Source organism: Schistocerca gregaria, chromosome 10 (assembly GCF_023897955.1).
Source record: "Schistocerca gregaria isolate iqSchGreg1 chromosome 10, iqSchGreg1.2, whole genome shotgun sequence".
Taxonomy (NCBI): Eukaryota; Metazoa; Arthropoda; class Insecta; order Orthoptera; family Acrididae; genus Schistocerca; species Schistocerca gregaria.
The window spans coordinates 102832945-102905033 of NC_064929.1; positions in this window are offsets into that span (position 1 = coordinate 102832945).

The window sequence follows — 72089 nt, forward strand, 5'->3', positions numbered from 1 at the left end:
TATTCAATGCCGATGCAAATTTGTGTTTCATCAACACTCTGTAGGTCCACAGATTACAGAATGCCTCCAGATGTGCTTCGGAAACTACTACTGGTCTTCCTTTAATCGATCAATGCGTACACAGTTTGAGACATTACTCCCATGGAGAAAAGTCCGCAAGGTACTTATTGGTTTCAATGGCGATGCAATTTTTGTGCTTCATCAACTCTCTGTAGGTCCACAGATTACAGCATGCCTCCAGATGTGCCTCGGAAACTGCTACTGGTCTTCCAGGGAAAGATCAAAGCGTTGATAGTATGATGCAATAAACCCATGGAGAAAAGTCCGCATTGTACTTATTGTATACAATGCCGATGCTATATTTGTGTTTCATCACCACTCTGAAGCTCCATATATTACAGAATGCCTCCAGATGTGCTTCGGAATCTACTAATGGTCTACCAGGGAACGATCAAAGCGTAGACATTTTAAGATATTACTCCCATGGAGAGAAGTCCCATGGTACTTATTGTATTCAATTCTGATGCAATTTTTGTGTTTCATCAACTCTCTGTAAGTCCACAGATCACAGAATGCCTCCAGATGTGCTGCGGAAACAACTACTTGTCTTCCATTGAGCAATGAAATCGTAGGAGTTTGATACATTACTCCCATGGAGAAAAGTTTGCATGGTACTTATTGTATTCAATGCCGATGCAATTTTGTGTTTCATCAACACTCTGTAGGTCCATATATTATAGAATGCCCTCAGATGTGCTTCGGAAACTACTACTGGTCTTCCAGGGAACGATCAAAGCGTAGACAGTTTGAGTCATTACTCCCATGGAGAAAAGTCACCATGGTACTTATTGTATTCAATGCCGATCCAATTTTTGTGTTTCATCAACACTCTGTAGGTCCACAGATTACAGCATTCCTCCAGATGTGCTTCGGAAACTACTACTGGTCTTCCTGGAATCGATCAAAGCGTAGACAGTTTGAGACAATTCTCCCATGGAGAAAAGTCCGCATGGTACTTATTGTACTCAATGCCGATGAAATTTTTGTGTTTCATCAACACTCTGTAGGTCCACAGATTACAGAATGCCTCCAGATGTGCTTCGGGAACTACTACTTGTCTTCCTGGAATCGATCAAAGCGTAGACACGTTGAGACATTACTCTCATGGAGAGAAGTCCGCATGGTACTTATTGTATTCAATGCCGATGCAATTTTAGTGCTTCATCAACACTCTGTAGGTCCACAGATTACAGAATGCCTCCAGATGTGCTTTGCAAACTACTACTGGTCTTCCACGGAACGATCAAAGCGTAGACAGTTTCAGGCATTACTTCCATGGAGAAAAGTCAGCATGGTACTTATTGTATACAATGCCGATGCTATATTTGTGTTTCATCACCACTCTGAAGCTCCATATCTTACAGAATGGCTCCAGATGTGCTTCGGAAACTACTACTGGTCTTCCAGGGAACGACCAAAGCGTAGACAGTTTAAGATATTACTCCCATGGAGAAAAGTCCGCATGGTGCTTATTGTATTCAATGCCGATGCAATTTTTGTGTTTCATCAACACTCTGTAGTTCCACAGATTATAGCATGCCTCCAGATGTGCTTCGGAAACTACTACTGGTCTTCCAGGGAACGACCAAAGCGTAGACAGTTTGAGGCATTACTCCCATGGAGAAAAGTCCTCATGGTACTTATTGTATACAATGCCGATGCTATATTTGTGTTTTATCACCACTCTGAAGCTCCATATATTACAGAATGCCTCCAGATGTGCTTCGGAAACAACCACAGGGTTTCAGGTAGCAATCAAATCGTAGACAGTTTGAGACATTACTCCCGTTTAGAAAAGTCGGCATGGAACTTATTGTATTCAATGTCGATGCAATTTTTGTGTTTCATCAACATCCTGTAGGTCCACAGGTTCCTGAATGCCCCCAGATGTGCTTTGGAAACTACTACTGGTCTTCCATGGAACGATTAAAACGTAGACAGTTTGAGACATTACTCCCATGGAGAAAAGACCGCATGGTACTAATTGTATTCAATGCCGATGCAATTTTTGTGTTTCATCAACACTCTGTAGGTCCACAGATTACAGCATGCCTCCAGATGTGCTTCGGAAACTACTACTGGTCTTCCTGGAATCGATCAAAGCGTAGACAGTTTGAGACAATTCTCCCATGGAGAAATGTCCGCATGGTACTTATTCTAGTCAATGCCAATGCAATTTTTGTGTTTCATCAACACTCTGTAGGTCCACAGTTTACAGAATGCCTCCAGGTGTGCTTCGGAAACTACTACTGGTCTTCCTGGAATCGATCAATTCGTACACAGTTTGAGACATTACTCCCATGGAGAAAAGTCCGCAAGGTACTTATTGTTTTCAATGCCGATGCAATTTTTGTGCTTCATCAACACTCTGTAGGTCCACAGATTACAGCATGCCTCCAGACGTGCTTCGGAAACTACTACTGGTCTTCCAGGGAACGATCAAAGCGTAGACAGTTTGAGGCACTACTCCCATGGAGAAAAGTCCGCATGGTACTTATTGTATACAATGCCGATGATATATTTGTGTTTCATCACCACTCCGAAGCTCCATATATTACAGAATGCCTCCAGATGTGCTTCGGAATCTACTACTGGTCTTCCAGGGAACGATCAAAGCGTAGACAGGTTAAGATGTTACTCCCATGGAGAAAAGTCCGCATGGTATTTATTGTATTCAATGCCGATGCAATTTTTGTGTTTCATCAACTCTCTGTTGGTCCACAGATCACAGAATGCCTCCAGATGTGCTTCGGAAACAACCACAGGACTTCCAGGGAGCAATCAAATCGTAGACAGTTTGAGACATTACTCCCGTTTAGAAAAGTCGGCATGGAACTTATTGTATTCAATGTCGATGCAATTTTTGTGTTTCATCAACATCCTGTAGGTCCACAGGTTCCTGAATGCCCCCAGATGTGCTTTGGAAACTACTACTGGTCTTCCATGGAACGATCAAAACGTAGACAGTTTGAGACATTACTCCCATGGAGAAAAGACCGCATGGTACTAATTGTATTCAATGCCGATGCAATTTTTGTGTTTCATCAACACTCTGTAGGTCCACAGATTACAGAATGCCTCCAGATGTGCTTCGGAAACTACTACTAATCTTCCAGGGAACGATCAAATCGTAGACAGTTTGAGACATTACTCCAATGAAGAAAAGTCCGCATGGTACTTATTGTATACAATGCCTTTGCAATTTTTGTGTTTCATCAACACTCTGTAGGTCCACAGATTACAGAGTGCCTCCAGACGTGCTTCGGAAACTACTACTAATCTTCCAGGGAACGATCAAATCGTAGACAGTTTGAGACATTACTTCCATTAAGAAAAGTCCGCTTGGTACTTATTGTATTCAATGCCGATGCAATTTTTGTGTTTCATCAACACTCTGTAGGTCCACAGATTACAGAATGCCTCCAGGTGTGCTTCGGAAACTACTATTGGTCTTCCTGGAATCGATCAATTCGTACACAGTTTGAGACATTACTCCCATGGAGAAAAGTCCGCAAGGTACTTATTGGTTTCAATGGCGATGCAATTTTTGTGCTTCATCAACTCTCTGTAGGTCCACAGATTACAGCATGCCTCCAGATGTGCCTCGGAAACTGCTACTGGTCTTCCAGGGAAAGATCAAAGCGTTGATAGTATGATGCAATAAACCCATGGAGAAAAGTCCGCATTGTACTTATTGTATACAATGCCGATGCTATATTTGTGTTTCATCACCACTCTGAAGCTCCATATATTACAGAATGCCTCCAGATGTGCTTCGGAATCTACTAATGGTCTACCAGGGAACGATCAAAGCGTAGACATTTTAAGATATTACTCCCATGGAGAGAAGTCCCATGGTACTTATTGTATTCAATTCTGATGCAATTTTTGTGTTTCATCAACTCTCTGTAAGTCCACCGATCACAGAATGCCTCCAGATGTGCTGCGGAAACAACTACTTGTCTTCCATTGAGCAATGAAATCGTAGGAGTTTGATACATTACTCCCATGGAGAAAAGTTTGCATGGTACTTATTGTATTCAATGCCGATGCAATTTTGTGTTTCATCAACACTCTGTAGGTCCATATATTATAGAATGCCCTCAGATGTGCTTCGGAAACTACTACTGGTCTTCCAGGGAACGATCAAAGCGTAGACAGTTTGAGTCATTACTCCCATGGAGAAAAGTCACCATGGTACTTATTGTATTCAATGCCGATCCAATTTTTGTGTTTCATCAACACTCTGTAGGTCCACAGATTACAGCATTCCTCCAGATGTGCTTCGGAAACTACTACTGGTCTTCCTGGAATCGATCAAAGCGTAGACAGTTTGAGACAATTCTCCCATGGAGAAAAGTCCGCATGGTACTTATTGTACTCAATGCCGATGAAATTTTTGTGTTTCATCAACACTCTGTAGGTCCACAGATTACAGAATGCCTCCAGATGTGCTTCGGGAACTACTACTTGTCTTCCTGGAATCGATCAAAGCGTAGACACGTTGAGACATTACTCTCATGGAGAGAAGTCCGCATGGTACTTATTGTATTCAATGCCGATGCAATTTTAGTGCTTCATCAACACTCTGTAGGTCCACAGATTACAGAATGCCTCCAGATGTGCTTTGCAAACTACTACTGGTCTTCCACGGAACGATCAAAGCGTAGACAGTTTCAGGCATTACTTCCATGGAGAAAAGTCAGCATGGTACTTATTGTATACAATGCCGATGCTATATTTGTGTTTCATCACCACTCTGAAGCTCCATATATTACAGAATGGCTCCAGATGTGCTTCGGAAACTACTACTGGTCTTCCAGGGAACGACCAAAGCGTAGACAGTTTAAGATATTACTCCCATGGAGAAAAGTCCGCCTGGTATTTATTGTATTCAATGCCGATGCAATTTTTGTGTTTCATCAACAACCTGTAGGTCCACAGATCCCTTAATGCCCCCAGATGTGCTTTGGCAACTACTACTGGTCTTCCAGGGAACGATCAAAACGTAGACAGTTTGAGACATTACTCCCATGGAGAAAGGTCCGCATGGTACTTATTGCATTCAATGCCGATGCAATTTTTGTGTTTCATCAACACTCTGTAAGTCCACAGATTACAGAATGCCTCCAGATGTGCTTCGGAAACTACTACTGGTGTTCCAGGAAACGATCAAATCGTAGACAGTTTGAGACATTACTCCCATGGAGAAAAGTCCGCATGGTGCTTATTGTATTCAATGCCGATGCAATTTTTGTGTTTCATCAACACTCTGTAGTTCCACAGATTATAGCATGCCTCCAGATGTGCTTCGGAAACTACTACTGGTCTTCCAGGGAACGACCAAAGCGTAGACAGTTTGAGGCATTACTCCCATGGAGAAAAGTCCTCATGGTACTTATTGTATACAATGCCGATGCTATATTTGTGTTTTATCACCACTCTGAAGCTCCATATATTACAGAATGCCTCCAGATGTGCTTCGGAAACAACCACAGGGTTTCAGGTAGCAATCAAATCGTAGACAGTTTGAGACATTACTCCCGTTTAGAAAAGTCGGCATGGAACTTATTGTATTCAATGTCGATGCAATTTTTGTGTTTCATCAACATCCTGTAGGTCCACAGGTTCCTGAATGCCCCCAGATGTGCTTTGGAAACTACTACTGGTCTTCCATGGAACGATTAAAACGTAGACAGTTTGAGACATTACTCCCATGGAGAAAAGACCGCATGGTACTAATTGTATTCAATGCCGATGCAATTTTTGTGTTTCATCAACACTCTGTAGGTCCACAGATTACAGCATGCTTCCAGATGTGCTTCGGAAACTACTACTGGTCTTCCTGGAATCGATCAAAGCGTAGACAGTTTGAGACAATTCTCCCATGGAGAAATGTCCGCATGGTACTTATTCTAGTCAATGCCAATGCAATTTTTGTGTTTCATCAACACTCTGTAGGTCCACAGTTTACAGAATGCCTCCAGGTGTGCTTCGGAAACTACTACTGGTCTTCCTGGAATCGATCAATTCGTACACAGTTTGAGACATTACTCCCATGGAGAAAAGTCCGCAAGGTACTTATTGTTTTCAATGCCGATGCAATTTTTGTGCTTCATCAACACTCTGTAGGTCCACAGATTACAGCATGCCTCCAGATGTGCTTCGGAAACTACTACTGGTCTTCCAGGGAACGATCAAAGCGTAGACAGTTTGAGGCACTACTCCCATGGAGAAAAGTCCGCATGGTACTTATTGTATACAATGCCGATGATATATTTGTGTTTCATCACCACTCCGAAGCTCCATATATTACAGAATGCCTCCAGATGTGCTTCGGAATCTACTACTGGTCTTCCAGGGAACGATCAAAGCGTAGACAGGTTAAGATGTTACTCCCATGGAGAAAAGTCCGCATGGTATTTATTGTATTCAATGCCGATGCAATTTTTGTGTTTCATCAACTCTCTGTTGGTCCACAGATCACAGAATGCCTCCAGATGTGCTTCGGAAACAACCACAGGTCTTCCAGGGAGCAATCAAATCGTAGACAGTTTGAGACATTACTCCCGTTTAGAAAAGTCGGCATGGAACTTATTGTATTCAATGTCGATGCAATTTTTGTGTTTCATCAACATCTTGTAGGTCCACAGGTTCCTGAATGCCCCCAGATGTGCTTTGGAAACTACTACTGGTCTTCCATGGAACGATCAAAACGTAGACAGTTTGAGACATTACTCCCATGGAGAAAAGACCGCATGGTACTAATTGTATTCAATGCCGATGCAATTTTTGTGTTTCATCAACACTCTGTAGGTCCACAGATTACAGAATGCCTCCAGATGTGCTTCGGAAACTACTACTAATCTTCCAGGGAACGATCAAATCGTAGACAGTTTGAGACATTACTCCAATGAAGAAAAGTCCGCATGGTACTTATTGTATACAATGCCTATGCAATTTTTGTGTTTCATCAACACTCTGTAGGTCCACAGATTACAGAATGCCTCCAGACGTGCTTCGGAAACTACTACTAATCTTCCAGGGAACGATCAAATCGTAGACAGTTTGAGACATTACTTCCATTAAGAAAAGTCCGCTTGGTACTTATTGTATTCAATGCCGATGCAATTTTTGTGTTTCATCAACACTCTGTAGGTCCACAGATTACAGAATGCCTCCAGGTGTGCTTCGGAAACTACTATTGGTCTTCCTGGAATCGATCAATTCGTACACAGTTTGAGACATTACTCCCATGGAGAAAAGTCCGCAAGGTACTTATTGTTTTCAATGCCGATGCAATTTTTGTGCTTCATCAACACTCTGTAGGTCCACAGATTACAGCATGCCTCCAGATGTGCTTCGGAAACTACTACTGGTCTTCCTGGAATCGATCAATGCGTAGACAGTTTGAGACATTACTCCCATGGAGAAAAGTCCGCATGGTATTTTTTGTATTCAATTTTTTTGTTTCATCAACTCTCTGTAGGTCGACAGATCACAGAATGCCTCCAGATGTTCTTCGGAAACAACTACTGGTCTTCCAGGGGGCGATCAAATCGTACACAGTTTGAGACATTACTCCCGTGGAGAAAAGTCCCCATGGAACTTATTGTATTCAATGCCGATGCTATATTTGTGTTTCATCGCCACTCTGAAGCTCCATATATTACGGAATACCTCCAGATGTGCTTCGTAAACTACTACTGGTCTTCCAGGGAACGATCAAAGCGTAGACAGTTGAAGATATTACTCCCATGGAGAAAAGTCCGCATGGTATTTATTGTATTCAATGTCGATGCAATTTTTGTGTTTCATCAACATCCTGTAGGTCCACAGGTTCCTGTTTGCCCCCAGATGTGCTTTGGAAACTACTACTGGTCTTCCATGGAACGATCGAAACGTAGACAGTTTGAGACATTACTCCCATGGAGAAAAGTTTGCATGGTACTTATTGTATTCAATCCCGATGCAATTATTGTGTTTCATCAACACTCTGTAGGTCCACAGTTTACAGAATGCCTCCAGGTGTGCTTCGGAAATTACTACTGGTCTTCCTGGAATCGATCAATTCGTACACAGTTTGAGACATTACTCCCATGGAGAAAAGTCCGCAAGGTACTTATTGTTTTCAATGCCGATGCAATTTTTGTGCTTCATCAACACTCTGTAGGTCCACAGATTACAGCATGCCTCCAGATGTGCTTCGGAAACTACTACTGGTCTTCCAGGGAACGATCAAAGCGTAGACAGTTTGAGGCACTACTCCCATGGAGAAAAGTCCGCATGGTACTTATTGTATACAATGCCGATGATATATTTGTGTTTCATCACCACTCCGAAGCTCCATATATTACAGAATGCCTCCAGATGTGCTTCGGAATCTACTACTGGTCTTCCAGGGAACGATCAAAGCGTAGACAGGTTAAGATGTTACTCCCATGGAGAAAAGTCCGCATGGTATTTATTGTATTCAATGCCGATGCAATTTTTGTGTTTCATCAACTCTCTGTTGGTCCACAGATCACAGAATGCCTCCAGATGTGCTTCGGAAACAACCACAGGTCTTCCAGGGAGCAATCAAATCGTAGACAGTTTGAGACATTACTCCCGTTTAGAAAAGTCGGCATGGAACTTATTGTATTCAATGTCGATGCAATTTTTGTGTTTCATCAACATCCTGTAGGTCCACAGGTTCCTGAATGCCCCCAGATGTGCTTTGGAAACTACTACTGGTCTTCCATGGAACGATCAAAACGTAGACAGTTTGAGACATTACTCCCATGGAGAAAAGACCGCATGGTACTAATTGTATTCAATGCCGATGCAATTTTTGTGTTTCATCAACACTCTGTAGGTCCACAGATTACAGAATGCCTCCAGATGTGCTTCGGAAACTACTACTAATCTTCCAGGGAACGATCAAATCGTAGACAGTTTGAGACATTACTCCAATGAAGAAAAGTCCGCATGGTACTTATTGTATACAATGCCTATGCAATTTTTGTGTTTCATCAACACTCTGTAGGTCCACAGATTACAGAATGCCTCCAGACGTGCTTCGGAAACTACTACTAATCTTCCAGGGAACGATCAAATCGTAGACAGTTTGAGACATTACTTCCATTAAGAAAAGTCCGCTTGGTACTTATTGTATTCAATGCCGATGCAATTTTTGTGTTTCATCAACACTCTGTAGGTCCACAGATTACAGAATGCCTCCAGGTGTGCTTCGGAAACTACTATTGGTCTTCCTGGAATCGATCAATTCGTACACAGTTTGAGACATTACTCCCATGGAGAAAAGTCCGCAAGGTACTTATTGTTTTCAATGCCGATGCAATTTTTGTGCTTCATCAACACTCTGTAGGTCCACAGATTACAGCATGCCTCCAGATGTGCTTCGGAAACTACTACTGGTCTTCCTGGAATCGATCAATGCGTAGACAGTTTGAGACATTACTCCCATGGAGAAAAGTCCGCATGGTATTTTTTGTATTCAATTTTTTTGTTTCATCAACTCTCTGTAGGTCGACAGATCACAGAATGCCTCCAGATGTTCTTCGGAAACAACTACTGGTCTTCCAGGGGGCGATCAAATCGTACACAGTTTGAGACATTACTCCCGTGGAGAAAAGTCCCCATGGAACTTATTGTATTCAATGTAGATGCAATTTTTGTGTTTCCTCAACATCCTGTAGGCCCACAGATTCCTGAAAGCCCCCAGATGTGCTTTGGAATCTACTACTGGTCCTCCAGGGAACGAACGAAACGTAGACAGTTTGAGACATTACTCCCATGGAGAAAAGTCCCCATGGTACTTATTGTATTCAATGCCGATGCTATATTTGTGTTTCATCGCCACTCTGAAGCTCCATATATTACGGAATACCTCCAGATGTGCTTCGGAAACTACTACTGGTCTTCCAGGGAACGATCAAAGCGTAGACAGTTGAAGATATTACTCCCATGGAGAAAAGTCCGCATGGTATTTATTGTATTCAATGTCGATGCAATTTTTGTGTTTCATCAACACTCTGTAGGTCCACAGATTAAAGCATGACTCCTGATGTGCTTCGGAAACTACTAATGGTCTTCCTGGAATCGATCAAAGCGTAGACAGTTTGAGACAATTCTCCCATGGAGAAAAGTCCGCATGGTACTTATTGTATACAATGCCGATGCTATATTTGTGTTTCATCACCACTCTGAAGCTCCATATATTACAGAATGCCTAAAGATGTGCTTCGGAAACTACTACTGGTCTTCCAGGGAAAGATCAAAGCGTAGAGAGTTTGAGTCGTTACTCCCGTGGAGAAAAGCCGGCATGGTACTTATTGTATACAATGCCGATGCTATATTTGTGTTTCATCACCACTCTGAAGCTCCATATATTACAGAATGCCTAAAGATGTGCTTCGGAAACTACTACTGGTCTTCCAGGGAACGATGAAAGCGTAGACAGTTTGAGGCATTACTCCCATGGAGAAAAGTCCGCAAGGTACTTATTGTATACAATGCCGATGCTGTATTTGTGTTTCATCACGACTCTGAAGCTCCATATATTACGGAATACCTCCAGATGTGCTTCGGAAACTACTACTGGTCTTCCAGGGAACGATCAAAGCGTAGACAGTTGAAGATATTACTCCCATGGAGAAAAGTCCGCATGGTATTTATTGTATTCAATGTCGATGCAATTTTTGTGTTTCATCAACATCCTGTAGGTCCACAGGTTCCTGAATGCCCCCAGATGTGCTTTGGAAACTACTACTGGTCTTCCATGGAACGATCGAAACGTAGACAGTTTGAGACATTACTCCCATGGAGAAAAGTTTGCATGGTACTTATTGTATTCAATCAAGATGCAATTATTGTGTTTCATCAACACTCTGTAGGTCCACAGATTACAGAATGCCTCCAGATGTGCTTCGGAAGCTACTACTGGTCTTCCTGAGAACGATCAAAGCGTTGACAGTTTGAGACAATTCTCCCATGGAGAAAAGTCCGAATGGTACTTATTGTAGTCAATGCCGATGCAATTTTTGTGTTTCATCAACAATCTGTAGGTCCAGAGATTACAGAATGCCTCCAGATGTGCTTCGGAAACTACTACTGGTCTTCCAGGGAACGATCAAAGCGTAGACAGTTTAAAATATTACTCCAATGGAGAAAAGTCCTCATGGCATTTATTGTATACAATGCCGATGCAATTTTTGTGTTTCATCAACTCTCTGTAGTTCCACAGATCACAGAATGCCTCCAGATGTGCTTCGGAAACAACTACTGGTCTTCCAGGGAGCAATCAAATCGTAGACAGTTTGAGACATTACTCCCGTCTAGAAAATTCCGCATGGAACTTATTGTATTCAATGTCGATGCAATTTTTGTGTTTCATCAACATCCTGTAGGTCTACAGATTCCTGAATGCCCCCAGATGTGCCTTGGAAACTACTACTGGTCTTCCAGGGAACGATTGAAACGTAGACAGTTTGAGACATTACTCCCATGGAGAAAAGTCCCCATGGTTCCTATTGTATTCAATGCCGATGCAATTTTTGTGTTTCATCAAAACTCTGTAGGTCCACAGATTACAGCATGACTCCAGATGTGCTTCGGAAACTACTAATGGTCTTCCTGGAATCGATCAAAGCGTAGACAGTTTGAGACAATTCTCCCATGGAGAAATGTCCGCATCGTACTTATTGTCTACAATGCCGATGCTATATTTGTGTTTCATTACCACTCTGAAGCTCCATATATTACAGAATGCCTAAAGATGTGCTTCGGAAACTACTACTGGTCTTCCAGGGAACGATCAAAGCGTAGACAGTTTGAGGCATTACTCCCATGGAGAAAAGTCCGCATGGTACTTATTGTATACAATGCCGATGCTATATTTGTGTTTCATCACCACTCTGAAGCTCCATATAATACAGAATACCTCCAGATGTGCTTCGGAAACTACTAGTGGTCTTCCAGGGAACGATCAAAGCGTAGACAGTTTAAGATATTACTCCCATGGCGAAAAGTCCGCATGGTATTTATTGTATTCAATGCCGATGCAATTTTTGTGTTTCATCAACTCTCTTTAGGTCCACAGAATGCCTCCATATGTGCTTCGGAAACAACTACTGGTCTTCCAGGGAGCAATCAAATCGTAAACAGTTTGAGACATTACTCCCGTCTATAAAAGTCCGCATGGAACTTATTGTATTCAATGTCGATGCAATTTTTGTGTTTCATCAACATCCTGTAGGTCCACAGGTTCCTGAATGCCCCCAGATGTTCTTTGGAAACTACTACTGGTCTTCCATGGAACGATCGAAACGTAGACAGTTTGAGACATTACTCCCATGGAGAAAAGTTTGCATGGTACTTATTGTATTCAATGCCGATGCAATTTTTGTGTGTCATCAACACTCTGTAGGTCCACAGATTACAGAATGCCTCCAGATGTGCTTCGGAAACTACTACTGGTCTTCCATGGAACGATCAAAACGTAGACAGTTTGAGACATTACTCCCATGGAGAAAAGTCCGCATGGTACTTATTGTATTCAATGCCGATGCAATTTTTGTGTTTCATCAACACTCTGTAGGTCCACAGATTACAGAATGCCTCCAGATGTGCTTCGGAAACTACTACTAATCTTCCAGGGAGCGATCAAATCGTAGACAGTTTGAGACATTACTCCCATGGAGAAAAGTCCGCATGGTACTTATTGTATTCAATGCCGATGCAATTTTTGTGTTTCATCTACACTCTGTAGGTCCACAGATTACAGCATGCCTCCAGATGTGCTTCGGAAACTACAACTGGTCTTCCAGAGAACGATCAAAGCGTAGACAGTTTGAGACAATTCTCCCATGGAGAAAAGTCCGCATGGTACTAATTGTAGTCAATGCCGATGCAATTTTTGTGTTTCTTCAACACTCTGTAGGTCCACAGATTACAGAATGCCTCCAGATGTGCTTTGGAAACTACAACTAATCTTCCAGGGAACGATCAAATCGTAGACAGTTTGAGACATTACTCCCTTGGAGAAAAGTCCGCATGGTACTTATTGTATTCAATGCCGATGCAATTTTTGAGTTTCATCAACACTCTGTAGGTCCACAGATTACAGCATGCCTCCAGATGTGCTTCGGAAACTAATACTGGTCTTCCAGGGAACGATCAAAGCGTAGACAGTTTGAGACAGTTCTCCCATGGAGAAAAGTCCGCATGGTACTTATTGTAGTCAATGCCGATGCAATTTTTGTGTTTCTTCAACACTCTGTAGGTCTACAGATTACAGAATGCCTATAGATGTGCTTCGGAAACAACTACTGGTCTTCCAGGGAGCAATCAAATCGTAGACAGTTTGAGACATTACTCCCGTCTAGAAAATTTGGCATGGAACTTATTGTATTCAATGTCGATGCAATTTTTGTGTTTCATCACCATCCTGTAGGTCTACAGATTCCTGAATGCCCCCAGATATGCTTTTGAAACTACTACTGGTCTTCCAGGGAAAGATAGGAACGTAGACAGTTTGAGACATTACTCCCATGGAGAAAAGTTTGCATGGTACTTATTGTATTCAATGCCGATGCAATTTTTTTGTTTCTTCAACACTCTGTAGGTCCACAGATTACAGAATTCCTCCAGATGTGCTTCGGAAACTACTACTAATCTTCCGGGGAACGACCAAATCGTAGACAGTTTGAGACATTATCCCATGAAGAAAAGTCCGCATGGTACTTATTGTATTCAATTCCGATGCAATACTTGTGCTTCATCAACACTCTGTAGGTCCACAGGTTACAGAATGCCTCCAGATGTGCTTCGGAAACTACTACTGGTCTTCCAGGGAGCGATCAAATCGTAGACAGTTTGAGACATTACTCCTATGGAGGAAACTCCGCATGGTACTTATTGTATTCAATGCCGATGCAATTTTTGTGTTTCTTCAACACTCTGTAGGTCCACAGATTACAGAATGCCCCCAGATGCGCTTTGGAAACTACTACTGGTCTTGCATGGAACGATAGAAACGTAGACAGTTTGAGACATTACTCCCATGGAGAAAAGTTCCCATGGTACTTATTGTATTCAATGCCGATGCAATTTTTGTGTTTCATCAACTCTCTGTAGGTCCACAGATTACAGCATTCCTCCAGAAGTGCTTCGGAAACTACTAATGGTCTTCTTGCAATCGATCAAAGCGTAGACAGTTGTAGACAATTCTCAAATGGAGAAATGTCCGAATGGTACTTATTGTATTCTATGCCGATGCAATTTTTTGTGTTTCATCAACACTCTGTAGGTCCACATATTACAGAATGCCTCCACATGTGCTTCGGAAACTACTACTGGTCTTCCTGGGAACGATCAAAGCGTAGACAGTTTGAGACATTACGCCCATGGAGAAAAGTCCGCATGGCACTAATTGTATTTAATGCCGTTGCAATATTTGTGTTTCATCAACACTCTGTAGTTCCACATTTTACAGCATGCCTCCAGATGTGCTTCGGAAACTACTACAGGTTTTTCTGGAATCGATCAAAGCGTAGTCAGTTTGAGACATTACTCCCATAGAGAAAAGACCTCATGGTACTTATCGTATTCAATGCCGATGCAATTTTTGTGTTCCATCACCACTCATAAGCTTAATAGATTACAGAATGCCTCCAGATGTGCTTCGGTAACTACTACTAATCTTCCAGGGAAGGATCAAATCGTAGACAATTTGAGACATTACTCCCATGAAGAAAAGTCCGCATGGCACTTGCTGAATTCAATGCCGATGCAATTTTTTGTTTCATCAACACTCTGTAGGTCCACAGATTACAGAATGCCTCCAGATGCGCTTCTGAAAATACTACTGGTCTTCCATGGAACGATCAAAACGTAGACAGTTTGAGACATTACTCCCATGGAGAAAAGTCCGCATGGCACAAATTGTAATTAATGCCGTTGCAATATTTGTGTTTCATCAACGCTCTGTAGTTCCACATTTTACAGCATGCCTCCAGATGTGCTTCGGAAACTACTACAGGTTTTTCTGGAATCGATCAAAGCGTAGTCAGTTTGAGACATTAATCCCATAGAGAAAAGTCCGCATGGTACTTATTGTATACAATGCCGATGCAAATTTTGTGTTTCATCAACACTCTGTAGGTCCACAGATTACAGCATGCCTCCAGATGTGCTTCGGAAACTACTACTGGCCTTCCTGGAATCGATCAGAGCGTAGACAGTTTGAGACAATTCTCCCATGGAGAAAAGTCCGCATGGTACTTATTGTATACAATGCCGATGCTATATTTGTGTTTCATCACCACTCTGAAGCTCCATATATTACAGAATGCCTCCAGATGTGCTTCGGAAACTACTACTGAACTTCCAGGGAACGATCAAAGCGTAGACAGTTTGAGGCATTACTCCCATGGAGAAAACTCCGCATGGAACTTATTGTATTCAATGTCGATGCAATATTTGTGCTTCATCAACACTCTGTAGGTCCACAGATTACAGAATGCCTCCAGATGTGCTTCGGAAACTACTACTGGTCTTCCAGGGAGCGATCAAATCGTAGAGAGTTTGAGACATAACTCCCGTGGAGAAAAGTCCGCATGGAACTTATTGTATTCAATGTAGATGCAATTTTTGTGTTTCCTCAACATCCTGTAGGTCCACAGATTCCTGAATGCCCCCAGATGTGCTTTGGAAACTACTACTGGTCTTCCAGGGAAAGATCGAAACGTAGACAGTTTGAGACATTACTCCCATGGAGAAAAGTCCCCATGGTACTTATTGTATTCAATGCCGATGCAAATTTTGTGTTTCAACAACACTCTGTAGGTCCACAGATTACAGCATGCCTCCAGAAGTGCTTCGGAATCTACTAATGGTCTGCCTGGAATCGATCAAAGCGTAGACAGTTTGAGACAATTCTCCCATGGAGAAAAGTCCGAATGGTACTTATTGTATTCAATGCCGATGCATTTTTTTGTGTTTCATCAACACTCTGTAGGTCCACATATTATAGAATGCCTCCAGATGTGCTTCGGAAACTACAACTGTTCTTCCAGGGAACGATCAAAGCGTAGACAGTTTGAGACATTACTCCCATGGAGAAAAGTCCGCATGGCACAAATTGTATTTAATGCCGTTGCAATATTTGTGTTTCATCAACACTCTGTAGTTCCACATTTTACAGCATGCCTCCAGATGTGCTTCGGAAACTACTACAGGTTTTTCTGGAATCGATCAAAGCGTAGTCAGTTTGAGACATTACTCCCATAGAGAAAAGTCCGCATGCTACTTATTGTATTCAATGCCGATGCAATTTTTGTGTTTCATCAACACTCTGTAGGTCCACAAATTACAAAATGCCTCCAGATGTGGTTCGGAAACTACTACTGGTCTTCTAGGGAGCGATCAAAACGTAGACAGTTTGAGACATTACTAACATGGAGAAAAGTCCTCATGGTACTTATCGTATTCAATGCCGATGCAGTTTTTGTGTTCCATCACCACTCATAAGCTCCATAGATTACAGAATGCCTTAAGATGTGCTTCGGTAACTACTACTGGTACTCCAGGGAACGATCAAAGCGTAGACAGTTTGAGACATTACTCCCATGGAGAAAAGTCCCCATGGTACTTGTTGTATTCAATGCCGATGCAATTTTTGTGTTTCATCAATACTCTGTAAGTCCACAGATTACAGCATGCCTCCAGATGTTCTTCAGAAACTACTACTGGTCTTCCTGGAATCGATAAAAAGCGTAGACAGTTTGAGACAATTCTCCCATGGAGAATAGTCCGCATGGTACTTATTGTATACAATGCCGATGAAATTTTTGTGTTTCATCAACACTCTGTAGGTCCACGGATTACTGAATGCCTCCAGATGTGCTTCGGAAACTACTTTTGGTCTTCCTGGAATCGATCAAAGCGTAGACAGTTTGAGACATTACTCCCATGGAGAAAAGTTCACATGGTACTTATTGTATTCAATGCCGATGCAGTTTTTGTGCTCCATAAACACCCTGTAGGTGCACAGATTACAGAATACCTCCAGATGTGCTTCGCAAACTACTACTGGTCTTCCAGGGAAAGATCAAAGCGTAGACAGTTTGAGGCATTACTCCCATGGAGAAAAGTCCGCATGGTACTTATTGTATACAATGCCGATGCTATATTTGTGTTTCATCACCACTCTGAAGCTCCATATATTACAGAATGGCTCCAGATGTGCTTCGGAAACTACTACTGGTCTTCCAGGGAACGATCAAAGCGTAGACAGTTGAAGATATTACTCCCATGGAGAAAAGTCCGCATGGTATTTATTGTATTCAATGTCGATGCAATTTTTGTGTTTCATCAACATCCTGTAGGTCCACAGGTTCCTGAATGCCCCCAGATGTGCTTTGGAAACTACTACTGGTCTTCCATGGAACGATCGAAACGTAGACAGTTTGAGACATTACTCCCATGGAGAAAAGTTTGCATGGTACTTATTGTATTCAATCCCGATGCAATTATTGTGTTTCATCAACACTCTGTAGGTCCACAGTTTACAGAATGCCTCCAGGTGTGCTTCGGAAATTACTACTGGTCTTCCTGGAATCGATCAATTCGTACACAGTTTGAGACATTACTCCCATGGAGAAAAGTCCGCAAGGTACTTATTGTTTTCAATGCCGATGCAATTTTTGTGCTTCATCAACACTCTGTAGGTCCACAGATTACAGCATGCCTCCAGATGTGCTTCGGAAACTACTACTGGTCTTCCAGGGAACGATCAAAGCGTAGACAGTTTGAGGCACTACTCCCATGGAGAAAAGTCCGCATGGTACTTATTGTATACAATGCCGATGATATATTTGTGTTTCATCACCACTCCGAAGCTCCATATATTACAGAATGCCTCCAGATGTGCTTCGGAATCTACTACTGGTCTTCCAGGGAACGATCAAAGCGTAGACAGGTTAAGATGTTACTCCCATGGAGAAAAGTCCGCATGGTATTTATTGTATTCAATGCCGATGCAATTTTTGTGTTTCATCAACTCTCTGTTGGTCCACAGATCACAGAATGCCTCCAAATGTGCTTCGGAAACAACCACAGGTCTTCCAGGGAGCAATCAAATCGTAGACAGTTTGAGACATTACTCCCGTTTAGAAAAGTCGGCATGGAACTTATTGTATTCAATGTCGATGCAATTTTTGTGTTTCATCAACATCCTGTAGGTCCACAGGTTCCTGAATGCCCCCAGATGTGCTTTGGAAACTACTACTGGTCTTCCATGGAACGATCAAAACGTAGACAGTTTGAGACATTACTCCCATGGAGAAAAGACCGCATGGTACTAATTGTATTCAATGCCGATGCAATTTTTGTGTTTCATCAACACTCTGTAGGTCCACAGATTACAGAATGCCTCCAGATGTGCTTCGGAAACTACTACTAATCTTCCAGGGAACGATCAAATCGTAGACAGTTTGAGACATTACTCCAATGAAGAAAAGTCCGCATGGTACTTATTGTATACAATGCCTATGCAATTTTTGTGTTTCATCAACACTCTGTAGGTCCACAGATTACAGAATGCCTCCAGACGTGCTTCGGAAACTACTACTAATCTTCCAGGGAACGATCAAATCGTAGACAGTTTGAGACATTACTTCCATTAAGAAAAGTCCGCTTGGTACTTATTGTATTCAATGCCGATGCAATTTTTGTGTTTCATCAACACTCTGTAGGTCCACAGATTACAGAATGCCTCCAGGTGTGCTTCGGAAACTACTATTGGTCTTCCTGGAATCGATCAATTCGTACACAGTTTGAGACATTACTCCCATGGAGAAAAGTCCGCAAGGTACTTATTGTTTTCAATGCCGATGCAATTTTTGTGCTTCATCAACACTCTGTAGGTCCACAGATTACAGCATGCCTCCAGATGTGCTTCGGAAACTACTACTGGTCTTCCTGGAATCGATCAATGCGTAGACAGTTTGAGACATTACTCCCATGGAGAAAAGTCCGCATGGTATTTTTTGTATTCAATTTTTTTGTTTCATCAACTCTCTGTAGGTCTACAGATCACAGAATGCCTCCAGATGTTCTTCGGAAACAACTACTGGTCTTCCAGGGGGCGATCAAATCGTACACAGTTTGAGACATTACTCCCGTGGAGAAAAGTCCCCATGGAACTTATTGTATTCAATGTAGATGCAATTTTTGTGTTTCCTCAACATCCTGTAGGCCCACAGATTCCTGAAAGCCCCCAGATGTGCTTTGGAATCTACTACTGGTCCTCCAGGGAACGAACGAAACGTAGACAGTTTGAGACATTACTCCCATGGAGAAAAGTCCCCATGGTACTTATTGTATTCAATGCCCATGCTATATTTGTGTTTCATCGCCACTCTGAAGCTCCATATATTACGGAATACCTCCAGATGTGCTTCGGAAACTACTACTGGTCTTCCAGGGAACGATCAAAGCGTAGACAGTTGAAGATATTACTCCCATGGAGAAAAGTCCGCATGGTATTTATTGTATTCAATGTCGATGCAATTTTTGTGTTTCATCAACACTCTGTAGGTCCACAGATTAAAGCATGACTCCTGATGTGCTTCGGAAACTACTAATGGTCTTCCTGGAATCGATCAAAGCGTAGACAGTTTGAGACAATTCTCCCATGGAGAAAAGTCCGCATGGTACTTATTGTATACAATGCCGATGCTATATTTGTGTTTCATCACCACTCTGAAGCTCCATATATTACAGAATGCCTAAAGATGTGCTTCGGAAACTACTACTGGTCTTCCAGGGAAAGATCAAAGCGTAGAGAGTTTGAGTCATTACTCCCGTGGAGAAAAGCCGGCATGGTACTTATTGTATACAATGCCGATGCTATATTTGTGTTTCATCACCACTCTGAAGCTCCATATATTACAGAATGCCTAAAGATGTGCTTCTGAAACTACTACTGGTCTTCCAGGGAACGATGAAAGCGTAGACAGTTTGAGGCATTACTCCCATGGAGAAAAGTCCGCAAGGTACTTATTGTATACAATGCCGATGCTGTATTTGTGTTTCATCAACAATCTGTAGGTCCAGAGATTACAGAATGCCTCCAGATGTGCTTCGGAAACTACTACTGGTCTTCCAGGGAACGATCAAAGCGTAGACAGTTTAAGATATTACTCCAATGGAGAAAAGTCCGCATGGCATTTATTGTATACAATGCCGATGCAATTTTTGTGTTTCATCAACTCTCTGTAGTTCCACAGATCACAGAATGCCTCCAGATGTGCTTCGGAAACAACTACTGGTCTTCCAGGGAGCAATCAAATCGTAGACAGTTTGAGACATTACTCCCGTCTAGAAAATTCCGCATGGAACTTATTGTATTCAATGTCGATGCAATTTTTGTGTTTCATCAACATCCTGTAGGTCTACAGATTCCTGAATGCCCCCAGATGTGCCTTGGAAACTACTACTGGTCTTCCAGGGAACGATTGAAACGTAGACAGTTTGAGACATTACTCCCATGGAGAAAAGTCCCCATGGTTCCTATTGTATTCAATGCCGATGCAATTTTTGTGTTTCATCAAAACTCTGTAGGTCCACAGATTACAGCATGACTCCAGATGTGCTTCGGAAACTACTAATGGTCTTCCTGGAATCGATCAAAGCGTAGACAGTTTGAGACAATTCTCCCATGGAGAAATGTCCGCATCGTACTTATTGTCTACAATGCCGATGCTATATTTGTGTTTCATTACCACTCTGAAGCTCCATATATTACAGAATGCCTATACATGTGCTTCGGAAACTACTACTGGTCTTCCAGGGAAAGATCAAAGCGTAGACAGTTTGAGACAATTCTCCCATGGAGAAAAGTCCGCATGGAACTTATTGTAGTCAATGCCGATGCAATTTTTGTGTTTCATCAACACTCTGTAGGTCCACAGACTACAGAATGCCTCCAGATGTGCTTCGGAAACTACTACTGAACTTCCAGGGAACGATCAAAGCGTAGACAGTTTGAGGCATTACTCCCATGGAGAAAAGTCGGAATGGTACTTATTATATACAATGCCGATGCTATATTTATGTTTCATCACCACTCTGAAGCTCCATATATTACAGAATGCCTAAAGATGTTCTTCGGAAACTACTACTGGTCTTCCAGGGAACGATCAAAGCGTAGACAGTTTGAGGCATTACTCCCATGGAGAAAAGTCCGCATGGTACTTATTGTATACAATGCCGATGCTATATTTGTGTTTCATCACCACTCTGAAGCTCCATATAATACAGAATACCTCCAGATGTGCTTCGGAAACTACTAGTGGTCTTCCAGGGAACGATCAAAGCGTAGACAGTTTAAGATATTACTCCCATGGAGAAAAGTCCGCATGGTATTTATTGTATTCAATGCCGATGCAATTTTTGTGTTTCATCAACTCTCTTTAGGTCCACAGAATGCCTCCATATGTGCTTCGGAAACAACTACTGGTCTTCCAGGGAGCAATCAAATCGTAAACAGTTTGAGACATTACTCCCGTCTATAAAAGTCCGCATGGAACTTATTGTATTCAATGTCGATGCAATTTTTGTGTTTCATCAACATCCTGTAGGTCCACAGGTTCCTGAATGCCCCCAGATGTTCTTTGGAAACTACTACTGGTCTTCCATGGAACGATCGAAACGTAGACAGTTTGAGACATTACTCCCATGGAGAAAAGTTTGCATGGTACTTATTGTATTCAATGCCGATGCAATTTTTGTGTGTCATCAACACTCTGTAGGTCCACAGATTACAGAATGCCTCCAGATGTGCTTCGGAAACTACTACTGGTCTTCCATGGAACGATCAAAACGTAGACAGTTTGAGACATTACTCCCATGGAGAAAAGTCCGCATGGTACTTATTGTATTCAATGCCGATGCAATTTTTGTGTTTCATCAACACTCTGTAGGTCCACAGATTACAGAATGCCTCCAGATGTGCTTCGGAAACTACTACTAATCTTCCAGGGAGCGATCAAATCGTAGACAGTTTGAGACATTACTCCCATGGAGAAAAGTCCGCATGGTACTTATTGTATTCAATGCCGATGCAATTTTTGTGTTTCATCTACACTCTGTAGGTCCACAGATTACAGCATGCCTCCAGATGTGCTTCGGAAACTACAACTGGTCTTCCAGAGAACGATCAAATCGTAGACAGTTTGAGACAATTCTCCCATGGAGAAAAGTCCGCATGGTACTAATTGTAGTCAATGCCGATGCAATTTTTGTGTTTCTTCAACACTCTGTAGGTCCACAGATTACAGAATGCCTCCAGATGTGCTTCGGAAACTACTACTAATCTTCCAGGGAACGATCAAATCGTAGACAGTTTGAGACATTACTCCCTTGGAGAAAAGTCCGCATGGTACTTATTGTATTCAATGCCGATGCAATTTTTGAGTTTCATCAACACTCTGTTGGTCCACAGATTACAGCATGCCTCCAGATGTGCTTCGGAAACTAATACTGGTCTTCCAGGGAACGATCAAAGCGTAGACAGTTTGAGACAGTTCTCCCATGGAGAAAAGTCCGCATGGTACTTATTGTAGTCAATGCCGATGCAATTTTTGTGTTTCTTCAACACTCTGTAGGTCTACAGATTACAGAATGCCTATAGATGTGCTTCGGAAACAACTACTGGTCTTCCAGGGAGCAATCAAATCGTAGACAGTTTGAGACATTACTCCCGTCTAGAAAATTTGGCATGGAACTTATTGTATTCAATGTCGATGCAATTTTTGTGTTTCATCACCATCCTGTAGGTCTACAGATTCCTGAATGCCCCCAGATATGCTTTTGAAACTACTACTGGTCTTCCAGGGAAAGATAGGAACGTAGACAGTTTGAGACATTACTCCCATGGAGAAAAGTTTGCATGGTACTTATTGTATTCAATGCCGATGCAATTTTTTTGTTTCATCAACACTCTGTAGGTCCACAGATAACAGAATGCCTCCAGATGCGCTTGGGAAACTACTACTGGTCTTCCATGGAACGAATAAAACGTAGACAGTTTGAGACATTACTCCCATAGAGAAAAGTCCCCATGGTACTTATTGTATTCAATGCCTTTGCAAATTTGTGTTTCATCTACACTCTGTAGGTCCACAGATTACAGAATGCCTCCAGTTGTGCTTCGGAAACTACTACTGGTCTTCCTGGAATCGATCAAATCGTAGACAGTTTGAGAAATTACTCTCATGGAGAAAAGTCCGCATGGTACTTATTGTATTCAATGCCGATGCAATTTTAGTGCTTAATCAGCACTCTGTAGGTCCCAGATTGCAGAATGCCTCCAGATGTGCTTTGCCAACTACTACTGGTCTTCCAGGGAATTATCAAAGCGTAGACAGTTTGAGGCATTACTCCGATGGAGAAAAGTCCGCATGGAACTTATTGTATACAATGCCGATGCTATATTTGTGTTTCATCACCACTCTGAAACTCCATATATTACAGAATGCCTCCAGATGTGCTTCGGAAACTACTACTGGTCTTCCAGGGAACGAACGAAACGTAGACAGTTTGAGACATTACTCCCATGGAGAAAAGTTTGAATGGTACTTATTGTATTCAATGCCGATTCAATTTTTGTGTTTCTTCAACACTCTGTAGGTCCACAGATTACAGAATTCCTCCAGATGTGCTTCGGAAACTACTACTAATCTTCCGGGGAACGACCAAATCGTAGACAGTTTGAGACATTATCCCATGAAGAAAAGTCCGCATGGTACTTATTGTATTCAATTCCGATGCAATACTTGTGCTTCATCAACACTCTGTAGGTCCACAGGTTACAGAATGCCTCCAGATGTGCTTCGGAAACTACTACTGGTCTTCCAGGGAGCGATCAAATCGTAGACAGTTTGAGACATTACTCCTATGGAGGAAACTCCGCATGGTACTTATTGTATTCAATGCCGATGCAATTTTTGTGTTTCTTCAACACTCTGTAGGTCCACAGATTACAGAATGCCCCCAGATGCGCTTTGGAAACTACTACTGGTCTTGCATGGAACGATAGAAACGTAGACAGTTTGAGACATTACTCCCATGGAGAAAAGTTCCCATGGTACTTATTGTATTCAATGCCGATGCAATTTTTGTGTTTCATCAACTCTCTGTAGGTCCACAGATTACAGCATTCCTCCAGAAGTGCTTCGGAAACTACTAATGGTCTTCTTGCAATCGATCAAAGCGTAGACAGTTGTAGACAATTCTCAAATGGAGAAATGTCCGAATGGTACTTATTGTATTCTATGCCGATGCAATTTTTTGTGTTTCATCAACACTCTGTAGGTCCACATATTACAGAATGCCTCCACATGTGCTTCGGAAACTACTACTGGTCTTCCTGGGAACGATCAAAGCGTAGACAGTTTGAGACATTACGCCCATGGAGAAAAGTCCGCATGGCACTAATTGTATTTAATGCCGTTGCAATATTTGTGTTTCATCAACACTCTGTAGTTCCACATTTTACAGCATGCCTCCAGATGTGCTTCGGAAACTACTACAGGTTTTTCTGGAATCGATCAAAGCGTAGTCAGTTTGAGACATTACTCCCATAGAGAAAAGTCCTCATGGTACTTATCGTATTCAATGCCGATGCAATTTTTGTGTTCCATCACCACTCATAAGCTTAATAGATTACAGAATGCCTCCAGATGTGCTTCGGTAACTACTACTAATCTTCCAGGGAAGGATCAAATCGTAGACAATTTGAGACATTACTCCCATGAAGAAAAGTCCGCATGGCACTTGCTGAATTCAATGCCGATGCAATTTTTTGTTTCATCAACACTCTGTAGGTCCACAGATTACAGAATGCCTCCAGATGCGCTTCTGAAACTACTACTGGTCTTCCATAGAACGATCAAAACGTAGACAGTTTGAGACATTACTCCCATGGAGAAAAGTCCGCATGGCACAAATTGTATTTAATGCCGTTGCAATATTTGTGTTTCATCAACGCTCTGTAGTTCCACATTTTACAGCATGCCTCCAGATGTGCTTCGGAAACTACTACAGGTTTTTCTGGAATCGATCAAAGCGTAGTCAGTTTGAGACATTAATCCCATAGAGAAAAGTCCGCATGGTACTTATTGTATACAATGCCGATGCAAATTTTGTGTTTCATCAACACTCTGTAGGTCCACAGATTACAGCATGCCTCCAGATGTGCTTCGGAAACTACTACTGGCCTTCCTGGAATCGATCAGAGCGTAGACAGTTTGAGACAATTCTCCCATGGAGAAAAGTCCGCATGGTACTTATTGTATACAATGCCGATGCTATATTTGTGTTTCATCACCACTCTGAAGCTCCATATATTACAGAATGCCTCCAGATGTGCTTCGGAAACTACTACTGAACTTCCAGGGAATGATCAAAGCGTAGACAGTTTGAGGCATTACTCCCATGGAGAAAACTCCGCATGGAACTTATTGTATTCAATGTCGATGCAATATTTGTGCTTCATCAACACTCTGTAGGTCCACAGATTACAGAATGCCTCCAGATGTGCTTCGGAAACTACTACTGGTCTTCCAGGGAGCGATCAAATCGTAGAGAGTTTGAGACATAACTCCCGTGGAGAAAAGTCCGCATGGAACTTATTGTATTCAATGTAGATGCAATTTTTGTGTTTCCTCAACATCCTGTAGGTCCACAGATTCCTGAATGCCCCCAGATGTGCTTTGGAAACTACTACTGGTCTTCCAGGGAAAGATCGAAACGTAGACAGTTTGAGACATTACTCCCATGGAGAAAAGTCCCCATGGTACTTATTGTTTTCAATGCCGATGCAAATTTTGTGTTTCAACAACACTCTGTAGGTCCACAGATTACAGCATGCCTCCAGAAGTGCTTCGGAATCTACTAATGGTCTGCCTGGAATCGATCAAAGCGTAGACAGTTTGAGACAATTCTCCCATGGAGAAAAGTCCGAATGGTACTTATTGTATTCAATGCCGATGCATTTTTTTGTGTTTCATCAACACTCTGTAGGTCCACATATTATAGAATGCCTCCAGATGTGCTTCGGAAACTACAACTGTTCTTCCAGGGAACGATCAAAGCGTAGACAGTTTGAGACATTACTCCCATGGAGAAAAGTCCGCATGGCACAAATTGTATTTAATGCCGTTGCAATATTTGTGTTTCATCAACACTCTGTAGTTCCACATTTTACAGCATGCCTCCAGATGTGCTTCGGAAACTACTACAGGTTTTTCTGGAATCGATCAAAGCGTAGTCAGTTTGAGACATTACTCCCATAGAGAAAAGTCCGCATGCTACTTATTGTATTCAATGCCGATGCAATTTTTGTGTTTCATCAACACTCTGTAGGTCCACAAATTACAAAATGCCTCCAGATGTGGTTCGGAAACTACTACTGGTCTTCTAGGGAGCGATCAAAACGTAGACAGTTTGAGACATTACTAACATGGAGAAAAGTCCTCATGGTACTTATCGTATTCAATGCCGATGCAGTTTTTGTGTTCCATCACCACTCATAAGCTCCATAGATTACAGAATGCCTTAAGATGTGCTTCGGTAACTACTACTGGTACTCCAGGGAACGATCAAAGCGTAGACAGTTTGAGACATTACTCCCATGGAGAAAAGTCCCCATGGTACTTGTTGTATTCAATGCCGATGCAATTTTTGTGTTTCATCAATACTCTGTAAGTCCACAGATTACAGCATGCCTCCAGATGTTCTTCAGAAACTACTACTGGTCTTCCTGGAATCGATAAAAAGCGTAGACAGTTTGAGACAATTCTCCCATGGAGAATAGTCCGCATGGTACTTATTGTATACAATGCCGATGAAATTTTTGTGTTTCATCAACACTCTGTAGGTCTACGGATTACTGAATGCCTCCAGATGTGCTTCGGAAACTACTTTTGGTCTTCCTGGAATCGATCAAAGCGTAGACAGTTTGAGGCATTACTCCCATGGAGAAAAGTCCGCATGGTACTTATTGTATACAATGCCGATGCTATATTTGTGTTTCATCACCACTCGGAAGCTCCATATATTACAGAATGCCTCTAGATGTGCTTCGGAAACTACTACTGGTCTTCCAGGGGGCGATCAAATCGTAGACAGTTTGAGACATTACTCCCGTGGAGAAAAGTCCCCATGGAACTTATTGTATTCAATGTAGATGCAATTTTTGTATTTCCTCAACATCCTGTAGGTCCACAAATTCCTGAAAGCCCCCAGATGTGCTTTGGAAACTACTACTGGTCTTCCACGGAACGATCGAAACGTAGACAGTTTGAGACATTACTCCCATGGAGAAAAGTCCCCATGGTACTTATTGTATTCAATGCCGATGCAATTTTTGTGTTTCATCACCTCTCTGAGGCTCCATATAATACAGAATGCCTCCATATGTGCTTCGGAAACTACTACTGGTCTTCCAGGGAAAGATCAAAACGTAGACAGTTTAAGACATTACTCCCATGGAGAAAAGTCCGCATGGTATTTATTGTATTCAATGCCGATGCAATTTTTGTGTTTCAGCAACACTCTGTAGGTCCACAGACTACAGAATGCCTCCAGATGTGCTTCGGAAACTACTACTAATCTTCCAGGGAACGATCAAATCGTAGACAGTTAGAGACATTACTCCCATGAAGAAAAGTCCGCATGGTACTTATTGTATTCAATGCCGATGCAATTTTTGTGTTTCATCAACACTCTGTAGGTCCACAGATTACAGCATGCCTCCAGATGTGCTTCGGAAACTACTACTAGTCTTCCTGGAATCGATCAAAGCCTAGACAGTTTGAGACATTACTCCCGTCTAGAGAAGTCCGCATGGAACTTATTGCATTCAATGTGGATGCAATTTTTGTGTTTCATCAACATCCTGTAGGTCCACAGGTTCCTGAATGCCCCCAAATGTGCTTTGGAAACTACTACTGGTCTTCCACGGAACGATCGAAACGTAGACAGTTTGAGACATTACTCCCATGGAGAAAAGTTAGCGTGGTACTTATTGTATTCAATGCCGATGCAATTTTTGTGTGTCATCAACACTCTGTAGGTCCACAGATTACAGAATGCCTGCAGATGCGCTTCGGAAACTACTACTGGTCTTCCATGGAACGATCAAAACGTAGACGGTTAGGACATTACTCCCATGGAGAAAAGTCCGCATGGTACTTATTGTATTGAATGCCGATGCAATTTTTGTGTTTCATCAACACTCTGTAGGTCCACAGATTACAGAATGCCTCCAGATGTGATTCGGAAACTACTACTAATCTTCCAGGGAACGATCAAATCGTAGACAGTTTGAGACATTACTCCCATGAAGAAAAGTCCGCATGGTACTTATTGTATTCAATGCCGATGCAATTTTTGTGTTTCATCAACACTCTGTAGGTCCACAGATTACAGCATGCCTCCAGATGTGCTTCGGAAACTACTACTGGTCTTCCTGGAATCGATCAAAACGTAGACAGTTTGAGACAATTCTCCCATGGAGAAAAGTCCGCATGGTACTTATTGTAATCAATGCCGATGCAATTTTTGTGTTTCATCAACACTCTGTAGGTCCACAGATTACAGAATGCCTCCAGATGTGTTTCGGAAACTACTACTGGTCTTCCTGGAATCGACCAATTCGTACACAGTTTGAGACATTACTCCCATGGAGAAAAGTACGCAAGGTACTTATTGTATTCAGTGCCGATGCAATTTTTGTGCTTCATCAACACTCTGTAGTTCCACAGATTACACCATGCCTCCAGATGTGCTACGGAAACTACTACTGGTCTTCCAGGGAACGATCAAAGCGTAGACAGTTTGAGGCATTACTCCCATGGAGAAAAGTCTTCATGGTACTTATTGTATACAATGCCGATGCTATATTTGTGCTTCATCACCACCCTGAAGCTCCATATATTACAGAATGCCTCCAGATGTGCTTCGGAAAGTACTACTGGTGGTCTTCCATTGAACGATCAAAGCGTAGACAGTTTGAGGCATTACTCCCAATGAGAAAAGGCCGCATGGTACTTATTGTATACAATGCCGATGCTATATTTTTGTTTCATCACCACTCTGAAGCTCCATATATTACAGAATGCCTCCAGATGTGCTTCGGAAACTACTACTGGTCTTCCAGGGAACGATCAAAGCGTAGATAGTTTAAGATATTACTCCCATGGAGAAAAGTCCGCATGGTATTTATTGTATTCAATGCCGATGCAATTTTTGTGTTTCATCAACACTCTGTAGGTCCACAGATTACAGCATGCCTCCAGATGTTCTTCAGAAACTACTACTGGTCTTCCTGGAATCGATAAAAAGCGTAGACAGTTTGAGACAATTCTCCCATGGAGAATAGTCCGCATGGTACTTATTGTATACAATGCCGATGAAATTTTTGTGTTTCATCAACACTCTGTAGGTCCACGGATTACTGAATGCCTCCAGATGTGCTTCGGAAACTACTTTTGGTCTTCCTGGAATCGATCAAAGCGTAGACAGTTTGAGACATTACTCCCATGGAGAAAAGTTCACATGGTACTTATTGTATTCAATGCCGATGCAGTTTTTGTGCTCCATAAACACCCTGTAGGTGCACAGATTACAGAATACCTCCAGATGTGCTTCGCAAACTACTACTGATCTTCCAGGGAAAGATCAAAGCGTAGACAGTTTGAGGCATTACTCCCATGGAGAAAAGTCCGCATGGTACTTATTGTATACAATGCCGATGTTATATTTGTGTTTCATCACCACTCTGAAGCTCCATATATTACAGAATGCCTCTAGATGTGCTTCGGAAACTACTACTGGTCTTCCAGGGGGCGATCAAATCGTAGACAGTTTGAGACATTACTCCCGTGGAGAAAAGTCCCCATGGAACTTATTGTATTCAATGTAGAGCAATTTTTGTATTTCCTCAACATCCTGTAGGTCCACAAATTCCTGAAAGCCCCCAGATGTGCTTTGGAAACTACTACTGGTCTTCCACGGAACGATCGAAACGTAGACAGTTTGAGACATTACTCCCATGGAGAAAAGTCCCCATGGTACTTATTGTATTCAATGCCGATGCAATTTTTGTGTTTCATCACCTCTCTGAGGCTCCATATAATACAGAATGCCTCCATATGTGCTTCGGAAACTACTACTGGTCTTCCAGGGAAAGATCAAAACGTAGACAGTTTAAGACATTACTCCCATGGAGAAAAGTCCGCATGGTATTTATTGTATTCAATGCCGATGCAATTTTTGTGTTTCAGCAACACTCTGTAGGTCCACAGACTACAGCATGCCTCCAGATGTGCTTCGGAAACTACTACTAGTCTTCCTGGAATAGATCAAAGCGTAGACAGTTTGAGACATTACTCCCGTCTAGAAAAGTCCGCATGGAACTTATTGCATTCAATGTGGATGCAATTTTGGTGTTTCATCAACATCCTGTAGGTCCACAGGTTCCTGAATGCCCCCAAATGTGCTTTGGAAACTACTACTGGTCTTCAACGGAACGATCGAAACGTAGACAGTTTGAGACATTACTCCCATGGAGAAAAGTTAGCGTGGTACTTATTGTATTCAATGGTGATGCAATTTTTGTGTGTCATCAACACTCTGTAGGTCCACAGATTACAGAATGCCTCCAGATGCGCTTCGGAAACTACTACTGGTCTTCCATGGAACGATCAAAACGTAGACAGTTAGGACATTACTCCCATGGAGAAAAGTCCGCATGGTACTTATTGTATTGAATGCCGATGCAATTTTTGTGTTTCATCAACACTCTGTAGGTCCACAGATTACAGCATGCCTCCAGATGTGCTTCGGAAACTACTACTAGTCTTCCTGGAATCGATCAAAGCGTAAACAGTTTGAGACATTACTCCCGTCTAGAAAAGTCCGCATGGAACTTATTGCATTCAATGTGGATGCAATTTTTGTGTTTCATCAACATCCTGTAGGTCCACAGGTTCCTGAATGCCCCCAAATGTGCTTTTGAAACTACTACTGGTCTTCCACGGAACGATCGAAACGTAGACAGTTTGAGACATTACTCCCATGGAGAAAAGTTAGCGTGGTACTTATTGTATTCAATGCCGATGCAATTTTTGTTTGTCATCAACACTCTGTAGGTCCACAGATTACAGAATGCCTCCAGATGCGCTTCGGAAACTACTACTGGTCTTCCATGGAACGATCAAAACGTAGACAGTTAGGACATTACTCCCATGGAGAAAAGTCTTGCATGGCACTTATTGTATTGAATGCCGATGCAATTTTTGTGTTTCATCAACACTCTGTAGGTCCACAGATTACAGAATGCCTCCAGATGTGCTTCGGAAACTACTACTAATCTTCCAGGGAACGATCAAATCGTAGACAGTTTGAGACATTACTCCCATGAAGAAAAGTCCGCATGGTACTTATTGTATTCAATGCCGATGCAATTTTTGTGTTTCATCAACACTCTGTAGGTCCACAGATTACAGCATGCCTCCAGATGTGCTTCGGAAACTAATACTGGTCTTCCAGGGAACGATCAAAGCGTAGACAGTTTGAGACAGTTCTCCCATGGAGAAAAGTCCGCATGGTACTTATTGTAGTCAATGCCGATGCAATTTTTGTGTTTCTTCAACACTCTGTAGGTCTAAAGATTACAGAATGCCTATAGATGTGCTTTGGAAACAACTACTGGTCTTCCAGGGAGCAATGAAATCTTAGACAGTTTGAGACATTACTCCCGTCTAGAAAATTCGGCATGGAACTTATTGTATTCAATGTCGATGCAATTTTTGTGTTTCATCAACATCCTGTAGGTCTACAGATTCCTGAATGCCCCCAGATGTGCTTTTGAAACTACTACTGGTCTTCCAGGGAACGATCAAAACGTAGACAGTTTGAGACATTACTCCCATGGAGAAAAGTCCGCATGGCACAAATTGTATTTAATGCCGTTGCAATATTTGTGTTTCATCAACGCTCTGTAGTTCCACATTTTACAGCATGCCTCCAGATGTGCTTCGGAAACTACTACAGGTTTTTCTGGAATCGATCAAAGCGTAGTCAGTTTGAGACATTAATCCCATAGAGAAAAGTCCGCATGGTACTTATTGTATACAATGCCGATGCAAATTTTGTGTTTCATCAACACTCTGTAGGTCCACAGATTACAGCATGCCTCCAGATGTGCTTCGGAAACTACTACTCGCCTTCCTGGAATCGATCAGAGCGTAGACAGTTGGAGACAATTCTCCCATGGAGAAAAGTCCGCATGGTACTTATTGTATACAATGCCGATGCTATATTTGTGTTTCATCACCACTCTGAAGCTCCATATATTACAGAATGCCTCCAGATGTGCTTCGGAAACTACTACTGAACTTCCAGGGAACGATCAAAGCGTAGACCGTTTGAGGCATTACTCCCATGGAGAAAACTCCGCATGGTACTTATTGTATACAATGCCGATGCTATATTTGTGTTTCATCACCACTCTGAAGCTCCATATATTACAGAATGCCTCCAGATGTGCTTCGGCATCTACTACTGGTCTTCCAGGGAACGATCAAAGCGTAGACAGTTTAAGATATTACTCCCATGGAGAAAAGTCAGCATGGTATTTATTGTATTCAATGCCGATGCAATTTTTGTGTTTCATCAACTCTCTGTAGGTCCACAGATCACAGAATGGATCCAGATGTGCTTCGGAAACAACTACTGGTCTTCCAGGCCGCAATCAAATCGTAGAAAATTTGAGACATTACTCCCGTCTAGAAAAGTCCGCATGGAACTTATTGTATTCAATGTCGATGCAATATTTGTGCTTCATCAACACTCTGTAGGTCCACAGATAACAGAATGCCTCCAGATGTGCTTCGGAAACTACTACTGGTCTTCCAGGGAGCGATCAAATCGTAGAGAGTTTGAGACATAACTCCCGTGGAGAAAAGTCCGCATGGAACTTATTGTATTCAATGTAGATGCAATTTTTGTGTTTCCTCAACATCCTGTAGGTCCACAGATTCCTGAATGCCCCCAGATATGCTTTGGAAACTACTACTGGTCTATCAGGGAACGATCGAAACGTAGACAGTTTGAGACATTACTCCCATGGAGAAAAGTCCCCATGGTACTTATTGTATTCAATGCCGATGCAAATTTTGTGTTTCAACAACACTCTGTAGGTCCACAGATTACAGCATGCCTCCAGAAGTGCTTCGGAATCTACTAATGGTCTGCCTGGAATCGATCAAAGCGTAGACAGTTTGAGACAATTCTCCCATGGAGAAAAGTCCGAATGGTACTTATTGTATTCAATGCCGATGCATTTTTTTGTGTTTCATCAACACTCTGTAGGTCCACATATTATAGAATGCCTCCAGATGTGCTTCGGAAACTACAACTGTTCTTCCAGGGAACGATCAAAGCGTAGACAGTTTGAGACATTACTCCCATGGAGAAAAGTCCGCATGGCACAAATTGTATTTAATGCCGTTGCAATATTTGTGTTTCATCAACACTCTGTAGTTCCACATTTTACAGCATGCCTCCAGATGTGCTTCAGAAACTACTACAGGTTTTTCTGGAATCGATCAAAGCGTAGTCAGTTTGAGACATTACTCCCATAGAGAAAAGTCCGCATGCTACTTATTGTATTCAATGCCGATGCAATTTTTGTGTTTCATCAACACTCTGTAGGTCCACAAATTACAAAATGCCTCCAGATGTGGTTCGGAAACTACTACTGGTCTTCTAGGGAGCGATCAAAACGTAGACAGTTTGAGACATTACTAACATGGAGAAAAGTCCTCATGGTACTTATCGTATTCAATGCCGATGCAGTTTTTGTGTTCCATCACCACTCATAAGCTCCATAGATTACAGAATGCCTTAAGATGTGCTTCGGTAACTACTACTGGTACTCCAGGGAACGATCAAAGCGTAGACAGTTTGAGACATTACTCCCATGGAGAAAAGTCCCCATGGTACTTGTTGTATTCAATGCCGATGCAATTTTTGTGTTTCATCAATACTCTGTAAGTCCACAGATTACAGCATGCCTCCAGATGTTCTTCAGAAACTACTACTGGTCTTCCTGGAATCGATAAAAAGCGTAGACAGTTTGAGACAATTCTCCCATGGAGAAAAGTCCGCATGGTACTTATTGTATACAATGCCGATGAAATTTTTGTGTTTCATCAACACTCTGTAGGTCCACGGATTACTGAATGCCTCCAGATGTGCTTCGGAAACTACTTTTGGTCTTCCTGGAATCGATCAAAGCGTAGACAGTTTGAGACATTACTCCCATGGAGAAAAGTTCACATGGTACTTATTGTATTCAATGCCGATGCAGTTTTTGTGCTCCATCAACACTCTGTAGGTGCACAGATTACAGAATACCTCCAGATGTGCTTCGCAAACTACTACTGGTCTTCCAGGGAAAGATCAAAGCGTAGACAGTTTGAGGCATTACTCCCATGGAGAAAAGTCCGCATGGTACTTATTGTATACAATGCCGATGCTATATTTGTGTTTCATCACCACTCTGAAGCTCCATATATTACAGAATGCCTCTAGATGTGCTTCGGAAACTACTACTGGTCTTCCAGGGGGCGATCAAATCGTAGACAGTTTGAGACATTACTCCCGTGGAGAAAAGTCCCCATGGAACTTATTGTATTCAATGTAGATGCAATTTTTGTATTTCCTCAACATCCTGTAGGTCCACAAATTCCTGAAAGCCCCCAGATGTGCTTTGGAAACTACTACTGGTCTTCCACGGAACGATCGAAACGTAGACAGTTTGAGACATTACTCCCATGGAGAAAAGTCCCCATGGTACTTATTGTATTCAATGCCGATGCAATTTTTTTGTTTCATCAACACTCTGTAGGTCCACAGATTACAGCATGACACCAGATGTGCTACGGAAACTACTAATGGTCTTCCTGGAATCGATTAAAGCGTAGACAGTTTGAGACATTTCTCCCATTGAGAAAATTTCGCATGGTACTTATTGTATACAACGCCGATGCTATATTTGTGTTTCATCACCTCTCTGAGGCTCCATATAATACAGAATGCCTCCATATGTGCTTCGGAAACTACTACTGGTCTTCCAGGGAAAGATCAAAACGTAGACAGTTTAAGACATTACTCCCATGGAGAGAAGTCCGCATGGTATTTATTGTATTCAATGCCGATGCAATTTTTGTGTTTCAGCAACACTCTGTAGGTCCACAGACTACAGAATGCCTCCAGATGTGCTTCGGAAACTACTACTAATCTTCCAGGGAACGATCAAATCGTAGACAGTTAGAGACATTACTCCCATAAAGAAAAGTCCGCATGGTACTTATTGTATTCAATGCCGATGCAATTTTTGTGTTTCATCAACACTCTGTAGGTCCACAGATTACAGCATGCCTCCAGATGTGCTTCGGAAACTACTACTAGTCTTCCTGGAGTCGATCAAAGCCTAGACAGTTTGAGACATTACTCCCGTCTAGAAAAGTCCGCATGGAACTTATTGCATTCAATGTGGATGCAATTTTTGTGTTTCATCAACATCCTGTAGGTCCACAGGTTCCTGAATGCCCCCAAATGTGCTTTGGAAACTACTACTGGTCTTCCACGGAACGATCGAAACGTAGACAGTTTGAGACATTACTCCCATGGAGAAAAGTTAGCGTGGTACTTATTGTATTCAATGCCGATGCAATTTTTGTGTGTCATCAACACTCTGTAGGTCCACAGATTACAGAATGCCTCCAGATGCGCTTCGGAAACTACTACTGGTCTTCCATGGAACGATCAAAACGTAGACGGTTAGGACATTACTCCCATGGAGAAAAGTCCGCATGGTACTTATGTATTGAATGCCGATGCAATTTTTGTGTTTCATCAACACTCTGTAGGTCCACAGATTACAGAATGCCTCCAGATGTGCTTCGGAAACTACTACTAATCTTCCAGGGAACGATCAAATCGTAGACAGTTTGACACATTACTCCCATGAAGAAAAGTCCGCATGGTACTTATTGTATTCAATGCCGATGCAATTTTTGTGTTTCATCAACACTCTGTAGGTCCACAGATTACAGCATGCCTCCAGATGTGCTTCGGAAACTACTACTGGTCTTCCTGGAATCGATCAAAACGTAGACAGTTTGAGACAATTCTCCCATGGAGAAAAGTCCCCATGGTACTTATTGTAATCAATGCCGATGCAATTTTTGTGTTTCATCAACACTCTGTAGGTCCACAGATTACAGAATGCCTCCAGATGTGTTTCGGAAACTACTACTGGTCTTCCTGGAATCGACCAATTCGTACACAGTTTGAGACATTACTCCCATGGAGAAAAGTACGCAAGGTACTTATTGTATTCAGTGCCGATGCAATTTTTGTGCTTCATCAACACTCTGTAGTTCCACAGATTACACCATGCCTCCAGATGTGCTACGGAAACTACTACTGGTCTTCCAGGGAACGATCAAAGCGTAGACAGTTTGAGGCATTACTCCCATGGAGAAAAGTCTTCATGGTACTTATTGTATTCAATGCCGATGCTATATTTGTGCTTCATCACCACTCTGAAGCTCCATATATTACAGAATGCCTCCAGATGTGCTTCGGAAAGTACTACTGGTCTTCCATTGAACGATCAAAGCGTAGACAGTTTGAGGCATTACTCCCAATGAGAAAAGTCCGCATGGTACTTATTGTATACAATGCCGATGCTATATTTTTGTTTCATCACCACTCTGAAGCTCCATATATTACAGAATGCCTCCAGATGTGCTTCGGAAACTACTACTGGTCTTCCAGGGAACGATCAAAGCGTAGATAGTTTAAGATATTACTCCCATGGAGAAAAGACCGCATGGTATTTATTGTATTCAATGCCGATGCAATTTTTGTGTTTCATCAACACTCTGTAGGTCCACAGATTACAGCATGCCTCCAGATGTGCTTCGGAAACTACTACTAGTCTTAATGGAATAGATCAAAGCGTAGACAGTTTGAGACATTACTCCCGTCTAGAAAAGTCCGCATGGAACTTATTGCATTCAATGTGGATGCAATTTTTGTGTTTCATCAACATCCTGTAGGTCCACAGGTTCCTGAATGCCCCCAAATGTGCTTTGGAAACTACTACTGGTCTTCCACGGAACGATCGAAACGTAGACAGTTTGAGACATTACTCCCATGGAGAAAAGTTAGCGTGGTACTTATTGTATTCAATGCCGATGCAATTTTTGTGTGTCATCAACACTCTGTAGGTCCACAGATTACAGAATGCCTCCAGATGCGCTTCGGAAACTACTACTGGTCTTCCATGGAACGATCAAAACGTAGACAGTTAGGACATTACTCCCATGGAGAAAAGTCCGCATGGTACTTATTGTATTGAATGCCGATGCAATTTTTGTGTTTCATCAACACTCTGTAGGTCCACAGATTACAGCATGCCTCCAGATGTGCTTCGGAAACTACTACTAGTCTTCCTGGAGTCGATCAAAGCGTAGACAGTTTGAGACATTACTCCCGTCTAGAAAAGTCCGCATGGAACTTATTGCATTCAATGTCGATGCAATTTTTGTGTTTCATCAACATCCTGTAGGTCCACAGGTTCCTGAATGCCCCCAAATGTGCTTTTGAAACTACTACTGGTCTTCTACGGAACGATCGAAACGTAGACAGTTTGAGACATTACTCCCATGGAGAAAAGTTAGCGTGGTACTTATTGTATTCAATGCCGATGCAATTTTTGTTTGTCATCAACACTCTGTAGGTCCACAGATTACAGAATGCCTCCAGATGCGCTTCGGAAACTACTACTGGTCTTCCATGGAACGATCAAAACGTAGACAGTTAGGACATTACTCCCATGGAGAAAAGTCCGCATGGTACTTATTGTATTGAATGCCGATGCAATTTTTGTGTTTCATCAACACTCTGTAGGTCCACAGATTACAGAATGCCTCCAGATGTGCTTCGGAAACTACTACTAATCTTCCAGGGAACGATTAAATCGTAGACAGTTTGAGACATTACTCCCATGAAGAAAAGTCCGCATGGTACTTATTGTATTCAATGCCGATGCAATTTTTGTGTTTCATCAACACTCTGTAGGTCCACAGATTACAGCATGCCTCCAGATGTGCTTCGGAAACTACTACTGGTCTTCCTGGAATCGATCAAAACGTAGACAGTTTGAGACAATTCTCCCATGGAGAAAAGTCCGCATGGTACTTATTGTAATCAATGCCGATGCAATTTTTGTGTTTCATCAACACTCTGTAGGTCCACAGATTACAGAATGCCTCCAGATGTGTTTCGGAAACTACTACTGGTCTTCCTGGAATCGACCAATTCGTACACAGTTTGAGACATTACTCCCATGGAGAAAAGTACGCAAGGTACTTATTGTATTCAGTGCCGATGCAATTTTTGTGCTTCATCAACACTCTGTAGTTCCACAGATTACACCATGCCTCCAGATGTGCTACGGAAACTACTACTGGTCTTCCAGGGAACGATCAAAGCGTAGACAGTTTGAGGCATTACTCCCATGGAGAAAAGTCTTCATGGTACTTATTGTATTCAATGCCGATGCTATATTTGTGCTTCATCACCACTCTGAAGCTCCATATATTACAGAATGCCTCCAGATGTGCTTCGGAAAGTACTACTGGTCTTCCATTGAACGATCAAAGCGTAGACAGTTTGAGGCATTACTCCCAATGAGAAAAGTCCGCATGGTACTTATTGTATACAATGCCGATGCTATATTTTTGTTTCATCACCACTCTGAAGCTCCATATATTACAGAATGCCTCCAGATGTGCTTCGGAAACTACTACTGGTCTTCCAGGGAACGATCAAAGCGTAGATAGTTTAAGATATTACTCCCATGGAGAAAAGTCCGCATGGTATTTATTGTATTCAATGCCGATGCAATTTTTGTGTTTCATCAACACTCTGTAGGTCCACAGATTACAGCATGCCTCCAGATGTGCTTCGGAAACTACTACTAGTCTTAATGGAATAGATCAAAGCGTAGACAGTTTGAGACATTACTCCCGTCTAGAAAAGTCCGCATGGAACTTATTGCATTCAATGTGGATGCAATTTTTGTGTTTCATCAACATCCTGTAGGTCCACAGGTTCCTGAATGCCCCCAAATGTGCTTTGGAAACTACTACTGGTCTTCCACGGAACGATCGAAACGTAGACAGTTTGAGACATTACTCCCATGGAGAAAAGTTAGCGTGGTACTTATTGTATTCAATGCCGATGCAATTTTTGTGTGTCATCAACACTCTGTAGGTCCACAGATTACAGAATGCCTCCAGATGCGCTTCGGAAACTACTACTGGTCTTCCATGGAACGATCAAAACGTAGACAGTTAGGACATTACTCCCATGGAGAAAAGTCCGCATGGTACTTATTGTATTGAATGCCGATGCAATTTTTGTGTTTCATCAACACTCTGTAGGTCCACAGATTACAGCATGCCTCCAGATGTGCTTCGGAAACTACTACTAGTCTTCCTGGAGTCGATCAAAGCGTAGACAGTTTGAGACATTACTCCCATCTAGAAAAGTCCGCATGGAACTTATTGCATTCAATGTCGATGCAATTTTTGTGTTTCATCAACATCCTGTAGGTCCACAGGTTCCTGAATGCCCCCAAATGTGCTTTTGAAACTACTACTGGTCTTCTACGGAACGATCGAAACGTAGACAGTTTGAGACATTACTCCCATGGAGAAAAGTTAGCGTGGTACTTATTGTATTCAATGCCGATGCAATTTTTGTTTGTCATCAACACTCTGTAGGTCCACAGATTACAGAATGCCTCCAGATGCGCTTCGGAAACTACTACTGGTCTTCCATGGAACGATCAAAACGTAGACAGTTAGGACATTACTCCCATGGAGAAAAGTCCGCATGGTACTTATTGTATTGAATGCCGATGCAATTTTTGTGTTTCATCAACACTCTGTAGGTCCACAGATTACAGAATGCCTCCAGATGTGCTTCGGAAACTACTACTAATCTTCCAGGGAACGATCAAATCGTAGACAGTTTGAGACATTACTCCCATGAAGAAAAGTCCGCATGGTACTTATTGTATTCAATGCCGATGCAATTTTTGTGTTTCATCAACACTCTGTAGGTCCACAGATTACAGCATGCCTCCAGATGTGCTTCGGAAACTAATACTGGTCTTCCAGGGAACGATCAAAGCGTAGACAGTTTGAGACAGTTCTCCCATGGAGAAAAGTCCGCATGGAACTTATTGTATTCAACGTCGATGCAATTTTTGTGTTTCATCAACATCCTGTAGGTCTACAGATTCCTGAATGCCCCCAGATGTGCTTTTGAAACTACTACTGGTCTTCCAGGGAAAGATAGAAACGTAGACAGTTTGAGACATTACTCCCATGAAGCAAAGTTTGCATGGTACTTATTGTATTCAATTCCGATGCAATTTTTTTGTTTCATCAACTCTCTGTAGGTCCACAGATTACTGAATGCCTCCAGATGCGCTTGGGAAACTACTACTGGTCTTCCATGGAACGAATAAAACGTAGACAGTTTGAGACATAACTCCCATAGAGAAAAGTCCCCATGGTAATTATTGTATTCATTGCCTTTGCAAATTTGTGTTTCATCAACACTCTGTAGGTCCACAGATTACAGAATGCCTCCAGTTGTGCTTCGGAAACTACTACTGGTCTTCCTGGAATCGATCAAATCGTAGACAGTTTGAGAAATTACTCTCATGGAGAAAAGTCCGCATGGTACTTATTGTATTCAATGCCGATGCAATTTTAGTGCTTAATCAGCACTCTGTAGGTCCCAGATTACAGAATGCCTCCAGATGTGCTTTGGAAACTACTACTGGTCTTCCAGGGAATTATCAAAGCGTAGACAGTTTGAGGCATTACTCCGATGGAGAAAAGTCCGCATGGAACTTATTGTATACAATGCCGATGCTATATTTGTGTTTCATCACCACTCTGAAACTCCATATATTACAGAATGCCTCCAGATGTGCTTCGGAAACTACTACTGGTCTTCCAGGGAACGAACGAAACGTAGACAGTTTGAGACATTACTCCCATGGAGAAAAGTTTGCATGGTACTTATTGTATTCAATGCCGATGCAATTTTTGTGTTTCTTCAACACTCTGTAGGTCCACAGATTACAGAATGCCTCCAGATGTGCTTCGGAAACTACTACTAATCTTCCGGGGAACGACCAAATCGTAGACAGTTTGAGACATTATCCCATGAAGAAAAGTCCGCATGGTACTTATTGTATTCAATTCCGATGCAATACTTGTGCTTCATCAACACTCTGTAGGTCCACAAGTTACAGAATGCCTCCAGATGTGCTTCGGAAACTACTACTGGTCTTCCAGGGAGCGATCAAATCGTAGACAGTTTGAGACATTACTCCCATGGAGGAAACTCCGCATGGTACTTATTGTATTCAATGCCGATGCAATTTTTGTGTTTCTTCAACACTCTGTAGGTCCACAGATTACAGAATGCCTCCAGATGCGCTTCGGAAACTACTACTGGTCTTCAATGGAACGATCAAAACGTAGACAGTTTGAGACATTACTCCCATGAAGGAAAGTCGGCATGGTACTTATTGTATTCAATGCCGATGCAATTTTTGTGTTTCTTCAACACTCTGTAGGTCCACAGATTACAGAATGCCTAAAGATGTGCTTCGGAAACTACTACTAATCTTCCGGGGAACGACCAAATCGTAGACAGTTTGAGACATTACTCCCATGAAGAAAAGTCCGCATGGAACTTATTGTATTCAATGTAGATGCAATTTTTGTGTTTCCTCAACATCCTGTAGGTCCACAGATTCCTGAATGCCCCCAGATGTGCTTTGGAAACTACTACTGGTCTTGCATGGAACGATAGAAACGTAGACAGTTTGAGACATTACTCCCATGGAGAAAAGTACCCATGGTACTTATTGTATTCAATGCCGATGCAATTTTTGTGTTTCATCAACTCTCTGTAGGTCCACAGATTACAGCATTCCTCCAGAAGTGCTTCGGAAACTACTAATGGTCTTCTTGCAATCGATCAAAGCGTAGACAGTTTGAGACAATTCTCCCATGGAGAAATGTCCGAATGGTACTTATTGTATTCAATGCCGATGCAATTTTTTGTGTTTCATCAACACTCTGTAGGTCCACATATTACAGAATGCCTCCACATGTGCTTCGGAAACTACTACTGGTCTTCCTGGGAACGATCAAAGCGTAGACAGTTTGAGACATTACGCATATGGAGAAAAGTCCGCATGGCACTAATTGTATTTAATGCCGTTGCAATATTTGTGTTTCATCAACTCTCTGTAGTTCCACATTTTACAGCATGCCTCCAGATGTGCTTCGGAAACTACTACAGGTTTTTCTGGAATCGATCAAAGCGTAGTCAGTTTGAGACATTACTCCCATAGAGAAAAGTCCTCATGGTACTTATCGTATTCAATGCCGATGCAATTTTTGTGTTCCATCACCACTCATAAGCTTAATAGATTACAGAATGCCTCCAGATGTGCTTCGGTAACTACTACTAATCTTCCAGGGAAGGATCAAATCGTAGACAATTTGAGACATTACTCCCATGAAGAAAAGTCCGCATGGTACTTGTTGAATTCAATGCCGATGCAATTTTTTGTTTCATTAACACTCTGTAGGTCCACATATTACAGAATGCCTCCAGATGCGCTTCTGAAACTACTACTGGTCTTCCATGGAACGATCAAAACGTAGACAGTTTGAGACATTACTCCCATGGAGAAAAGTCCGCATGGCACAAATTGTATTTAATGCCGTTGCAATATTTGTGTTTCATCAACGCTCTGTAGTTCCACATTTTACAGCATGCCTCCGGATGTGCTTCGGAAACTACTACAGGTTTTTCTGGAATCGATCAAAGTGTAGTCAGTTTGAGACATTAATCCCATAGAGAAAAGTCCGCATGGTACTTATTGTATACAATGCCGATGCAAATTTTGTGTTTCATCAACACTCTGTAGGTCCACAGATTACAGCATGCCTCCAGATGTGCTTCGGAAACTACTACTGGCCTTCCTGGAATCGATCAGAGCGTAGACAGTTTGAGACAATTCTCCCATGGAGAAAAGTCCGCATGGTACTTATTGTATACAATGCCGATGCTATATTTGTGTTTCATCACCACTCTGAAGCTCCATATATTACAGAATGCCTCCAGATGTGCTTCGGAAACTACTACTGAACTTCCAGGGAACGATCAAAGCGTAGACAGTTTGAGGCATTACTCCCATGGAGACAAGTCCGCATGGCACAAATTGTATTTAATGCCGTTGCAATATTTGTGTTTCATCAACACTCTGTAGTTCCACATTATACAGCATGCCTCCAGATGTGCTTCGGAAACTACTACAGGTTTTTCTGGAATCGATCAAAGCGTAGTCAGTTTGAGACATTACTCCCATAGAGAAAAGTCCGCATGCTACTTATTGTATTCAATGCCGATGCAATTTTTGTGTTTCATCAACACTCTGTAGGTCCACAAATTACAAAATGCCTCCAGATGTGGGTCGGAAACTACTACTGGTCTTCTAGGGAGCGATCAAAACGTAGACAGTTTGAGACATTACTAACATGGAGAAAAGTCCTCATGGTACTTATCGTATTCAATGCCGATGCAATTTTTGTGTTCCATCACCACTCATAAGCTCCATAGATTACAGAATGCCTTAAGATGTGCTTCGGTAACTACTACTGGTACTCCAGGGAACGATCAAAGCGTAGACAGTTTGAGACATTACTCCCATGGAGAAAAGTCCCCATGGTACTTGTTGTATTCAATGCCGATGCAATTTTTGTGTTTCATCAACACTCTGTAAGTCCACAGATTACAGCATGCCTCCAGATGTTCTTCAGAAACTACTACTGGTCTTCCTGGAATCGATAAAAATCGTAGACAGTTTGAGACAATTCTCCCATGGAGAAAAGTCCGCATGGTACTTATTGTATACAATGCCGATGAAATTTTTGTGTTTCATCAACACTCTGTAGGTCCACGGATTACTGAATGCCTCCAGATGTGCTTCGGAAACTACTTTTGGTCTTCCTGGAATCGATCAAATCGTAGACAGTTTGAGACATTACTCCCATGGAGAAAAGTTCGCATGGTACTTATTGTATTCAATGCCGATGCAATTTTTGTGCTCCATCAACACTCTGTAGGTGCACAGATTATAGAATACCTCCAGATGTGCTTCGCAAACTACTACTGGTCTTCCAGGGAAAGATCAAAGCGTAGACAGTTTGAGGCATTACTCCCATGGAGAAAAGTCCGCATGGTACTTATTGTATACAATGCCGATGCTATATTTGTGTTTCATCACCACTCTGAAGCTCCATATATTACAGAATGCCTCTAGATGTGCTTCGGAAACTACTACTGGTCTTCCAGGGGGCGATCAAATCGTAGACAGTTTGAGACATTACTCCCGTGGAGAAAAGTCCCCATGGAACTTATTGTATTCAATGTAGATGCAATTTTTGTATTTCCTCAACATCCTGTAGGTCCACAAATTCCTGAAAGCCCCCAGATGTGCTTTGGAAACTACTACTGGTCTTCCACGGAACGATCGAAACGTAGACAGTTTGAGACATTACTCCCATGGAGAAAAGTCCCCATGGTACTTATTGTATTCAATGCCGATGCAATTTTTGTGTTTCATCAACACTCTGTAGGTCCACAGATTACAGCATGACACCAGATGTGCTACGGAAACTACTAATGGTCTTCCTGGAATCGATTAAAGCGTAGACAGTTTGAGACATTTCTCCCATAGAGAAAATTTCGCATGGTACTTATTGTATACAACGCCGATGCTATATTTGTGTTTCATCACCTCTCTGAGGCTCCATATAATACAGAATGCCTCCATATGTGCTTCGGAAACTACTACTGGTCTTCCAGGGAAAGATCAAAACGTAGACAGTTTAAGACATTACTCCCATGGAGAAAAGTCCGCATGGTATTTATTGTATTCAATGCCGATGCATTTTTTGTGTTTCAGCAACACTCTGTAGGTCCACAGACTACAGAATGCCTCCAGATGTGCTTCGGAAACTACTACTAATCTTCCAGGGAACGATCAAATCGTAGACAGTTAGAGACATTAGTCCCATGAAGAAAAGTCCGCATGGTACTTATTGTATTCAATGCCGATGCAATTTTTGTGTTTCATCAACACTCTGTAGGTCCACAGATTACAGCATGCCTCCAGATGTGCTTCGGAAACTACTACTAGTCTTCCTGTAATCGATCATAGCGTAGACAGTTTGAGACATTACTCCCGTCTAGAAAAGTCCGCATGGAACTTATTGCATTCAATGTGGATGCAATTTTTGTGTTTCATCAACATCCTGTAGGTCCACAGGTTCCTGAATGCCCCCAAATGTGCTTTGGAAACTACTACTGGTCTTCCACGGAACGATCGAAACGTAGACAGTTTGAGACATTACTCCCATGGAGAAAAGTTAGCGTGGTACTTATTGTATTCAATGCCGATGCAATTTTTGTGTGTCATCAACACTCTGTAGGTCCACAGATTACAGAATGCCTCCAGATGCGCTTCGGAAACTACTACTGGTCTTCCATGGAACGATCAAAACGTAGACAGTTAGGACATTACTCCCATGGAGAAAAGTCCGCATGGTACTTATTGTATTGAATGCCGATGCAATTTTTGTGTTTCATCAACACTCTGTAGGTCCACAGATTACAGCATGCCTCCAGATGTGCTTCGGAAACTACTACTGGTCTTCCTGGAATCGATCAAAACGTAGACAGTTTGAGACAATTCTCCCATGGAGAAAAGTCCGCATGGTACTTATTGTAATCAATGCCGATGCAATTTTTGTGTTTCATCAACACTCTGTAGGTCCACAGATTACAGAATGCCTCCAGATGGGCTTCGGAAACTACTACTGGTCTACCTGGAATCGACCAATTCGTACACAGTTTGAGACATTACTCCCATGGAGAAAAGTACGCAAGGTACTTATTGTATTCAATGCCGATGCAATTTTTGTGCTTCATCAACACTCTGTAGTTCCACAGATTACACCATGCCTCCAGATGTGCTACGGAAACTACTACTGGTCTTCCAGGGAACGATCAAAGCGTAGACAGTTTGAGGCATTACTCCCATGGAGAAAAGTCTTCATGGTACTTATTGTATACAAGGCCGATGCTATATTTGTGTTTCATCACCACTCTGAAGCTCCATATATTACAGAATGCCTCCAGATGTGCTTCGGAAACTACTACTGGTCTTCCATTGAACGATCAAAGCGTAGACAGTTTGAGGCATTACTCCCAATGAGAAAAGTCCGCATGGTACTTATTGTATACAATGCCGATGCTATATTTTTGTTTCATCACCACTCTGAAGCTCCATATATTACAGAATGCCTCCAGATGTGCTTCGGAAACTACTACTGGTCTTCCAGGGAACGATCAAAGCGTAGATAGTTTAAGATATTACTCCCATGGAGAAAAGTCTGCATGTTATTTATTGTATTCAATGCCGATGCAATTTTTGTGTTTCAACAACTCTCAGTAGGTCCACAGATCACAGAATGCCTCCAGATGTGCTTCGGAAACAACTAATGGTCTTCCAGGGAGCAATCAAATCGTAGGCAGTTTGAGACATTACTCCCGTCTAGAAAAGTCCGCATGGAACTTATTGCATTCAATGTCGATGCAATTTTTGTGTTTCATCAACATCCTGTAGGTCCACAGGTTCCTGAATGCCCCCAAATGTGCTTTGGAAACTACTACTGGTCTTCCACGGAACGAACGAAACGTAGACAGTTTGAGACATTACTCCCATGGAGAAAAGTTTGCATGGTACTTATTGTATTCAATGCCGATGCAATTTTTGTGTGTCACCAACAGTCCGTAGGTCCACAGATTACAAAATGCCTCCAGATGCGCTTCGGAAACTACTACTAGTCTTCCATGGAACGATCAAAACGTAGATAGTTTGAGACATTACTCCCATGGGGAAAAGTCCACATGGTACTTATTGTATTCAATGCAGATGCAGTTTTTGTGTTTCATCAGCACTCTGTAGGTCCACAGATTACAGCATCCCTCCAGATGTACTTCGGAAACTACTACTGGTCTTCCTGGAATCGATCAAAGCGTAGACAGTTTGAGACAATTCTCCCATGGAGAAAAGTCCGCATGGTACTTATTGTAGTCAATGCCGATGCAATTTTTGTGTTTCATCAACACTCAGTAGGTCCACAGATTACAGAATGCCTACAGATGTGCTACGGAAACAACTACTGGTCTTCCTGGAATCGATCAATGCGTAGACAGTTTGAGACATTACTCCCGTGGAGAAAAGTCCCCATGGAACTTATTGTATTCAATGTAGATGCAATTTTTGTGTTTCCTCAACATCCTGTAGGTCCACAGATTCCTGAAAGCCCCCAGATGTGCTTTGGAAACTACTACTGGTCTTTCAGGGAACGATCAAAGCGTAGACAGTTTGAGGCATTACTCCCATGGAGAAAAGTCCGCATGGTACTTATTGTATACAATGCCGATGCTATATTTGTTTTTCATCAACACTCTGAAGCTCAATATATTACAGAATGCCTCCAGATGTGCTTCGGAAACTACTACTGGTCTTCCAGGGAGCGATCGAAGCGTAGAAAGTTTAAGATATTACTCCCATGGAGAAAAGCCCGCATGGTTTTTATTGTATTCAATGCCGATGCAATTTTTGTGTTTCATCAACTCTCTGTAGGTCCACAGATCAGAGAATGCCTCCAGATGTGCTTCGGAAACAACTAATGGTCTTCCAGGGAGCAATGAAATCGTAGGCAGTTTGAGACATTACTCCCGTCTAGAAAAGTCCGCATGGAACTTATTGCATTCAATGTCAATGCAATTTTTGTGTTTCATCAACATCCTGTAGGTCCACAGGTTCCTGAATGCCCCCAAATGTGCTTTGGAAACTACTACTGGTCTTCCACGGAACGATCGAAACGTAGACAGTTTGAGACATTACTCCCATGGAGAAAAGTTTGCATGGTACTTATTGTATTCAATGCCGATGCAATTTTTGTGTGTCACCAACAGTCTGTAGGTCCACAGATTACAAAATGCCTCCAGATGCGCTTCGGAAACTACTACTAGTCTTCCATGGAACGATCAAAACGTAGATAGTTTGAGACATTACTCCCATGGGGAAAAGTCCACATGGTACTTATTGTATTCAATGCCGATGCAGTTTTTGTGTTTCATCAGCACTCAGTAGGTCCACAGATTACAGAATGCCTACAGATGTGCTACGGAAACAACTACTGGTCTTCCTGGAATCGATCAATGCGTAGACAGTTTGAGACATTACTCCCGTGGAGAAAAGTCCCCATGGAACTTATTGTATTCAATGTAGATGCAATTTTTGTGTTTCCTCAACATCCTGTAGGTCCACAGATTCCTGAAAGCCCCCAGATGTGCTTTGGAAACTACTACTGGTCTTTCAGGGAACGATCAAAGCGTAGACAGTTTGAGGCATTACTCCCATGGAGAAAAGTCCGCATGGTACTTATTGTATACAATGCCGATGCTATATTTGTTTTTCATCAACACTCTGAAGCTCAATATATTACAGAATGCCTCCAGATGTGCTTCGGAAACTACTACTGGTCTTCCAGGGAGCGATCGAAGCGTAGAAAGTTTAAGATATTACTCCCATGGAGAAAAGCCCGCATGGTTTTTATTGTATTCAATGCCGATGCAATTTTTGTGTTTCATCAACTCTCTGTAGGTCCACAGATCAGAGAATGCCTCCAGATGTGCTTCGGAAACAACTAATGGTCTTCCAGGGAGCAATGAAATCGTAGGCAGTTTGAGACATTACTCCCGTCTAGAAAAGTCCGCATGGAACTTATTGCATTCAATGTCAATGCAATTTTTGTGTTTCATCAACATCCTGTAGGTCCACAGGTTCCTGAATGCCCCCAAATGTGCTTTGGAAACTACTACTGGTCTTCCACGGAACGATCGAAACGTAGACAGTTTGAGACATTACTCCCATGGAGAAAAGTTTGCATGGTACTTATTGTATTCAATGCCGATGCAATTTTTGTGTGTCACCAACAGTCTGTAGGTCCACAGATTACAAAATGCCTCCAGATGCGCTTCGGAAACTACTACTAGTCTTCCATGGAACGATCAAAACGTAGATAGTTTGAGACATTACTCCCATGGGGAAAAGTCCACATGGTACTTATTGTATTCAATGCCGATGCAGTTTTTGTGTTTCATCAGCACTCAGTAGGTCCACAGATTACAGAATGCCTACAGATGTGCTTCGGAAACTACTACTGGTCTTCCAGGGAACGATCAAAGCGTAGACAGTTTGAGGCATTACTCCCATGGAGAAAACTCCGCATGGTACTTATTGTATACAATGCCGATGCTATATTGGTGTTTCATCAACACTCTGAAGCTCCATGTGTTACAGAATGCCTCCAGATGTGCTTCGGAATCTACTACTGGTCATCCAGGGAACGATCAAAGCGTAGACAGTTTAAGATATTACTCCCATGGAGAAAAGTCCGCATGGTATTTATTGTATTCAATGCCGATGCAATTTTTGTGTTTCATCAACTCTCTGTAGGTCCACAGATCACAGAATGCCTCCAGATGTGCTACGGAAACAACTACTGGTCTTCCAGGGAACGATCAAAGCGTAGACAGTTTGAGACATTACTCCCATGGAGAAAAGTCCGCATGGCACTAATTGTATTAAATGCCGTAGCAATTTTTTTGTTTCATCAACACTCTGTAGGTCCACATTTTACAGCATGCCTCCAGATGTGCTTCGGAAACTACTACACGTTTTTATGGAACCGATCAAAGCGTAGTTAGTGTGAGACATTACTCCCATGGCGAAAAGTCCGCATGGCACTAATTGTATTTAATGCCGTAGCAATTTTTTTGTTTCATCAACACTCTGTAGGTCCACATTTTACAGCATGCCTCCAGAAGTGCTTCGGAAACTACTACACGTTTTTATGGAACCGATCAAAGCGTAGTCAGTGTGAGACATTACTCCCATGGCGAAAAGTCCGCATGGTACTAATTGTATTCAATGAAGATGCAATTTTTGTGTTTCATCAACACTCTGTAGGTCCACAAATTACAAAATTTCTCCAGATGTGCTTCGGAAACTACTACTGGCCTTCTAGGGAACGATCAAAACGTAGACAGTTTGAGACATTACTCCCATGGAGGAAAGTCCGCATGGTACTTATCGTATACAATGCCGATGCAAATTTTGTGTTCCATCACCACTCATAAGCTCCATAGATTACAGAATGCCTCCAGATGTGCTTCGGAAACTACTACTGGTCTTCCAGGGAACGATCAAAACGTAGACAGTTTGAGACATTACTCCCATTGAGTAAAGTCCCCATGGTACTTATTGTATTCAATGCCGATGCAATTTTTGCGTTTCATCAACACTGTGTAGGTCCACAGATTACAGCATGCGTACAGATGTGCTTCGGAAACTACTACTGGTCTTCCTGGAATCGATCAATGCGTAGACAGTTTGAGACATTACTCCCGTGGAGAAAAGTCCCCATGGAACTTATTGTATTCAATGTAGATGCAATTTTTGTGTTTCCTCAACATCCTGTAGGTCCACAGATTCCTGAAAGCCCCCAGATGTGCTTTGGAAACTACTACTGGTCTTTCAGGGAACGATCAAAGCGTAGACAGTTTGAGGCATTACTCCCATGGAGAAAAGTCCGCATGGTACTTATTGTATACAATGCCGATGCTATATTTGTTTTTCATCAACACTCTGAAGCTCAATATATTACAGAATGCCTCCAGATGTGCTTCGGAAACTACTACTGGTCTTCCAGGGAGCGATCGAAGCGTAGAAAGTTTAAGATATTACTCCCATGGAGAAAAGCCCGCATGGTTTTTATTGTATTCAATGTCGATGCAATTTTTGTGTTTCATCAACTCTCTGTAGGTCCACAGATCAGAGAATGCCTCCAGATGTGCTTCGGAAACAACTAATGGTCTTCCAGGGAGCAATCAAATCGTAGGCAGTTTGAGACATTACTCCCGTCTAGAAAAGTCCGCATGGAACTTATTGCATTCAATGTCGATGCAATTTTTGTGTTTCATCAACATCCTGTAGGTCCACAGGTTCCTGAATGCCCCCAAATGTGCTTTGGAAACTACTACTGGTCTTCCACGGAACGATCGAAACGTAGACAGTTTGAGACATTACTCCCATGGAGAAAAGTTTGCATGGTACTTATTGTATTCAATGCCGATGCAATTTTTGTGTGTCACCAACAGTCTGTAGGTCCACAGATTACAAAATGCCTCCAGATGCGCTTCGGAAACTACTACTAGTCTTCCATGGAACGATCAAAACGTAGACAGTTTGAGACATTACTTCCATGGGGAGAAGTCCACATGGTACTTATTGTATTCAATGCCGATGCAGTTTTTGTGTTTCATCAGCACTCTGTAAGTCCACAGATTACAGCATGCCTCCAGATGTGCTTCGGAAACTACTACTGGTCTTCCTGGAATCGATCAAAGCGTAGACAGTTTGAGACGATTCTCCCATGGAGAAAAGTCCGCATGGTACTTATTGTAGTCAATGCCGATGCAATTTTTGTGTTTCATCAACACTCAGTAGGTCCACAGATTACAGAATGCCTCCAGATGTGCTTCGGAAACTACTACTGGTCTTCCAGGGAACGATCAAAGCGTAGTCAGTTTGAGGCATTACTCCCATGGAGAAAACTCCGCATGGTACTTATTGTATACAATGCCGATGCTATATTGGTGTTTCATCAACACTCTGAAGCTCCATATATTACAGAATGCCTCCAGATGTGCTTCGGAATCTACTACTGGTCATCCAGGGAACGATCAAAGCGTAGACAGTTTAAGATATTACTCCCATGGAGAAAAGTCCGCATGGTATTTATTGTATTCAATGCCGATGCAATTTTTGTATTTCATCAACTCTCTGTAGGTCCACAGATCACAGAATGCCTCCAGATGTGCTACGGAAACAACTACTGGTCTTCCAGGGAGCAATCAAATCGTAGACAGTTTGAGACACTACTCCCGTCTAGAAAAGTCCGCATGGAACTTATTGTATTCAATGTCGATGCAATTTTTGTGTTTCATCAACTATCTGTAGGTCCACATATTACAGAATGCCTCCAGATGTGCTTCGGAAACTACTACTGGTCTTCCAGGGAACGATCAAAGTGTAGACAGTTTGAGACATTACTCCCATGGAGAAAAGTCCGCATGGCACTAATTGTATTTAATGCCGTAGCAATTTTTTTGTTTCATCAACACTCTTTAGGTCCACATTTTACAGCATGCCTCCAGATGTGCTTCGGAAACTACTACACGTTTTTATGGAACCGATCAAAGCGTAGTCAGTGTGAGACATTACTCCCATGGCGAAAAGTCCGCATGGTACTTATTGTATACAATGCCGATGCTATATTTGTGTTTCATCACCGCTCTGAAGCTCCATATATTACAGAATACCTCCAGATGTGCTTCGGAAACTACTACTGGTCTTCCAGGGAACGATCAAAGCGTAGACCGTTTAAGATATTACTCCCATGGAGAAAAGTCGGCATGGTATTTATTGTATTCAATGCCGATGCAATTTTTGTGTTTCATCAACTCTCTTTAGGTCCACAGAATGCCTCCAGATGTGCTTCGGAAACAACTACTGGTCTTCAGGGAGCAATCAAATCGTAAACAGTTTGAGACATTACTCCCGTCTAGAAAAGTCCGCATGGAACTTATTGTATTCAATGTCGATGCAGTTTTTGTGTTTCATCAACATCCTGTAGGTCCACAGGTTCCTGAATGCCCCCAGATGTTCTTTGGAAACTACTACTGGTCTTCCATGGAACGATCGAAACGTAGACAGTTTGAGACATTACTCCCATGGAGAAAAGTTTGCATGGTACTTATTGTATTCAATGCCGATGCAATTTTTGTGTGTCATCAACACTCTGTAGGTCCACAGATTACAGAATGCCTCCAGATGTGCTTCGGAAACTACTACTGGTCTTCCATGGAACGATCAAAACGTAGACAGTTTGAGACATTACTCCCATGGAGAAAAGTCCGCATGGTACTTATTGTATTCAATGCCGATGCAATTTTTGTGTTTCATTAACACTCTGTAGGTCCACAGATTACAGAATGCCTCCAGATGTGCTTCGGAAACTACTACTAATCTTCCAGGGAACGATCAAATCGTAGACAGTTTGAGACATTACTCCCATGGAGAAAAGTCCGCATGGTACTTATTGTATTCAATGCCGATTCAATTTTTGTGTTTCATCTACACTCTGTAGGTCCACAGATTACAGCATGCCTCCAGATGTGCTTCGGAAACTACAACTGGTCTTCCAGAGAACGATCAAAGCGTAGACAGTTTGAGACAATTCTCCCATGGAGAAAAGTCCGCATGGTACTTATTGTAGTCAATGCCGATGCAATTTTTGTGTTTCTTCAACACTCTGTAGGTCCACAGATTACAGAATGCCTCCAGATGTGCTTCGGAAACTACTACTGGTCTTCCAGGGAACGATCAAAACGTAGACAGTTTGAGACATTACTCCCATGGAGAAAAGTCCGCATGGTACTTATTGTATTCAATGCCGATGCAATTTTTGTGTTTCATCAACACTCTGTAGGTCCACAGATTACAGAATGCCTCCAGATGTGCTTCGGAAACTACTACTAATCTTCCAGGGAACGATCAAATCGTCGACAGTTTGAGACATTACTCCCTTGGAGAAAAGTCCGCATGGTACTTATTGTATTCAATGCCGATGCAATTTTTGTGTTTCATCAACACTCTGTAGGTCCACAGATTACAGCATGCCTCCAGATGTGCTTCGGAAACTAATACTGGTCTTCCAGGGAACGATCAAAGCGTAGACAGTTTGAGACAGTTCTCCCATGGAGAAAAGTCCGCATGGTACTTATTGTAGTCAATGCCGATGCAATTTTTGTGTTTCTTCAACACTCTGTAGGTCTACAGATTACAGAATGCCTATAGATGTGCTTCGGAAACAACTACTGGTCTTCCAGGGAGCAATCAAATCGTAGACAGTTTGAGACATTACTCCCGTCTAGAAAATTTGGCATGGAACTTATTGTATTCAATGTCGATGCAATTTTTGTGTTTCATCAACATCCTGTAGGTCTACAGATTCCTGAATGCCCCCTGATGTGCTTTTGAAACTACTACTGGTCTTCCAGGGAAAGATAGAAACGTAGACAGTTTGAGACATTACTCCCATGGAGAAAAGTTTGCATGGTACTTATTGAATTCAATGCCGATGCAATTTTTTTGTTTCATCAACACTCTGTAGGTCCACAGATAACAGAATGCCTCCAGATGCGCTTGGGAAACTACTACTGGTCTTCCATGGAACGAATAAAACGTAGACAGTTTGAGACATTACTCCCATAGAGAAAAGTCCCAATGGTACTTATTGTATTCAATGCCTTTGCAAATTTGTGTTTCATCAACACTCTGTAGGTCCACAGATTACAGAATGCCTCCAGTTGTGCTTCGGAAACTACTACTGGTCTTCCTGGAATCGATCAAATCGTAGACAGTTTGAGAAATTACTCTCATGGAGAAAAGTCCGCATGCTACTTATTGTATTCAATGCCGATGCAATTTTAGTGCTTAATCAGCACTCTGTAGGTCCCAGATTACAGAATGCCTCCAGATGTGCTTTGCAAACTACTACTGGTCTTCCAGGGAATTATCAAAGCGTAGACAGTTTGAGGCATTACTCCGATGGAGAAAAGTCCGCATGGAACTTATTGTATACAAGGCCGATGCTATATTTGTGTTTCATCACCACTCTGAAACTCCATATATTACAGAATGCCTCCAGATGTGCTTCGGAAACTACTACTGGTCTTCCAGGGAACGAACGAAACGTAGACAGTTTGAGACATTACTCCCATGGAGAAAAGTTTGCATGGTACTTATTGTATTCAATGCCGATGCAATTTTTGTGTTTCTTCAACACTCTGTAGGTCCACAGATTACAGAATGCCTCCAGATGTGCTTCGGAAACTACTACTAATCTTCCGGGGAACGACCAAATCGTAGACAGTTTGAGACATTATCCCATGAAGAAAAGTCCGCATGGTACTTATTGTATTCAATTCCGATGCAATACTTGTGCTTCATCAACACTCTGTAGGTCCACAGGTTACAGAATGCCTCCAGATGTGCTTCGGAAACTACTACTGGTCTTCCAGGGAGCGATCAAATCGTAGACAGTTTGAGACATTACTCCCATGGAGGAAACTCCGCATGGTACTTATTGTATTCAATGCCGATGCAATTTTTGTGTTTCTTCAACACTCTGTAGGTCCACAGATTACAGAATGCCCCCAGAAGCGCTTCGGAAACTACTACTGGTCTTCAATGGAACGATCAAAACGTAGACAGTTTGAGACATTACTCCCATGAAGGAAAGTCGGCATGGTACTTATTGTATTCAATGCCGATGCAATTTTTGTGTTTCATCAACTCTCTGTAGGTCCACAGATTACAGCATTCCTCCGGAAGTGCTTCGGAAACTACTAATGGTCTTCTTGCAATCGATCAAAGCGTAGACAGTTTGAGACAATTCTCCCATGGAGAAATGTCCGAATGGTACTTATTGTATTCAATGCCGATGCAATTTTTTGTGTTTCATCAACACTCTGTAGGTCCACATATTACAGAATGCCTCCAGATGTGCTTCGGAAACTACTACTGGTCTTCCTGGGAACGATCAAAGCGTAGACAGTTTGAGACATTACGCCCATGGAGAAAAGTGCGCATGGCACTAATTGTATTTAATGCCGTTGCAATATTTGTGTTTCATCAACACTCTGTAGTTCCACATTTTACAGCATGCCTCCAGATGTGCTTCGGAAACTACTACAGGTTTTTCTGGAATCGATCAAAGCGTAGTCAGTTTGAGACATTACTCCCATGGAGAAAAGTCCTCATGGTACTTATCGTATTCAATGCCGATGCAATTTTTGTGTTCCATCACCACTCATAAGCTTAATAGATTACAGAATGCCTCCAGATGTGCTTCGGTAACTACTACTAATCTTCCAGGGAAGGATCAAATCGTAGACAATTTGAGACATTACTCCCATGAAGAAAAGTCCGCATGGTACTTGTTGAATTCAATGCCGATGCAATTTTTTGTTTCATCAACACTCTGTAGGTCCACAGATTACAGCATGCCTCCAGATGTGCTTCGGAAACTACTACTGGCCTTCCTGGATTCGATCAGAGCGTAGACAGTTTGAGACAATTCTCCCATGGAGAAAAGTCCGCATGGTACTTATTGTAGTCAATGCCGATGCAATTTTTGTGTGTCATCAACACTCTGTAGGTCCACAGATTACAGAATGCCTCCAGATGCGCTTCTGAAACTACTACTGGTCTTCCATGGAACGATCAAAACGTAGACAGTTTGAGACATTACTCCCATGGAGAAAAGTCCGCATGGCACTAATTGTATTTAATGCCGTTGCAATATTTGTGTTTCATCAACACTCTGTAGGTCCACAGATTACAGCATGACTCCAGATGTGCTTCGGAAACTACTAATGGTCTTCCTGGAATCGATCAAAGCGTAGACAGTTTGAGACAATTCTCCCATGGAGAAATGTCCGCATGGTACTTATTGTCCACAATGCCGATGCTATATTTGTGTTTCATTACCACTCTGAAGCTCCATATATTACAGAATGACTATACATGTGCTTCGGAAACTACTACTGGTCTTTCAGGAAAAGATCAAAGCGTAGACAGTTTGACCCAATTCTCCCATGGAGAAAAGTCCGCATGGAACTTATTGTAGTCAATGCCGATGCAATTTTTGTGTTTCATCAACACTCTGTAGGTCCACAGATTACAGAATGCCTCCAGATGTGCTTCGGAAACTGCTACTGGTCTTCCTGGAATCGATCAATACGTACACAGTTTGAGACATTACTCCCACGGAGAAAAGCCCGCAAGGTTCTTATTGTATTCAAAGCCGATGCACTTTTTGTGCTTCATCAACACTCTGTAGGTCCACAGATTACAGCATGCCTCCAGATGTGCTTCGGAAACCACTACTGGTCTTCCAGGGAGCAATCAAATCGTAAACAGTTTGAGACATTACTCCCGCCTAGAAAAGTCCGCATGGAACTTATTGTATTCAATGTCGATGCAATTTTTGTGTTTCATCAACATCCTGTAGGTCCACAGGTTCCTGAATGCCCCCAGATGTTCTTTGGAAACTACTACTGGTCTTCCATGGAACGATCGAAACGTAGACAGTTTGAGACATTACTCCCATGGAGAAAAGTTTGCATGGTACTTATTGTATTCAATGCCGATGCAATTTTTGTGTGTCATCAACACTCTGTATGTCCACAGATTACAGAATGCCTCCAGATGTGCTTCGGAAACTACTACTGGTCTTCCATGGAACGATCAAAACGTAGACAGTTTGAGACATTACTCCCATGGAGAAAAGTCCGCATGGTACTTATTGTAGTCAATGCCGATGCAATTTTTGTGTTTCTTCAACACTCTGTAGGTCCACAGATTACAGAATGCCTCCAGATGTGCTTCGGAAACTACTACTGGTCTTCCAGGGAACGATCAAAACGTAGACAGTTTGAGACATTACTCCCATGGAGAAAAGTTTGCATGGTACTTATTGTATTCAATGCCGATGCAATTTTTGTGTGTCATCAACACTCTGTAGGTCCACAGATTACAGAATGCCTCCAGATGTGCTTTGGAAACTACTACTGGTCTTCCAGGGAATTATCAAAGCGTAGACAGTTTGAGGCATTACTGCGATGGAGAAAAGTCCGCATGGAACTTATTGTATACAATGCCGATGCTATATTTGTGTTTCATCACCACTCTGAAACTCCATATATTACAGAATGCCTCCAGATGTGCTTCGGAAACTACTACTGGTCTTCCAGGGAACGAACGAAACGTAGACAGTTTGAGACATTACTCCCATGGAGAAAAGTTTGCATGGTACTTATTGTATCCAATGCCGATGCAATTTTTGTGTTTCTTCAACACTCTGTAGGTCCACAGATTACAGAATGCCTCCAGATGTGCTTCGGAAACTACTACTAATCTTCCGGGGAACGACCAAATCGTAGACAGTTTGAGACATTATCCCATGAAGAAAAGTCCGCATGGTACTTATTGTATTCAATTCCGATGCAATACTTGTGCTTCATCAACACTCTGTAGGTCCACAGGTTACAGAATGCCTCCAGATGTGCTTCGGAAACTACTACTGGTCTTCCAGGGAGCGATCAAATCGTAGACAGTTTGAGACATTACTCCCATGGAGGAAACTCCGCATGGTACTTATTGTATTCAATGCCGATGCAATTTTTGTGTTTCTTCAACACTCTGTAGGTCCACAGATTACAGAATGCCTCCAGATGCGCTTCGGAAACTACTACTGGTCTTCAATGGAACGATCAAAACGTAGACAGTTTGAGAAATTACTCCCATAAAGGAAAGTCGGCATGGTACTTATTGTATTCAATGCCGATGCAATTTTTGTGTTTCTTCAACACTCTGTAGGTCCACAGGTTACAGAATGCCTCCAGATGTGCTTCGGAAACTACTACTCATCTTCCAGGGAGCGATCAAATCGTAGACAGTTTGAGACATTACTCCCATGGAGGAAACTCCGCATGGTACTTATTGTATTCAATGCCGATGCAATTTTTGTGTTTCTTCAACACTCTGTAGGTCCACAGATTACAGAATGCCTAAAGATGTGCTTCGGAAACTACTACTAATCTTCCGGGGAACGACCAAATCGTAGACAGTTTGAGACATTACTCCCATGAAGAAAAGTCCGCATGGAACTTATTGTATTCAATGTAGATGCAATTTTTGTGTTTCCTCAACATCCTGTAGGTCCACAGATTCCTGAATCCCCCCAGATGTGCTTTGGAAACTACTACTGGTCTTGCATGGAACGATAGAAACGTAGACAGTTTGAGACATTACTCCCATGGAGAAAATTCCCCATGGTACTTATTGTATTCAATGCCGATGCAATTTTTGTGTTTCATCAACTCTCTGTAGGTCCACAGATTACAGCATTCCTCCAGAAGTGCTTCGGAAACTACTAATGGTCTTCTTGCAATCGATCAAAGCGTAGACAGTTTGAGACAATTCTCCCATAGAGAAATGTCCGAATGGTACTTATTGTATTCAATGCCGATGCAATTTTTTGTGTTTCATCAACACTCTGTAGGTCCACATATTACAGAATGCCTCCACATGTGCTTCGGAAACTACTACTGGTCTTCCTGGGAACGATCAAAGCGTAGACAGTTTGAGACATTACGCCCATGGAGAAAAGTCCGCATGGCACTAATTGTATTTAATGCCGTTGCAATATTTGTGTTTCATCAACACTCTGTAGTTCCACATTTTACAGCATGCCTCCAGATGTGCTTCGGAAACTACTACAGGTTTTTCTGGAATCGATCAAAGCGTAGTCAGTTTGAGACATTACTCCCATAGAGAAAAGTCCTCATGGTACTTATCGTATTCAATGCCGATGCAATTTTTGTGTTCCATCACCACTCATAAGCTTAATAGATTACAGAATGCCTCCAGATGTGCTTCGGTAACTACTACTAATCTTCCAGGGAAGGATCAAATCGTAGACAATTTGAGACATTACTCCCATGAAGAAAAGTCCGCATGGTACTTGTTGAATTCAATGCCGATGCAATTTTTTGTTTCATCAACACTCTGTAGGTCCACAGATTACAGAATGCCTCCAGATGCGCTTCTGAAACTACTACTGGTCTTCCATGGAACGATCAAAACGTAGACAGTTTGAGACATTACTCCCATGGAGAAAAGTCCGCATGGCACAAATTGTATTTAATGCCGTTGCAATATTTGTGTTTCATCAACGCTCTGTAGTTCCACATTTTACAGCATGCCTCCAGATGTGCTTCGGAAACTACTACAGGTTTTTCTGGAATCGATCAAAGCGTAGTCAGTTTGAGACATTAATCCCATAGAGAAAAGTCCGCATGGTACTTATTGTATACAATGCCGATGCAAATTTTGTGTTTCATCAACACTCTGTAGGTCCACAGATTACAGCATGCCTCCAGATGTGCTTCGGAAACTACTACTGGCCTTCCTGGAATCGATCAGAGCGTAGACAGTTTGAGACAATTCTCCCATGGAGAAAAGTCCGCATGGTACTTATTGTATACAGTGCCGATGCTATATTTGTGTTTCATCACCACTCTGAAGCTCCATATATTACAGAATGCCTCCAGATGTGCTTCGGAAACTACTACTGAACTTCCAGGGAACGATCAAAGCGTAGACAGTTTGAGGCATTACTCCCATGGAGAAAACTCCGCATGGTACTTATTGTATACAATGCCAATGCTATATTTGTGTTTCATCACCACTCTGAAGCTCCATATATTACAGAATGCCTCCAGATGTGCTTCGGCATCTACTACTGGTCTTCCTTGGAACGATCAAAGCGTAGACAGTTTAAGATATTACTCCCATGGAGAAAAGTCAGCATGGTATTTATTGTATTCAATGCCGATGCAATTTTTGTGTTTCATCAACTCTCTGTAGGTCCACAGATCACAGAATGGATCCAGATGTGCTTCGGAAACAACTACTGGTCTTCCAGGCCGCAATCAAATCGTAGAAAATTTGAGACATTACTCCCGTCTAGAAAAGTCCGCATGGAACTTATTGTATTCAATGTCGATGCAATATTTGTGCTTCATCAACACTCTGTAGGTCCACAGATTACAGAATGCCTCCAGATGTGCTTCGGAAACTACTACTGGTCTTCCAGGGAGCGATCAAATCGTAGAGAGTTTGAGACATAACTCCCGTGGAGAAAAGTCCGCATGGAACTTATTGTATTCAATGTAGATGCAATTTTTGTGTTTCCTCAACATCCTGTAGGTCCACTGATTCCTGAATGCCCCCAGATGTGCTTTGGAAAATACTACTGGTCTTCCAGGGAACGATCGAAACGTAGACAGTTTGAGACATTACTCCCATGGAGAAAAGTCCCCATGGTACTTATTGTATTCAATGCCGATGCAAATTTTGTGTTTCAACAACACTCTGTAGGTCCACAGATTACAGCATGCCTCCAGAAGTGCTTCGGAATCTACTAATGGTCTGCCTGGAATCGATCAAAGCGTAGACAGTTTGAGACAATTCTCCCATGGAGAAAAGTCCGAATGGTACTTATTGTATTCAATGCCGATGCATTTTTTTGTGTTTCATCAACACTCTGTAGGTCCACATATTATAGAATGCCTCCAGATGTGCTTCGGAAACTACAACTGTTCTTCCAGGGAACGATCAAAGCGTAGACAGTTTGAGACATTACTCCCATGGAGAAAAGTCCGCATGGCACAAATTGTATTTAATGCCGTTGCAATATTTGTGTTTCATCAACACTCTGTAGTTCCACATTTTACAGCATGCCTCCAGATGTGCTTCGGAAACTACTACAGGTTTTTCTGGAATCGATCAAAGCGTAGTCAGTTTGAGACATTACTCCCATAGAGAAAAGTCCGCATGCTACTTATTGTATTCAATGCCGATGCAATTTTTGTGTTTCATCAACACTCTGTAGGTCCACAAATTACAAAATGCCTCCAGATGTGGTTCGGAAACTACTACTGGTCTTCTAGGGAGCGATCAAAACGTAGACAGTTTGAGACATTACTAACATGGAGAAAAGTCCTAATGGTACTTATCGTATTCAATGCCGATGCAATTTTTGTGTTCCATCACCACTCATAAGCTCCATAGATTACAGAATGCCTTAAGATGTGCTTCGGTAACTACTACTGGTACTCCAGGGAACGATCAAAGCGTAGACAGTTTGAGACATTACTCCCATGGAGAAAAGTCCCCATGGTACTTGTTGTATTCAATGCCGATGCAATTTTTGTGTTTCATCAACACTCTGTAAGTCCACAGATTACAGCATGCCTCCAGATGTTCTTCAGAAACTACTACTGGTCTTCCTGGAATCGATAAAAAGCGTAGACAGTTTGAGACATTACTCCCATGGAGAAAAGTTCGCATGGTACTTATTGTATTCAATGCCGATGCAATTTTTGTGCTGCATCAACACTCTGTAGGTGCACAGATTACAGAATACCTCCAGATGTGCTTCGCAAACTACTACTGGTCTTCCAGGGAAAGATCAAAGCGTAGACAGTTTGAGGCATTACTCCCATGGAGAAAAGTCCGCATGGTACTTATTGTATACAATGCCGATGCTATATTTGTGTTTCATCACCACTCTGAAGCTCCATATATTACAGAATGCCTCTAGATGTGCTTCGGAAAGTACTACTGGTCTTCCAGGGTGCGATCAAATCGTAGACAGTTTGAGACATTACTCCCGTGGAGAAAAGTCCCCATGGAACTTATTGTATTCAATGTAGATGCAATTTTTGTATTTCCTCAACATCCTGTAGGTCCACAAATTCCTGAAAGCCCCCAGATGTGCTTTGGAAACTACTACTGGTCTTCCACGGAACGATCGAAACGTAGACAGTTTGAGACATTACTCCCATGGAGAAAAGTCCCCATGGTACTTATTGTATTCAATGCCGATGCAATTTTTGTGTTTCATCAACACTCTGTAGGTCCACAGATTACAGCATGACACCAGATGTGCTACGGAAACTACTAGTGGTCTTCCTGGAATCGATTAAAACGTAGACAGTTTGAGACATTTCTCCCATAGAGAAAATTTCGCATGGTACTTATTGTATACAACGCCGATGCTATATTTGTGTTTCATCACCTCTCTGAGGCTCCATATAATACAGAATGCCTCCATATGTGCTTCGGAAACTACTACTGGTCTTCCAGGGAAAGATCAAAACGTAGACAGTTTAAGACATTACTCCCATGGAGAAAAGTCCGCATGGTATTTATTGCATTCAATGCCGATGCAATTTTTGTGTTTCAGCAACACTCTGTAGGTCCACAGACTACAGAATACCTCCAGATGTGCTTCGGAAACTACTACTAATCTTCCAGGGAACGATCAAATCGTAGACAGTTATAGACATTACTCCCATGAAGAAAATTCCGCATGGTACTTATTGTATTCAATGCCGATGCAATTTTTGTGTTTCATCAACACTCTGTAGGTCCACAGATTACAGCATGCCTCCAGATGTGCTTCGGAAACTACTACTAGTCTTCCTGGAATCGATCAAAGCGTAGACAGTTTGAGACATTACTCCCGTCTAGAAAAGTCCGCATGGAACTTATTGCATTCAATGTAAATGCAATTTTTGTGTTTCATCAACATCCTGTAGGTCCACAGGTTCCTGAATGCCCCCAAATGTGCTTTGGAAACTACTACTGGTCTTCCACAGAACGATCGAAACGTAGACAGTTTGAGACATTACTCCCATGGAGAAAAGTTAGCGTGGTACTTATTTTATTCAATGCCGATGCAATTTTTGTGTGTCATCAACACTCTGTAGGTCCACAGATTACAGAATGCCTCCAGATGCGCTTCGGAAACTACTACTGGTCTTCCATGGAACGATCAAAACGTAGACAGTTAGGACATTACTCCCATGGAGAAAAGTCCGCATGGTACTTATTGTATTGAATGCCGATGCAATTTTTGTGTTTCATCAACACTCTGTAGGTCCACAGATTACAGAATGCCTCCAGATGTGCTTCGGAAACTACTACTAATCTTCCAGGGAACGATCAAATCGTAGACAGTTTGAGACATTACTCCCATGAAGAAAAGTCCGCATGGTACTTATTGTATTCAATGCCGATGCAATTTTTGTGTTTCAGCAACACTCTGTAGGTCCACAGATTACAGCATGCCTCCAGATGTGCTTCGGAAACTACTACTGGTCTTCCTGGAATCAATCAAAACGTAGACAGTTTGAGACAATTCTCCCATGGAGAAAAGTCCGCATGGTACTTATTGTAATCAATGCCGATGCAAATTTTGTGTTTCATCAACACTCTTTAGGTCCACAGATTACAGAATGCCTCCAGATGTGCTTCGGAAACTACTACTGGTCTTCCTGGAATCGACCAATTCGTACACAGTTTGAGACATTACTCCCATGGAGAAAAGTACGCAAGGTACTTATTGTATTCAATGCCGATGCAATTTTTGTGCTTCATCAAAACTCTGTAGTTCCACAGATTACACCATGCCTCCAGATGTGCTACGGAAACTACTACTGGTCTTCCAGGGAACGATCAAAGCGTAGACAGTTTGAGCCATTACTCCCTTGGAGAAAAGTCTTCATTTTACTTATTGTATACAATGCCGATGCTATATTTGTGTTTCATCACCACTCTGAAGCTCCATATATTACAGAATGCCTCCAGATGTGCTTCGGAAAGTACTACTGGTCTTCCATTGAACGATCAAAGCGTAGACAGTTTGAGGCATTACTCCCAATGAGAAAAGTCCGCATGGTACTTATTGTATACAATGCCGATGCTATATTTTTGTTTCATCACCACTCTGAAGCTCCATATATTACAGAATGCCTCCAGATGTGCTTCGGAAACTACTACTGGTCTTCCAGGGAACGATCAAAGCGTAGGTAGTTTAAGATATTACTCCCATGGAGAAAAGTCCGCATGGTATTTATTGTATTCAATGCCGTTGCAATTTTTGTGTTTCATCAACACTCTGTAGGTCCACAGATTACAGCATGCCTCCAGATGTGCTTCGGAAACTACTACCAGTCTTCCTGGAATCGATCAAAGCGTAGACAGTTTGAGACATTACTCCCGTCTAGAAAAGTCCGCATGGAACTTATTGCATTCAATGTGGATGCAATTTTTGTGTTTCATCAACATCCTGTAGGTCCACAGGTTCCTGAATGCCCCCAAATGTGCTTTGGAAACTACTACTGGTCTTCCACGGAACGATCGAAGCGTAGACAGTTTGAGACATTACTCCCATGGAGAAAAGTTAGCGTGGTACTTATTGTATTCAATGCCGATGCAATTTTTGTGTGTCATCAACACTCTGTAGGTCCACAGATTACAGAATGCCTCCAGATGCGCTTCGGAAACTACTACTGGTCTTCCATGGAACGATCAAAACGTAGACAGTTAGGACATTACTCCCATGGAGAAAAGTCCGCATGGTACTTATTGTATTGAATGCCGATGCAATTTTTGTGTTTCATCAACACTCTGTAGGTCCACAGATTACAGCATGCCTCCAGATGTGCTTCGGAAACTACTACTAGTCTTCCTGGAATCGATCAAATCGTAGACAGTTTGAGACATTACTCCCGTCTAGTAAAGTCCGCATGGAACTTATTGCATTCAATGTGGATGCAATTTTTGTGTTTCATCAACATCCTGTAGGTCCACAGGTTCCTGAATGCCCCCAAATGTGCTTTGGAAACTACTACTGGTCTTCCACGGAACTATCGAAACGTAGACAGTTTGAGACATTACTCCCATGGGGAAAAGTTAGCGTGGTACTTATTGTATTCAATGCCGATGCAATTTTTGTGTGTCATCAACACTCTGTAGGTCCACAGATTACAGAATGCCTCCAGATGCGCTTCGGAAACTACTACTGGTCTTCCATGGAACGATCAAATCGTAGACAGTTAGGACATTACTCCCATGGAGAAAAGTCCGCATGGTACTTATTGTATTGAATGCCGATGCAATTTTTGTGTTTCATCAACACTCTGTAGGTCCACAGATTACAGAATGCCTCCAGATGTTCTTCGGAAACTACTACTAATCTTCCAGGGAACGATCAAATCGTAGACAGTTTGAGACATTACTCCCATGAAGAGAAGTCCGCATGGTACTTATTGTATTCAATGCCGATGCAATTTTTGTGTTTCATCAACACTCTGTAGGTCCACAGATTACAGCATGCCTCCAGATGTGCTTCGGAAACTAATACTGGTCTTCCAGGGAACGATCGAAGCGTAGACAGTTTGAGACAGTTCTCCCATGGAGAAAAGTCCGCATGGTACTTATTGTAGTCAATGCCGATGCAATTTTTGTGTTTCTTCAACACTCTGTAGGTCTACAGATTACAGAATGCCTATAGATGTGCTTCGGAAACAACTACTGGTCTTCCAGGGAGCAATCAAATCGTAGACAGTTTGAGACATTACTCCCGTCTAGAAAATTCGGCATGGAACTTATTGTATTCAATGTCGATGCAATTTTTGTGTTTCATCAACATCCTGTAGGTCTACAGATTCCTGAATGCCCCCAGATGTGCTTTTGAAACTACTACTGTCTTCCAGGGAAAGATAGAAACGTAGACAGTTTGAGACATTACTCCCATGAAGAAAAGTTTGCATGGTACTTATTGTATTCAATGCCGATGCAATTTTTTTGTTTCATCAACTCTCTGTAGGTCCACAGATTACAGAATGCCTCCAGATGCGCTTGGGAAACTACTACTGGTCTTCCATGGAACGAATAAAACGTAGACAGTTTGAGACATTACTCCCATAGAGAAAAGTCCCCATGGTACTTATTGTATTCAATGCCTTTGCAAATTTGTGTTTCATCAACACTCTGTAGGTCCACAGATTACAGAATGCCTCCAGTTGTGCTTCGGAAACTACTACTGGTCTTCCTGGAATCGATCAAATCGTAGACAGTTTGAGAAATTACTCTCATGGAGAAAAGTCCGCATGGTACTTATTGTATTCAATGCCGATGCAATTTTAGTGCTTAATCAGCACTCTGTAGGTCCCAGATTACAGAATGCCTCCAGATGTGCTTTGGAAACTACTACTGGTCTTCCAGGGAATTATCAAAGCGTAGACAGTTTGAGGCATTACTCCGATGGAGAAAAGTCCGCATGGAACTTATTGTATACAATGCCGATGCTATATTTGTGTTTCATCACCACTCTGAAACTCCATATATTACAGAATGCCTCCAGATGTGCTTCGGAAACTACTACTGGTCTTCCAGGGAACGAACGAAACGTAGACAGTTTGAGACATTACTCCCATGGAGAAAAGTTTGCATGGTACTTATTGTATTCAATGCCGATGCAATTTTTGTGTTTCTTCAACACTCTGTAGGTCCACAGATTACAGAATGCCTCCAGATGTGCTTCGGAAACTATTACTAATCATCCGGGGAACGACCAAATCGTAGACAGTTTGAGACATTATCCCATGAAGAAAAGTCCGCATGGTACTTATTGTATTCAATTCCGATGCAATACTTGTGCTTCATCAACACTCTGTAGGTCCACAGGTTACAGAATGCCTCCAGATGTGCTTCGGAAGCTACTACTGGTCTTCCAGGGAGCGATCAACTCGTAGACAGTTTGAGACATTACTCCCATGGAGGAAACTCCGCATGGTAATTATTGTATTCAATGCCGATGCAATTTTTGTGTTTCTTCAACACTCTGTAGGTCCACAGATTACAGAATGCCTCCAGATGCGCTTCGGAAACTACTACTGGTCTTCAATGGAACGATCAAAACGTAGACAGTTTGAGACATTACTCCCATGAAGGAAAGTCGGCATGGTACTTATTGTATTCAATGCCGATGCAATTTTTGTGTTTCTTCAACACTCTGTAGGTCCACAGATTACAGAATGCCTAAAGATGTGCTTCGGAAACTACTACTAATCTTCCGGGGAACGACCAAATCGTAGACAGTTTGAGACATTACTCCCATGAAGAAAAGTCCGCGTGGAACTTATTGTATTCAATGTAGATGCAATTTTTGTGTTTCCTCAACATCCTGTAGGTCCACAGATTCCTGAATGCCCCCAGATGTGCTTTGGAAACTACTACTGGTCTTGCATGGAACGATAGAAACGTAGACAGTTTGAGACACTACTCCCATGGAGAAAAGTCCCCATGGTACTTATTGTATTCAATGCCGATGCAATTTTTGTGTTTCATCAACTCTCTGTAGGTCCACAGATTACAGCATTCCTCCAGAAGTGCTTCGGAAACTACTAATGGTCTTCTTGCAATCGATCAAAGCGTAGACAGTTTGAGACAATTCTCCCATGGAGAAATGTCCGAATGGTACTTATTGTATTCAATGCCGATGCAATTTTTTGTGTTTCATCAACACTCTGTAGGTCCACATATTACAGAATGCCTCCACATGTGCTTCGGAAACTACTACTGGTCTTCCTGGGAACGATCAAAGCGTAGACAGTTTGAGACATTACGCCCATGGAGAAAAGTCCGCATGGCACTAATTGTATTTAATGCCGTTGCAATATTTGTGTTTCATCAACACTCTGTAGTTCCACATTTTACAGCATGCCTCCAGATGTGCTTCGGAAACTACTACAGGTTTTTCTGGAATCGATCAAAGCGTATTCAGTTTGAGACATTACTCCCATAGAGAAAAGTCCTCATGGTACTTATCGTATTCAATGCCGATGCAATTTTTGTGTTCCATCACCACTCATAAGCCTAATAGATTACAGAATGCCTCCAGATGTGCTTCGGTAACTACTACTAATCTTCCAGGGAAGGATCAAATCGTAGACAATTTGAGACATTACTCCCATGAAGAAAAGTCCGCATGGTACTTGTTGAATTCAATGCCGATGCAATTTTTTGTTTCATCAACACTCTGTAGGTCCACAGATTACTGAATGCCTCCAGATGAGCTTCTGAAACTACTACTGGCCTTCCATGGAACGATCAAAACGTAGACAGTTTGAGACATTACTCCCATGGAGAAAAGTCCGCATGGCACAAATTGTATTTAATGCCGTTGCAATATTTGTGTTTCATCAACGCTCTGTAGTCCACATTTTACAGCATGCCTCCAGATGTGCTTCGGAAACTACTACAGGTTTTTCTGGAATGGATCAAAGCGTAGTCAGTTTGAGACATTAATCCCATAGAGAAAAGTCCGCATGGTACTTATTGTATACAATGCCGATGCAAATTTTGTGTTTCATCAACACTCTGTAGGTCCACAGATTACAGCATGCCTCCAGATGTGCTTCGGAAACTACTACTGGCCTTCCTGGAATCGATCAGAGCGTAGACAGTTTGAGACAATTCTCCCATGGAGAAAAGTCCGCATGGTACTTATTGTATACAATGCCGATGCTATATTTGTGTTTCATCACCATTCTGAAGCTCCATATATTACAGAATGCCTCCAGATGTGCTTCGGCATCTACTACTGGTCTTCAAGGGAACGATCAAAACGTAGACAGTTTAAGATATTACTCCCATGGAGAAAAGTCAGCATGGTATTTATTGTATTCAATGCCGATGCAATTTTTGTGTTTCATCAACTCTCTGTCGGTCCACAGATCACAGAATGGATCCAGATGTGCTTCGGAAACAACTACTGGTCTTCCAGGCCGCAATCAAATCGTAGAAAATTTGAGACATTACTCCCGTCTAGAAAAGTCCGCATGGAACTTATTGTATTCAATGTCGATGCAATATTTGTGCTTCATCAACACTCTGTAGGTCCACAGATTACAGAATGCCTCCAGATGTGCTTCGGAAACTACTACTGGTCTTCCAGGGAGCGATCAAATCGTAGAGAGTTTGAGACATAACTCCCGTGGAGAAAAGTCCGCATGGAACTTATTGTATTCAATGTAGATGCAATTTTTGTGTTTCCGCAACATCCTGTAGGTCCACAGATTCCTGAATGCCCCCAGATGTGCTTTGGAAACTACTACTGGTCTTCCAGGGAACGATCGAAACGTAGACAGTTTGAGACATTACTCCCATGGAGAAAAGTCCCCATGGTACTTATTGTATTCAATGCCGATGCAAATTTTGTGTTTCAACAACACTCTGTAGGTCCACAGATTACAGCATGCCTCCAGAAGTGCTTCGGAATCTACTAATGGTCTGCCTGGAATCGATCAAAGCGTAGACAGTTTGAGACAATTCTCCCATGGAGAAAAGTCCGAATGGTACTTATTGTATTCAATGCCGATGCATTTTTTTGTGTTTCATCAACACTCTGTAGGTCCACATATTATAGAATGCCTCCAGATGTGCTTCGGAAACTACAACTGTTCTTCCAGGGAACGATCAAAGCGTAGACAGTTTGAGACATTACTCCCATGGAGAAAAGTCCGCATGGCACAAATTGTATTTAATGCCGTTGCAATATTTGTGTTTCATCAACACTCTGTAGTTCCACATTTTACAGCATGCCTCCAGATGTGCTTCGGAAACTACTACAGGTTTTTCTGGAATCGATCAAAGCGTAGTCAGTTTCAGACATTACTCCCATAGAGAAAAGTCCGCATGCTACTTATTGTATTCAATGCCGATGCAATTTTTGTGTTTCATCAACACTCTGTAGGTCCACAAATTACAAAATGCCTCCAGATGTGGTTCGGAAACTACTACTTTTCTTCTAGGGAGCGATCAAAACGTAGACAGTTTGAGACATTACTAACATGGAGAAAAGTCCTCATGGTACTTATCGTATTCAATGCCGATGCAATTTTTGTGTTCCATCACCACTCATAAGCTCCATAGATTACAGAATGCCTTAAGATGTGCTTCGGTAACTACTACTGGTACTCCAGGGAACGATCAAAGCGTAGACAGTTTGAGACATTACTCCCATGGAGAAAAGTCCCCATGGTACTTGTTGTATTCAATGCCGATGCAATTTTTGTGTTTCATCAACACTCTGTAAGTCCACAGATTACAGCATGCCTCCAAATGTTCTTCAGAAACTACTACTGGTCTTCCTGGAATCGATAAAAAGCGTAGACACTTTGAGACAATTCTCCCATGGAGAAAAGTCCGCATGGTACTTATTGTATACTATGCCGATGAAATTTTTGTGTTTCATCAACACTCTGTAGGTCCACAGATTACAGCATGCCTCCAGATGTGCTTCGGAAACTACTACTGGTCTTCCTGGAATCGATCAAAACGTAGACAGTTTGAGACAATTCTCCCATGGAGAAAAGTCCGCATGGTACTTATTGTAATCAATGCCGATGCAATTTTTGTGTTTCATCAACACTCTGTAGGTCCACAGATTACAGAATGCCTCCAGATGTGCTTCGGAAACTACTACTGGTCTTCCTGGAATCGACCAATTCGTACACAGTTTGAGACATTACTCCCATGGAGAAAAGTACGCAAGGTACTTATTGTATTCAATTCCGATGCAATTTTTGTGCTTCATCAACACTCTGTAGTTCCACAGATTACACCATGCCTCCAGATGTGCTACGGAAACTACTACTGGTCTTCCAGGGAACGATCAAAGCGTAGACAGTTTGAGGCATTACTCCCATGGAGAAAAGTCTTCATGGTACTTATTGTATACAATGCCGATGCTATATTTGTGTTTCATCACCACTCTGAAGCTCCATATATTACAGAATGCCTCCAGATGTGCTTCGGAAACTACTACTGGTCTTCCAGGGGGCGATCAAATCGTAGACAGTTTGAGACATTACTCCCGTGGAGAAAAGTCCCCATGGAACTTATTGTATTCAATGTAGATGCAATTTTTGTATTTCCTCAACATCCTGTAGGTCCACAAATTCCTGAAAGCCCCCAGATGTGCTTTGGAAACTACTACTGGTCTTCCACGGAACGATCGAAACGTAGACAGTTTGAGACATTACTCCCATGGAGAAAAGTCCCCATGGTACTTATTGTATTC